Source organism: Gallinula chloropus, assembly GCF_964237585.1.
Source record: "Gallinula chloropus genome assembly, chromosome: 1".
Classification (NCBI taxonomy): Eukaryota; Metazoa; Chordata; class Aves; order Gruiformes; family Rallidae; genus Gallinula; species Gallinula chloropus.
Genome location: NC_140085.1, coordinates 29,341,416 through 29,412,864, shown reverse-complemented (window position 1 = coordinate 29,412,864; position 71,449 = coordinate 29,341,416). Strand labels below are relative to the sequence as shown.

The window sequence follows — 71,449 nt, the reverse complement described above, 5'->3', positions numbered from 1 at the left end:
GAACCTGATTTGGGTGTTAGCCAGATGGGCATTTTTGAGGGGCTCTGTTTAATTATCAGTCCTCATCATTCTCTTCAGCCTTCCACAAATATATACTTACACACATACAGCACTGTTAAAATACATAATTCAGAATCCTGGTATTTTGAAGCATCAACATGAAGCCCTTGTATGCTTCTGACCTGTACTGCTTCTGTATGGTTCTGACCCATGCTGCTTCTCCTGAAGAAGATGACTGGGTCACTAGCACACACCAGTATATACTCACACATTTTTCACACTGAGGAAAGTGCAACACTAGAAAAGGTTTTCCAGAGATGCTGGATGCTGATGCAGCCTCCGTCTTTGGAAGTTCTCAAGATCCAACTGGGAAAAAGCCCTAAGTGACCTGGTCTGATCTTGTGGCTGATGTTCAGTGGAGTAGGAGGCTGGGCTGCAGACTTGCTGACATCTCTTCCAATGTTAGTTACCATGTAATGCAGGGGTTCAAGGACTGTGCAGTGAGAAGTAAGGCAAGGAAGAGGCAGGCAGGAGGGAAGAGAAAGGAAGGTAAGAGAGGGATGGAATTTTTCCCAGTGGGTTTGGGGACATTTTTATCAAATCTTAGATAATCTTCACACTGTTACATTCTAAATCCTGGTTGTGTAAACCAATAAAGGTTGGAGGCTGTAGAGAGGTGGGCAATGGTCTCTTCAGCCAGGTAAAGGAGATAGGACAAGGGGAAATGGCAAGAAGCTGCACCAGGGCAGGTTCAGATTATGTGTTAGGAAAAAATTCTTCACTGAAAGAGTTGTTGCGGTGTGGAACAGGCTGCCCAGGGAGGGGGTTGAGTCACCATCCCCGGATGTGTTTAAAAGATGGGTAGATGAGGTACTTAGAGATATGGTTTACTAGAGGACAGGTACAATTGGATTCGATGACCTTAAAGGTCTTTTCCAACCTTGTGATTCTGTGAAATCAATATGATATCTTGTTTTTCCTTGAAGTTAAAGTGTTTGTGGTAATTTTAACTATTCAAACTAACAACACATAGAGAGTACATATTTTTACAAAATATGTTTAAAAATATACATTAAGGTTATCTTCCCCCAGCCCTGAAATGCATGGGGAAAATATCTTGCACTTTCCAGAGCACTTGCAAGTTCACACTATATAAGACTAAGGATGCTTTTCACTACAGATGTACCTGTTCACACGCAGAAGGGCAAAAGCCTCTGGTAAAAACAGAGATAAATCAGAACAGACAAAAGAATGATGAATGCAATAGAGAAGAAACAACATCTGATGACACCTTTCCTCAGGTAAATAGTGTTCATTGCTGCCCTGAGAGTCTCCATTGCCAGTTGTAAACACCAACAGCATACAACTCCCACTGATTCCCTTAGAGAAGACACTTCATGACTCTTGTAACATATTTTCTATATTCCCCACTGTTCTCAGGTTCATCTTCCTTCCTTCTTTTGTTCCTTTCCACAGCCCCACAAAGACGGGATTTTTCTCCCCCCTCAGTTTACAGCTTCTCAGAGTTCACACCCTTTTCATCCTCTCTTTCAAGAGCTCTCTGAAGTGACCTTTCCAGAAAAAATAAACTTACAGATTGCACAATGATTAAAGAGATTATCCACATTAAGCATTCCTGTTGTGAGCGAGAACATAACAAAAGCTCATTTAAGAAACTCAAAGCACTCTGCTGTAACTGGGAGAGGTATCACATACCTCCTGCAAAATTGGCCCTTTTATTCCTGTTAGATTTAATCAACCACTTGTGTCTGTCAGCCCAGCAAGAAGCCTTTTTGCTTCCTGAGGTTTGTATGAGTTACAAGCCCTGCTGCTAAATCACCAGAACAATTCTATTAGCTTCCAGTTTTTCTTTAGATTTCCTATCTGTTGACCCTGTGCTTAGCCAACTAATAATTAAAAGCTCACACCTAAGGTAGAAGAGCATTAACTAAAATGTTTGAAAGCAAACAGAAATGTCTGCTGTTTCTTCAGGCTGTTTCTCCTTGATGTTCTTCCCACCTCCACCACTGTGACACTGTGTAAGCCAGAGCCAGAAGAAAAGTTCATTTACTAGGAGATTTGACTCCAGTGCCGAGAACTGTGTAAGTCATAAATCTTTTTTTACATAATCACCCCCTTTTTCCAACCAAGCATTCTGTTGTCCCAACAAATTATCTACAGGGCACCATTTGTCCAATAATTTGTTCCTAAGGTAAATATTTTGACATTTTTTCCTCCTTTCAGAAAACACAGGCAATGAGGTGTTTTCAATTAAGGTTAAAGAGTTTGCTGAGGATTTGGAAGATGCTTTTGAAGTTGGGAAAAAATTGGTTGACAATTCTGATCACTTTGGCATGGCACCAAGAATTACAAACACAAGAAGCCATGTGATTGCCTATTACTGCTGTCTCCAAATGCAAGTGTCACACTGAAGTCTTCCCTCTGGTCTGTTCCTGTTCATTTCTTATCCTCTTCTGTTAAGTAAATCTCCTTCATGTGGCTTATAGTTGTTAAAGTCATCATAACAGGCGCACTATCAGCATGCCTACGAGAAGAGAGCCACGTACTCAGGATTTAAATGTTGAATTTCCCTTAAAAATTAAAGAAAACTGAAAAAAAGGTCAGTAACTGCCATGTCAGTCATGGTCAGTATGGTCAAGTTTCAGGTAATATGTGAAATCAAAAAGTATTATAAATTTAGTGTTTCTGGTAAGTGCATTAAACACAATGTAAAACATTTAGAATGTCTTTTACTTGTAAAAAAGTAACTCTATATCATGAAACACCCTTGACTGTATGAGAAAATGTGTTTGCTCTCCATAAGAGGAAGTATAACCATATTCATTGTGATCCATGGGCTACATTTCCCTGATCATACAGGGAGAAAACCTCACCTATTGTGAGATTAAAACTAACTCAGTGTACAGCAGCTCAGTACACAAATTCAGCTTTTTCACCAGCATTTTAAATCATAAGGCCTCAATTTACTACCAGTTTGTGTTACTGTGTGCAAAAGAAGTACAGACTAAATTTTTCCATCCCCAGACACTGAGAAAGCTGAAGAACTGGAAAAGAAGCATGTGAAGATCGGGGATAGGCACTGTTTACATGAGGGTTTTTTTCAGAAAACAAACTGCAGTGCATGTTGTGAGGTGTTAGAAAAGATACATGCAAATAATGTGCTTAAAAATGTGACAGAAGCATTTTAACATGAACCTTCCCATAAATCAAATTGTCAGTCTGAGTCATCCAGATTGTTGAAGGGGTCGAAAGCAGAGCATTTACACTGCCTACTGATATGGAGTTGGTAGTGAAACATTTATTTGCAAGTATTTTCATAACCTCATAGTACCTGTGGGAGAAATAAAGGACTTTAGATCATTCTGGCAAAGTAGAATCAAACAGTAGGTTCAGTGCATCTAAAGAAGACACTTCTAAAAATAAAGATGAGTTTTTCTCTACTGTATTTCAGGATATAATTTCCTTCAAACTTTGCATTGTAAATGTTTAATTTAAAATAGTCTATGGTAGCTGCTCTTTTTGGAAGAAAAAATAAAGTGCCTGCAGTTTACACTTTATTTAGATTCACTCTTTTACTGTTTCAATTATTTGTTCACCATTTCAAAGTATGTCTTGAATAGTTTCTCACTGAGGTTTCCTACATGATTGTTTATTTGTCAAGGTAAGAAAAAAAAATCTTATGAAAAATTTACATTATGAGTATCAGTTCTGAGGATTTTCCTTGTTTGCATAAAAGTATGCTCTCTGCTTTTATTCTGGCAATCTAATGTACCCTGGCACCAACTTAAATCACAGAAGATTTAGCTTTTGGAAGGGCTTTGTGAGCTCTTTACCAATCTAATAATACATTCCTAAGGCAGCTATGTCTTGTTCTCTCTGGCTTTCAGTTTCAGCTCTTGTTGTCTTTAAATTCCTTTTTGCATAATAGAAAAAGATGTCCTTGCATTATAGGAAGTGCCACCAGCAGCATAATTGGTCTAATAACACAAACATAGAGACACATTGATGCCAGTGGAATATAATAAAATATACCTGTGTCCTTTTCGTACTGTTTCTTGAATACTAATGAAAATCCTTACACCTCATGATCTGGTTTTATTTTCGTTGTGTAGTACTGAAGAAACAAAGGTCCATACATATCCAAAATTATCTTGAAGAAAGCAATGACCCTGATGGAATGCAGTAGCTGCCACAGCTGTATTTCAACATACAGTGGACAATAAAACGATACATCATGGGAAGGTTTACATCTCTCATGCTTTCTTGTGGAGTTACTTCTTTCTCTGCCTCTTCGATTTACTTCTCTTTTAAATACATTATCAAGCCAGAGAACTGATTTATTGGCAGGTCTGTGATTTCTTTTTTCAATACAGTGGAAAGAAGTTTTAGTAACAGCTGGGAATGCCTTAGGTTTGTCTAAAGCAACCATCTTTATTTCAGATATCCAGTATTTATGGCCTTTTCCAAAGTATATACAGCTTAACAGCAAAACCTGCTTCAGACCAAGCCTTCATTCTGCAGAAAAACAGAACAACCTAAATACCAGTGGAGGAATGTGAACTATTTTCTTCAAATGGGATTCCCAGAACAAAAATGTGTTCTATGTGCATCCGAGATATAGCTACAATCCATATATAGTGCAAGTCTCCATTGTAACACAGCCCCTGTGTGAATGAGGTGTAGCTATTTGTTTTATCTGGTCTTTGATTTTGTATTTGGAAATAGGAATAACATTCCTATCCTACTTCCTGGGATATTATGAGAGCACAAGCTGTAAATCATTTTGGGATGCTCCGATATTATGGGTATAGGGTCAGATAAACATTCTAGCTCAGATAGATCAAATTAATGTGCAAATACCAAGTATGAGCCATGTTATTCCAAGATGTGATCCTCCCAATTTATAGCAAGACATGATTGTTTCAGTTAGCAATAACGTATAGTAAGATTAGATCAAGTAGTATGTTGCTGGTAGCAATCCACAGATTTTCACAGAATTTAATAAAGAAAACAAGATGTCTGTGTTTTCAGGTGAAATATTAAAAGGAACAAAAATAAGACTCTGAGTGGAGAAATGCAAGCAGATGGAAAAACTATTATGCAAATGCATGATTCATAGTTTTCCTAAGGAAATTATTTGACCTGAAAAATCTGAAACTGGAATCTAGCCATGACACAGATGCATGGCAAAGGTCTGATCCTTACTTACTTTGTTGGAATGTTCTTTAAAATTGCACAAAGAATCCCATTATTTGGGGGTTTACAAGATCCCAGCTCAGCTGACTTCTCACTTGACTTAAGTTATAGTGCCATCTACTGTAGCAGATACTCCAGATGTATTAAAAAGTTTCCCTGTCCTGAGTTAATTTTTCAATTGTTTTCCACTGCAGCTGTAAACAGATCAAGCTATGAATTTGGAAGCACTCAAAATAGTGTCAGATATGAATATAAATAGAAGGGACATCTGAAGTTACAACATAGTTGGAATGTGCTATTAGGAAACCAGACAGATGTACAAACTGAAGTGAAGACTGACTGAGGGTGTGTAATTTGCTTTGGAGTTCAGAATGGCCAACTGCCCCACCACCCCCCGGTCTTTCAATACTAAAATTAGAAGGAAATTTTCCTGGTGTTGGATTTTCATATACCTGCCAGGTCTGGAGTTTCTGCAGCTTCTTTTGAAACTTCTGAGAGTGCAGCTACCTGAGAGGATACCCCAAGAGATGAACCATTCCACTGCAAGTGGGATTCTTTCTGTACTCTGCTCTATTAAATGCACTCTCTGTTAACCTTCATTCCTTCCCTCCCCCAAAAGATGCCACAGGGCTGAATTTTATGCCCATCTGCCTGAGCAGAGATGCAAAATTGTACATTTCCATACATACCCTCCCACAATGCTCCTGTGTGATATGTAAAATATCACAAGACATCACTGCTGGGATCTCAGACAGAACTGGGGCTGAGAGTCTTGGCCTTTTGAATACAAATACAACACACTGGAGGGTCAGACACTACTTAGAAACAGTTCCCCTGATGCAGGCAATGTGGAGACAGGTATAGGTAGCCTCCAGAGAGCCTTCTGGCATGTTGGTATCATGACTGGGACACAACCAGCTCTTAGGACAGGGACAGTCAACACAAGGCCCACAGTTTTGCAGCCCATGTATTCACAGTGCAACTGTAGTCTAGACAGCCCTGCAGATAAGTCAACGACAAACAATTATCTCATTTTTCTACATGCTCATTAGACCAGAAGCAATTACATTCCAGAGACCCTCTGCTTCAATGCAAATGAAGGAAAAGGTACTAGCCCTACTTCTGTATTGGGTGTAATTTTCTAAGTGCAAAGAAAGAAATCTTCACCCTGATGAGTGAGTGAGCATTTGTAGCCTATGATTTCTGTTTATACTCCAGACAGCATCCACTGATTTACTGCATCTGTAGCCAAAAAACCATTTCACATCTTCCTCAAAACCTTTGCGTCAGCTTCCAAGTAAAGTTAGGGGGATTCACATCTGAAATGCATCTGGTTGCATCACTAAACATCAAATTCAATACAAGACTTTGTGTCTCAGACTGACGGGGTTCTGTTCTTTTTGTTACCTACTACTTGAACCCAGCCTGCCCTTTCTGCTGGTCCCTCAGACTGTGTTGCAGCTCATAGCTGCAGTGAAAAGACAGCGGAGATTTACAGCTGGTTAATTCTCTCTTTCCAGTGAACTGCATTGTATGCCTTCTCCTTTTTGCCTGTACTGTGAATGATTCCCCTGTTGGAATTTTTATTAAGCAATGGAAAACAAACTTTAAAGAAACACCTGATAGTGCAGCTCACTGAGAGGCCATCTCACATAAGGATGGGTGCGAATTGGTTGTGTCCCAGATGGGGCTTCCAAGGATTTAACTCCACAGCAGCAGGCTGAGTATTTTATTAAACCTGTGTGGAAGCACTTTTACTGCTCAAAGGCACTCTTCTCTGAAACTCCTTCTTTCAAAACATTTATAGAACTCTTAGCTGAAAAAAAACATGGCCATTTTTCATTGGGTATGGCACCAGTATGTCTGGAAAAAACCCAACCTTTAACAAACTAAAGGGCAGGCTAAGGTGCAAAGCCAGACCATAGTTTCAGAGTTGTTTGGAACTGGCATAAACCAGAATTGCCACTGAAAGAGGTCACCCCGCCCTTCCCCAACCCTTGTGTGCATGGCCCCTGCCGCTCCCACCTGCTCACACAAAGCTTCATACACGTTCTCATGTCAGCTTAACTCTTTTTACTGTGGTAATTTTGAGCCAGACCACTGCTCTGACCCAGTTCACCACGGTCTACATGGGTTATGGCTTTATTGCTAATTAAGAGAGTGTCAAGCTGTGCAGAGGGACGTGCAGCTACTCTCTTTACAGCTGGTCACCTCTGGAGAATGGCTTCTTCTGTCCCAGGAAAAAAATGGTCCTCGGTCTTCTACAGATCATACATAGTGCTGTTGTAGCCCCAAGACATAATTACTCTTTTATAGGGTTTTTTTTTTCAGTTCAAAGAGTCTGAGAGAATGGTGTGGCTGTGTTGCAGCTTACCAGGAGAGGGTTTTTTTAGTGCATCAAGCAGTGGGTATGTTGCTCATTCTGTTATAACATGGGCGGGGTGGGGGTGGATGAGGAAGGGGTAAATTTGGGGGACTGTGTAGGACAGATGGACACAGAATTAGCGAAGTCTCATTGATCCTGATCAGTCAGGGGGATCCTGAACTGCATCACGAGTCTGCACAGGCACAGAGAGAGGAGGTGCAGGCAGGAGAAGGCAGCATTGCAGAAGGGCAGCTCCCTTTTCCTCCAGTGGCAGTGGCCACTTCTTCCAAGTGCCTGGAGGACTTCAGCTGGTCTTGGAAGGACATTGTAGCTCTCATGGTAATGATGTACACATGAACTGATCTTAGCAAAAGGAATTAAAAGCTGCAGAGACAGCTTTGGCATATTTTAAAAAAGGGTGAGAACTGGTAGGTTTTATGGACCATGGCACTGGTTTTACTGCCCAGGGCAGAGCAGCTGACACTCTGCTGGGAGTTCTTGTCCAGAAAAGTTGTAACAGGTCATCGGTGTGAAATCATACGATGGTAATCCTGAATCTTTACATGCTCAAGTTTGGGCTGAGAGTATCATAGGAGTGTGTGACAGTAGACAGCAACATTAATGTCCCTGATGAATAAAAAAAGCAAGCTTATCTTCAGAGCCATTCATTTTTAGTTACCATAGAAACAGCCATTAGAGCCATTTTATATCTGGCTGACAAATCCCATATTTTCTGATCCTGCTTTTCTGATTTCTCTAGCTTTTCTTTCTTCTTCTCTATTTTTTGTTCTGTCATGTCTAATTTTTATTTCAACCTGAAACACACATTTATTACTTTGTGAAATTCTCCATTGCTCCTCATATATATGTGCTCAGTTCATAATAAAAATACCTATTTCTGGTTAAAAAACAACCAAACAAAAGGAATAAAGACACACACATGAAAAAAAATTACAGTTATAGATACTTTTTCTTTCATTTTCTGTTGCAATGAAGTATCAGATTAGTATTAGAATGATATCACCCTTCTAATGAATGTACTATAGATTTTCATTTATTCTCCTAGTTTGCTCATTTTCAGTCATCCCAGATGGGTTACAAACACAAACCAGGAGTTTGTATTCACTCGCTTGCATTTTGAATTGGTCAAATTATGTTATTTTTGTGGTTGGTTTTATTCGTTGAAGTTTTCTTCCAATATTTCTGCAATTTTCTACTCATAGAAGTGTAGTCTTAAGATATGTAGTCATAGGATAGGTAGTTATAACTATATATGTAGTAAGATATCTACATAAGATATGTAGTTATAAGATATGTAGTCATATCTTATAACTTCACACCTGCAGAAAATCAATGCTTTTAAAAATGCCCACACATTCTGAGTGGCTCAGATACATAATGGTGCTAAATTCCATCCATGTTTACTGACTTCAGCTATTACTGCTGCAGCTGGCACTCTAGATTACAGATTCTCACAAATTCAGTAAGTGGAAATCTGAGTTCAAATGTCTCCTTTGATTAAAATAAATGTCATGGTATACCTACCTAACCTATAGAGAGAGTTAGAGAATATATTATAACACTTGCAAGCTACATAATAAACTCAGATTTAAAGTGTTGTGAAAATGCAAAATAATTATGAGTACTTTGTGTATTTTCTGTAACACAAAATGAAGCTGGGTTAAAACTGATTCAGAATGAGACCTTACGCACCAGAATTTAATTATTACATATGAATATTATTTATTCCTAAAATGCCCCTAACATTTCTACAGAAATAACCTTGTTAAGAGAAAGGAATACTTTTTAGCCACTAAGCTGTTCACAGTAAAAGCATGTTGCATTTAGACACGTGAAAACACTGCAGCACTCCCTGAGAACAGCCTTGAAAAAACACGACTTTGCTGCATTACAAGTATTCTGACAGTCTGATGGTGTCAGCTCACCAGTGCACACAGCTTTCATGAATTCATATTGTGCTCATTCGCTTCTCTTTGCTGCTTTAAATCTAAACCTTTGTCCTGGAACAACTGTAAACAGTGCACACGTAATTGTGATTTATGGTACGGGCAGTGGTTGAGGGCTCCTCCTCCCCCTGAACTGCACGGCAGCAAGAAGTTGTCATGGGAGTTAGAGTGGTGATTTATTCTGCAGTTTCCTCAGGACCAACCCCCCTGGCTGCCTGTGCAGCCTCATGCCCTGAGGAACTCTCAGGGGATGTGGGTCTCCATCTGTCTCTGCAGGCAGCATGGCCTCTGGGAGAGCTGCAGAGAAGAGCAATCCCTGTTCCCTGCTGCACTTCTGCAAAGGTGCCTGGTGCAGCCCATCCTGCTGCACCTGCTTGCTGTCCCCCAACACAACCACTCAAGATCTTGGTGGTACAGCAGCAAGATAGGAGTTGGGACTTGCCACCATTCAGCACTGGTGCAACCCAGCCCCAGCATCCCTAAACCCCCATTGTGCACCCAGCTGGCCAGCTCTGTGCACATGGGGGTGTGTATCTCCCACCATTGTCTCCCTTCTCCTCCCAACCAGCAAACACTGTCCTGGTTTCTGGCACTGTGTTTGATCAGCCACCAGTGACGCCCAGAATGCATGAAAAGAATGGGAAGCAGAGTGCAAAGTCTCCTTCCTCCCCATGCACTCTGCTTTGGCTCCCTGATTTCACAACTTCTCTGTCCCTCCCTTTTTATCTCAGTCCTGTGGTGGGGGACATCACAGTGCTGGTGTGCTGCAGGGGGAAGATGGGGTAACACTCACAACCAGATGGGTATCTAGTGCAGCCTGATCCCTCAATGTAGATCAAAAACAGTGCAGAGAGGTCCACATTCCCCTGGAAGGCATGGTATTTCTTTAGAACTGGGTACCACCACATCTGCACAGCCCCCTTCATGCTTTCAGCTAAGCCCTACTCACTGCACCAAACCTCGTTCCTCCCAGCTACAGGTGTGGGAATGGCCCATGCACCTTCTCTCTCCTTCTCTCACTTCTTTTCCCCTACAGTACAATAGCAGAAAATGGTCCAAGTCACACACATGGCCTGCATGGATTTGGCCGAGGGGCTTCAGGTGAGAACATCCTCTCTGGGTGTCCTGGTTTCAGCTAGGATGGAGTTAATTCCTTTTCTAGCAGCGGATGGAATGCTGTGTTTGGGAGTCAGGATGGGAGCAGTGCTGATAGCACCCTGATGTTTCTAGTTGTTGCCAAGCAATCAAGGACTTTTTCAATTCTTCATATTTCCCTACTAATGAGAAAGGAGGGGACACAGCCAGGACAGGTGACCCGAACTCGCCAAGGGGGGCATTCCATGCCAATTACATCATCATACTCAGTATAAAGGGGGACTGGGGGGAGGAGGAGCAGGCGGCTCCAGGACGCGGGGTGGGTTTTGGGGACGGTTGGGTTCTGGGACGGCTCTAGGCTGCACGACCTGAGTTGTGTGGTTCGGTGAGACACTGCATTGTGTATCAACAGCTTCATATATTTTTGCTTTAAAGTCCTGTTATCATTGTTATATCTATCTTCCTGCTATTCTAGTAAACTACCCTTATCCCAGCCTGCGGGGTTTTGGTTTGTTGGTTTTGGTTTTTTTCCCTTTCCCTTCCTTTTCCCCCCTCCCCCAGCTTTCCCTCCCCCCCCCTTCCTTTTAAAGAACAAGTGACTGCACGGTGCTCGACTCTCAGCTGGGGCAAAACCACGACACTGGGATAGTCCTCAGGACCAATCTAGCGGAGCTGCGTGGATGTGGCTGAGGACCAGCGTGAGGCAGGATCAAGTGCTGTTTGAATAAAGCTACACTGCTTCCCAGTTCCAGACTAATTCTGGTTATTTATAACAAGGTAATGATAACTACCGCTACTCTTGAAATCTGGAAGCGTGGAAGTTTCAAAAAACCAAACCTAAAGATTACTGAGCAGGCTTCTCTTGCCTGAAACTGTATCTCTAAATAGCTGAACTTGAAAGAGTGGAAGCTTGGGGGACAGTGTTGTATCAGCCTGTGCTCAACGTGCTAAGGCAGGTGCAGTACAGGAGCGAATAGTGAAGTTTCTTTTCAAATTCTGAGTGATTCCTGATATCAAAAGTAAAGAGAAATTAGAAAGGAAAATAGAAATCAACAAAAACCTATGCAATTGTTATCCCAGAGCTCAAATTCTTCAAAAATAATCAAAACCATCTGCAACTGAATTTCATATTGCTATTCCCATATTTGCATATATATACATCTCCCATTCAGAAAAAAAAAGTGTTTAATGCACTTAACAAGTTTAGGAAGTTGCAGTTTATATAGAAGAGGAGATTAACTACAGAAAGGTATTGCAAAAAAAATAGATTAGTGTTCATCTTAAGGGTAAAATTTAATTTTAGGAGAGAGGTTTTTAAACAAAGAGAAAGCAGAGCTATCAAAAAAATTAGCATGTGATTTAAAGCTGAAAATTCAGTTTCATACTTTTGGAGGAAACTAAGCCTTCTTATTAACAGCTCATACGGAAACAGATTCCAGCAGGGGAAGCAAATTTATTACCACTTCTTGCATCTAGTACACCTTCCTCCCTTGAGGGTTGGGAAATCCGTGCCATTTGTTAATCATCTCCTAATTCCCCTTAATTTTCAACCTGGCTCTGAACCACAGAGCAAAGAGCTGAAGCAAGAGAATGAGCAGACTGACGGGCAGTTGTAGGGGGAGAAAAAAGATGGCACTCTGTGCTCGTGTGTATGAACCCAGAGCAACTGAATACCTACAAAAACAGCGCTGGGCAAGAGATGAATAATACCAGCTCTTTTCCTCCAACAGCTGTGCCACTAGGAGTTCTTGTAGTTTCATGTTATATTTAATCCAATCTAACTGTGAGGTGCAATGTAAAGAAGAGGTAATATCCCCTCTTTCTCAGGACAGACTGTTGCCACCATTGTTTGGGAATGGGAACATTACTGTCCCTTTGCTTCTAAGCCTGCAGTTACATTAATTGGAGTTAATAAAATGTGCTTTTTTGGCCTTTGAAAGCAAGTACTCAGTCAAAGATTTATGCCTATTTACCATATCTTTTACAATATATATATATTTGCCATCTCAGTTTTATAAAATGAGGGATTTCAGTGGAAAACACATTTTCTCACAGTTTAGAGTGCACAGACTTTTACCATTTGTATTATTTTACTGAGAGAAAAACAATAAAAGAACACACAGAGTAGTGACTCCAGTCAGCTTTGGAAAGCTTCAGGGCTACAACTAAAGAAACAAAACATATTCAGTGCAGTTTCACTAATATATCTAGGATCTTAGTTTATACAACAAAACATACATTGCAGACATCACCTAAGCTGAGGCCTCTTCTAATTTTGAGTACTATCCCTATTAACACAGCATTTTTTCTTATATCTTATTTTTTCACTTTGTTGTCTACATCATTACTGCATGAATCGTTTACTATGATGTTAAAATAAAAAAATCCACTTGAAAAATCCCTGTGCCATTCTCAGTCTTGATTCCTTGGGGAAATTTCTAACATATTATGAAGGTACCCATTCCCTGTGTTGCTCCTATAGCAAAAATAATTACTTTTAAAAAATATTGTGTTGAAACTGGTTCTGCCACTCTTACCTACAGAAATATATTTAAGTGTATTTTGAAGTAATCACACACAATACAAAGAGGTGGGAAAAGCGCTCTCCTCCCCTTTGTCTGGCAGCAGTAACATCCCAGCAGAAAAGTCTCTGAAGGGCCTTGGAGAGGAAAGTGTGGAGATGTCTTGTGTCATAATGTTCTTGGAGCACCAGCTGCTGCTTTTTGTATTTAAAATGAGGATTACACTTGAATTTGCATCCTTACAGCACAAGAGACTAAAGGAGCAATATATAAATAAATAAGCTCTCCTGGATCCATGAGAAATGGGGATTTAAGGTACAGGTCACTTTCTTATGTAGAGTTGCCAGTGTTCCTTTTTCCTCCTGCTCTTGGTATCAAGGGAGCTGTTGCTGTCAGATGAGACTATCCCATGGTGTGAAAGAAGAACTGATGGAAGACACAGTTCATCTGCCACCACTTGTTCTCATGGTGGGCTGTGGGTTTGGAAGGGGTGCAATGACTTCATAACCCATGGCTTTTGCTGGCCAAAACAAACCTTACCAGGACTCTTCTCCCAGACCAAGCTCTATCAACTGATAACTCTTCCTCTTATGACCACATTTCTATTTCAGCCCATGCTCCATGTCAGCCTTCTGAGCTTTACTGGCTGAAGGCAACATGCAATATAAATAATTTTGATGTGTACAAACCAGAAAGCATTCACCTTTTCACTAGAGTGGGTCAACTCTGAAGGTGCTCCATGGAAAGATAATGGTTCACAAAGAAGCTCTCACTGATCACAAGAAAGATGAAGGCATATTTAGTGAGTCCACTCAGGAAAAAAAAAATGAAAACACAGCAGAAAATAAATAGAACAGCTTGCATAATATTTAGTCTCCTACACTGTTTACAGAATTTACTTAATTATATATATACAAGAATAAAAATGATAATAGCCTATTCTGTCAATGGCTGTGGGCAATAAATCTAGCAAGTCAAACTACCAGGAAGGCTCCAAAGTAGGAAAGCTCCCTCAACATGAAACACAATGTAGGGGGGGGGAAGGCTCTCTGTGTGTGTGTTGGGGGTATGTGTGTCCTAGGGCTTCATTGATCATCCTTCATTATCTTAAAGAACAAAGAAGAGGTCGATGTCTTTCTCTGACTCTTCAAAGACCCCCGGCAGGGTTCTTCAAATCCTAGTGACAATCCCTGAGGTGGTTTTCGAGGTGACAATAATGACTTTCTCATTCATCTTTAATTTCCTTGCCCTTTTAAACATCACAATCTAGGAACAACTTCCTTAGATGTTTAGGCACATATAGAACATTCAGCTGCACACAAACGATCTCCTGTGAATTTTTTCCTGTTCATTAGTATAGCAAGGGTTAAGTTTTCTTGACTTTACTAACTTCATTCAGCATGGCCAGAGGTATTAACTGTCACAGTGCTTCTTTCTGGTCTGTAGAAGACTAGTCATTAAATCAGATCATTGTTAAGCAAATATGTGAATCCCATTAGATCTCAATACTTCAATAGTACCTGTATGGACTATGGGACATCCAGAAGAAAAGTCAATCTTCCTTGTAAAGTCAGCGAATCATTTAGTTCACATATGACTTGTGCATTTGTTGATGTGAACTTGTACTTTTAACCTGCGATCAAACAGAACATTATCAATCATAATTATAACCAACGTTGAAAGTTCAATTAAGACTTTTTATTTGCTTGTTCCTAACTATCATCTCTAAAATGTTTGTTTTATCAGGTTTTACTCTGGACTTTTCCAAAGGAATCTGCTAGTTCCTCTACCCAGGACACTCCAAGACTTGAAAACAAACACAATGACAGGGTTTCTGTCTTCCAGAATTATTAACACAAGGATCTGCAACTGATGAATTTTAACACGCCACAAGCTTGATAGGAGCCCCAGGTTCAATGCCTAAGCATCTCCATGCCTGAGGTGTATCTGCTCTCCTGGCACATGTGCTCCACAGCACATCCCTTGATGCGGTTCTCGATTCTTCAGCTCTTTTCTGCTGTGTTCACCTTTTCTTCCAATGCAGACTTCAACGTGGGCAGCTGGATAGACAGGGATGGTCTGTACCCAGGTCCTGCAGCCAATGTCAAGTCAGGACAGTTTGGGACACGGATGCTCATTAGGAACTGAGAAGTGCTCCCAGTCATGGAAAACCAGATTTTGAGTCAAGCTAAAATAAGGCTTAGCGGTTTTATTCCTTGCAGAGATGTTTTTACATTATTTTAATTCAGTCTGCGAAACACAAGCTTCTTATTGTCAGCTCACAATGAGGTAAAAAAAGCGGCTTTATTTTTGGACGTTCGACATAATGTACAACGCGGAACACGATCTGTGCAGCAGAACGTGGTGCCCACGGTGCATTGTGTCCCAGGAGGTGCTGTTTTTACAATCACCTGGCGCTTAAACAAGGATCTGGGTAACAGGCACATTCGTTCAACACCAATTTGAAGCTCTCTTCGGTAACCCTAACAACCCTGAACGCCTTAAAAAAAACCCAACGCCATCTCTCCATTTGACACGAGTGATCATCACTTTGTGTCGTTAGAACCGGGCTGTGTGACAGCCCGAGGACTGTAGCGTCCGGCTGCGCACGGACAGCGTGTGCGTGTCCGCCCGCCTGCCACGCTCCACACCCCAGCCCAGCGTGCGGGGCCCCCGAGGCGGCAGCACCCCGAGGCGGCAGCACCCCGCCGCATTTCACAGGGGTTAACGGAAGCCTTCGACTGTTAGGCAGCCAACGCGCCTCTCGCCGTCTAGAGCCGCCTTCCTCGGCGCTGAGGCAAACAGAAACACTGGTGAGCGTCCCCCAGAGCTTACAGGACCCCGGCGGCAGGAGAGCCCTCGGCAGCCCCTTCGCAGCACACCCCGTTCGAGGCGGGCCCCGCCATCCCCTCACACGCTCGAGGCGCCGCGACCCCGCAGCCTAGGTTAGCCACGCAGCGAAGGGAAGAGGGAAGGAAAGACGGAGAGGGCGGGAAGCTGCCCCTGCAGGCGGGGAGGCGCAGGGGGGCCGGCGTGGGCTGGCCCCGGCGGGGCGGGGCGGAGCGGGACGGGACGGGGCGGCCCCTCCAGGCAGCCGCCACTTCTGCAGCTGCCGGAAAGCCCCCGGCCTCGCGCGGAAGTGACGCCTCGTGCCACGCCCCCTCGCTCCCTCCCTCCCCCTCCCTCCCGGCGGCGGCGGCTCCGGAGCCGGGCGCGGCTGGCGGCGGCCCGAGGCGCGGCCGGGCGGGATCATGGCGGACGGCGTGGACCACATCGACATCTACGCCGATGTGGGCGAGGAATTCAACCAGGTACGCGCGGCCGGCGTGTACGGCGCAGCCCCTCCATTCCTTCCCCTTCTCTCGCCCGCCTTCGCCGCCGCGCCGCCTGCAGGGCCCTCGGCGCCGAGGCCGGACCGCGCCGCCGCCATTGTTCGTCCGGCTCCGCCGCCGGGCTTTCCCGCCGCCGAGCGTGCGGATCTGCCCCCTCCCCTCGGCGGGATGGGAGTGGGGAGGGGAGAGGTCGCGCCTCAGGCTCGTCCCAGCCTGTGGGCGCCCGGCGGGGCCCGGCTCGCTGGGGAGCGCCGCGCCGCTCGGCCGCGGTTTCTGAGGGGAGGCTGCTGGCGGGGAGGGGAGGGGAGGGAAGGGAGGGAGGCCGCGGTGCGCCGGGAGCCAGCGCTTCCCCTCGTTCCCTCGTCAAGTTGCCCGCGCGGAGGAGCGGCACCGGATCCCTCTCCCGCCCCGGCGCGGAGGAGGCCGTAGAGGACGGGACCCTCCCGGATGCGGTGGGGAGAGCAGCAGCTCCTTCCCGGCCGTGACGGCGGAGGGGAAATGCTGCCATTGTTCGCAGATGAATAAAAAAGCCGCCGAGCGGTAACAGTTTCTCGGCCGCTCTTTGCGGGGGAGGGAGAACTCGTGCAGCTTCACGCTGTTGGACAAACTGCCTTCCTGTTTTATTTTCTTAACGCTTAAATTCATTCTTCTCATCTGGCCATTAAAAAAGTCACGCAGCTCTTGTTTGGAGGAGGAGCTCTGTTTTGGTGGGCAAGTGTGGATGGAATAAACAGAACTTCCCTGGGTTACAAGTAGCCCACTTCTCTAGCCTTTTTTTTTACCTCTCACCTTTCCCCAAAAGCCGTGTGCCTACTTTCTTACCAAAGCCTGGCGTTTTTATCGGTTTTGTGTACCATCTGTCGTGTTTTGTGATTCTTGCACTTCTCCGGGTTGTGTTGCCCCAGATTGCATTGTTCCTGCCCTAGAACATAAATAACCGAGAACAACTGCACTTTCACTGGGCTTACTAAGCGATGCCCAAATGTTTGCCTGCTTGCCTGCCTGCCCTACAGAGAACTAGGAAATAAGTAATAGGTTATAGAAGTCACGGGTAATTTGGATTGTTTCTTAAAACTATCTCAGCGAATTTTAGTTCTTTATATATTTTTGTTGATAAAGTATTAATCTTCTGAATTAATTTCATGTATTTTAATTATAAAATAATGTCATAATAGAGAGTATGACATTAGGAGAGAGCTGATTTGCTCTTAGAAATCTTCAAACGTAGACAAACTCCGTTATAATTGAAGACCTGTTATATGAATTTAAATGGTGGTGAACCTCAGCACAATTCCACTGACTATAAGAGTTTTTTCAGTTTCTTAAATAACTTGGTTTTGTTTAAATCAGTTTACGGTTTAAAGCCTGATAACAAATTAAGCTTTTTTTTTTTTAAATAATTATTTGAATCCACTAGTGTCTGAGTAAGTTCATGTGTACAGAAGGCCTCAGCTTGGTCTTTTTGTTAGGAGTACAGTGCAGACAGGTACTGCCAGAACAAAAGTGATGGGGATGCTCCGTTTCACTTGCATAGTCCTGGTCTGCTCAGGTTATGGTTAATATTGATATTACCTATAGCATAAGGAAGGGTGATGAGAGATGTAAGTCTTGTAATAATTTGGTTTAGTTGATTCCAGCAGTCTTGGAACCCGTTTGCTCTTTCTACTGTATTCACTCTGGTTGCTTTCCTTGCTGGGGCTGCATTTCTGTAGTCGACTCTCAGTTTGTGAACCTTGCAAAATAGTAGGCAAAAAAAGCGCGAGGAGGCTAGTGCCCCTTTTCTCTCAGCTTAGCTTTGGGGTTTATTTTTTTTTGTTGTTGTTGTTTGTTTGATTTTTTTCAAAATTTTGCTGTTTGGTCTTTTCCTAGTTTCATTTTTTCATTTTGGCTCAGGACTTGTTCAGTTGAACTGTATTATCTTAAAATCGAAAGTTTTACTGTGAGAGATTGACACCTTTGCACTTTCCCAGTTCCTTCGGTCAAGTACGAGAGAAGGTGGTTGTTACTGTCTGCAGTATTACTATCTCTAAGTCTGATACGCTTGCGATGGGTTCTCTAGAAGCTTCTATTCATGAATTACTGCTTCCGATTTGAAGCTGAGAGCTTAAATTGATAATATGGGACATGGCTTTGTGTGTCTGTGGATGGTTGAAGATGACAGTTGAGAAAATACTGTAGGGAGAAAGTGATTTGCATTATTAATTTACGCAGTGGATTGCCTTATTAATTCGTGTTTATTTTACAAACACCGTATTGGCGAGGAGAATTTGCTGTATGTTTAAAGCAGTAAGTTACCGGTTTTTGATTGTCCTGCGCTTTGACTTGCCGACATTCGAGTTGCACTATGGGAACCCTTTCCACTAGTTTTGCCAGTCGCGGGGACTGAAAAATCCACCGCGCAGCTTTGTCATTCTCCTGGGTGCAGTATATCTGTATTTATACCGAAGCTAGGACAAAACCTTTGTTTGCAACTGTCGTAAATGGGCCATTTAGGACTTGTGGCTGGATGCGCTTCCCTTCATTGTTCAGAGCCTCAAGTACTCATCCCTGAGGCTCTTCAGTGATTTCTTTTTAAATGCCTTTTTCCAGGAGAAGATGAGGGGGTGGGGATAGGGTTTTTCAGCTTGATTAGTGCTAAATGAGCCAGAGGTTCTAAGGGTGAAATAAAGACCACAGAGACGTGAGTTTACAAGCTGGCTAAGGTGGATGACAACTGTCTTGTGTTGCATTTATCGCTGGTTGCGATGAGCTGGTTAATTTGACTTCAAAGTCCGGTCTCTTTTAGTGAAAATAAATGCAGATTTCCTATTCCATCTGGAGCTCATAAAAAAACTGTCTGTATTGCCTCTTACCCTTTCATTAATTTAGCGTTCATCATAATTATATTTTTTCCTTGAGCTTACAGCTTTACTCAAGTTGGGTTCCACCAGTTTTGTTTTGTGGATTTTTTTAATTGTACGCCCCCCCCCCCCTTTTTTTTTTGTTCAAAGAACGTGCTTGAATCATTTTCCAATTTTGTTCTTCTAAGCTGGCTCCCCCATCTAGCAGTCTTTTATTTCAAGTTTCATTTTGGGATGAGAGTCTCATAAATGTAGTTCCTGCATACATGGCTGGTGAACTTTAGAAATAGGCATTGCGTGTCATATTTTACTTTGACATGTTACCCTACACGTTACAGGTTTTGCTCTTCAAGAAACAGAGATCTGTGCTATACGTGTGAACTGCATTATCTGCACACAAATAGCTGAGGCTGGCATTCTCTTGATGGCAGAAGATCACAGTAGATTGGGATGCTTTAGCAAATACCAGGATGTGGTTTTGCTCACAAAAACCTAGAGCATATATGAAATAATGAGGAGCCTGTGTTGTGAGGCCAGCTTGGTTGTGACTCAAGGTTGCCTGCAACTTAGGCCAGGAAATTGAGTTACTTGCCTGCAGTTGTGAAGGTGCCACCGTGCTTTGTCAAGTTCTCTGATGCTCTGAACAGTTTTGGATTTCCAAAGTTGTTGTTTTTGTGATCTCTTTTTTTTTTTTTTTCCCTCTCCACATACACACATGCAAATAACTAAACAATCAAACCCTGTTCTTATACGTATGTGTATACATATATATATAAAAATCCTTCTGACCGAGCAAGGGATGCAGAACAAATGAAGGATCTTTTATTGCTGTGGAAAAGCATTTGCTTTGTTTATACTCTTAATAGTAGGCTTGCGTAGTTGCAGTGTGGATCCGTCGGAACATGCATGTAGTGTTCTAGTTTGATATGTAAATGCTAACAAATTAAAAATGAAAGAGTTTTGACTTTGTATTTTGTAACTGGATAATAAAAGTGATTTGCATGGAGTGAGCAGCAAAGGGGCTAATTACCTGGAAACCTCTGTGGCTACAGATTCTTAGGAACGTGTTAGTTACTCTCTTGATTTCCTGACTGTAACACAGAGAGGAAAATATTTTTGTGTAATAAATAATAAGCTAACATTTAATGGCCACATAAACCAGGTTATTAAAAAACGCCTTTCTTTCAGGAAGACAGTTGTCTCGTTATGGGAGGGGATGGGCATATTGTTGTAGATTAAATTTCTACTCAGAAGGGCAGAGCTGCCCTGGTAGTAAGAAACATAAGCTGGCAGACCTGCATGTGTTAGAAAACGCACGTTCAGTATCTTGCTGCATATGTATGTGGTCAGTTCTGTGGCCTGCTGACAGGGGCCTAGGGAAGAGATAACCTTTGTATATTTGCAAATACCAAACTACAAAGAAAACTTGAGGTTGTCTCATCTGGTGCTCCTAAGGCTCGTCCTAATGCAAACAGCAATACTGCCTACGTTTATACTTTCAAATGCCTGTGAATTTTTAGTTACTCTATTTGACAAGGGATCAGATTGCCTAAATTTTAGCGATGTCCACTTGTAGAGCTGAGAGTGTTTGGGCCTGGAGAGTAAACGTGAATCTCACGTCTAACAAACTTTTCCACCGCGGTGGATGTTTCTGCCACAGGCTGTGTGCTATTTTAGAAGCGTCAGAGGCCTGCTGTTTTGTTATGGTTCCGGTCTGTGTGTTCAGATGGCTAACCAAAACCAGGAAGATTTTTGCTTATCTCTTGAACTTGATGTTCATCAGGACCCACGGACTTTAAAAAAATGAAAATGCTAACATGTATCTAGAGTTTTTGACTACAGTTATTGTAACTCAAAGGGAATAAGGGAGAAGCTGAGTAGTTTGCTTTTTCTTAATTGAATGGGTTTTTTTCAGAAGCAAAAAGGTTTTTAATGAAATTTTATTTACATCACTGATTTTTTTTTAATGTTTTCTTGGAAGTTATCTGAACGGAGTTGTGCAAAAAAACCCGAGTCTCTGAGATGTATGTACAGTTTAAAGATGTGTTATTTAAAAATCCCAACAAACAACTGTCCCAAAAAGGTTTTTGTAAAGGGAGTAAGCAGTTCTCCTGCAACTTGGAGGAGTATGGCTGCTAAATTCCAAAAACTAATAATACACTTAATCTGTCCCTTCTGGACATGACCATGATGTTCCATGTGTTTATGGCTTTCATATTTGAATGTTGCAAAACACTGCAAACTAATCTAAATACAAAATATTGAGGAAAGCTGAGTAACTGGAAATGTAACAGCTAGTCTGGCGTGAATCTTGGAGAATGTATCTTTTCAGTACCCTTTTTATTCACCAAGTCCTACTTAATAGCACAGAATGTGGAATTTCCTGAGCAAATGGTTTAGTGTTTCAGACTTTGGTCTAGTTAAAACATGGGCTTTGGAAATCTTTAGCTACTCTGAGTCTGCTGTAGAGGTGGCCATAGTAATGACACTGACTTTACAGATGAAAATACTTAGAAGTAAGGTTTTGAATTTCTGCAATTGATCAGAAATAATTTCTCTTGGTGCTTGATGGCCTTCTCTTGAGAAGGGGGTGGAAAAAGAATTCCTGATACAAGCAGAGCATTTGTCGAAATAGCTAATAGTAGAGAAGTAATGCTTCCTGTGTGCTTATTCTTAATCATCTCTATCTGGGAAAGAAGGGTGTGTTTAAGTAAGTTTCCATGGCACCCATGTGAAGGAGGAAGGGTTGCTGGATCTTGTGCAACCGCCATCGGACACCTCTTTTCCGTCTACACTTGCAGTTGCTGACTCAGATCGTTCTTAACCATTTAACCACACACCTTGTTGACAGACTGGGAACTGAATTAATTCTGCGCTGGCTGTAAAACCAGCATGATGTAAGAAGAGATTATGGTGAGCAACATCAGGTTTTCTGTTGTATCTTTGTGGACTTAAATTAAGGCACTAATGCTATCGGGCATTCTCCCTCCTCCTACCACACACCACCGCCCCCCCCTTCCTCCCCCCAGACTCTGCTGCCCTGATAATTCTCTTCCTTCTGTGATGGTGACCTGGAAGCTTGTGTGAACAGAAACTTGATCTGTTTCAGAGGAGTTTCTTACCACTGGGGAGGTGCATCAGAGCTGTAGATTGCTGCCTACTCTGGTATTCTGGCAATGCTGACCTCACCCTTCTTGGAGAGTTGGGTTCGTGTACATCCATCTGCAATAAAATTGGTGGCTGCCTGTTTGGATCTGTCTACCAAGACTAAATTCCTAACTTCCCTGAAGACATCATCCATACATACAGATGAGAATTACTGCACGTTCAGTAGAGGATTTCCTTAATTGCCTTGTGACATCATCTTTAATCTTGCTGTAAGATGTCAGGTTTCAGCTTGTCCCAGGCAGTTCCTTGAATCTAGTTTCATGAGCTATGATGACAGGAGGAATCAAACTGAGATGAAAAATTGAACAGACTAGGTGAAACTACAAAACATCCTTACTTAATTTCAGGATGATAAATTTACCTTGAGTGAAATAAATTTTCTGTTGTATTTTCTGGTGGATGGGTACAGTGCGGTTTACTAACAATCAAATCTTACTTGAATATCTTACTTGATTGACAATGCCAAAACTTAGCTTATCTGGGGTGGGTTTTATTTTCTGGGTTTTTTTTGTTTTAAGTTTTCGGTGATTGTTGTGGTTTTGTGTGGTGGGGTTCTGGGGGAGAAGGGGGGCTGCAGCAGTGGCTTCTGCAGGAAGCAGCTAGAAGCTTCCCCCAGGCCCAAGAGTAAACACCAGCTGGGCTCAAGGCCAGAGGTGCCAACCCATTCAATGATGGTCACAGCACCTCTGTGAATGACACTTGAGAGGAAAAAAATGCAAGCAGCTGCTTTTTGCCACCAGAGAAGGGAGTGAGAAGATGTAAGACATTGTGCAGACACCACAATGTCTTCACAATGTGAAGAGGGGTTGGAGGAGGCACTGGAGAGAGACTCCCCTGCAGCCCCTGGAGAAGACTGTTGGATCAGGTTGTCCCCCTACAGCCTGCAGAGATGGTGGAGAGTGAAGACCGCACATCATCTGATGCCTCAGAAAGCCGGAATCCAAACTCGATAGCCCTGGTGACTGTTAAGCAGGTATCCTCTATTGCAGCGCTGGGCACACAGGGGCTCGCTCCTCCAGATGTGTGCGCCCATTAAAGACAAATTGCTCATATTTATACAGATTAACTCTACATATTCATTATAATTTCTAGGAAAAGGCAGAGTTATGCAAATTATTTCTAAGAAGTCATTTATATTAATTCCCCACAGATAGACCATGCTTAGTGACACCCAGGGGGTCCCTCTGGTCTCCAGGGATGAAGGCTGAACGCCCTTCTCACTCTCAGCGCACACTCCCCATGTCTCCTCTCCATGCTTATCTGGGCTCCTAATACCTGCACCAACTAGTTAGTTTTTGGCTGAAAACAAGATGTGCTCTGTCTCTTAATTGGTCATTAGCCTCATTATTTATGACTCCCCTATCTTCTGCTTCCTTTAGTTTCAAGGCTGTTACACTATTCTGGTTAAGTTTTGTAGCCGCTTTCATGAAACAGCTTATGTGATTACAGCCAAATTCTGCTAAAATCCAAAACACACAAATTCTTACTTCTTTATCTTCAAGGCTGTTACTTGCATTGTTACGGTTAAGTTTTGCAGCTGCTCTCACAAGCAGCTTACACAGTTACAGCTTACTCCTAAAATAATCTATTCTTAAAACCATGAAAATTTTTATATTAAAGTTATATTAATTGTCTCTTAAGCTACATCTATATCAATCTATTCAGCATGATTACATTTCACTGAATCAATCTCCACAGAGATGATGGAGAGTGCAGCCTGTGGAGAAGCCCCATGCTGGAGTGGGTGGAGACACGTGGAAGATGTTGTTACCCATGGTGGAGCAAGCTCCTGGCAGGACCTGCAGCCTGTGGAGAGGCCCATGCCAGAGATTTGCTGGGGGAGATCAGGCTGGAGCACCCCATAGAAATGACCCATGCGAGGGCAGTTGAAGAGCTGAAGCCCCGTGGAAAGGACTCATTTTGAAGAAGTTCATGGAGGACTGTCTCCTGTGGGCAGGACCCCATGCTGGAGCAGGGAAGAGCGTGAGGAATGACTCCACTGCTAAGAAAGAATACAACTCACAAGGAACAGACCAAACACCCCCACCACTCCCCCTCCCCAGCCTGGAGGGGAAGAAGGGAGAGAAATAATGAATAAAGTTCAGTCTGCTAAGAAGGGAGGGGTGGGGTATTTTAAGGCTTGGTTTCACTTCCTATTATCTGACTCTGTTTCAGCATGTGTGTAGTTTGATAACTTAGATGGGTTTTTCTCCTTGCACGTTGAGTGTGTTTTGCCTGTGACGGTAAATGCGGAATGATCTTTCCTTGTCTTTACCTCCACTCCTAAGCCTCTCAATACAGATTTTTCTCCCCTGTCCAGATGAAAAGGGAAGTGATAGAGTGGCTTTGGTGGGCATCTGGTCTCCAGCCAGGGTCAAACCACCACAGTGATACTCTCTGTATGAGTAGCAGTTGATAGTGTTTTCATATTTTCAAGACATCTTACAATCAGGTGATGGCTGTGGATATATTAGATTTTCAACTGTGATTGCTAGCTTTGCAGCCTGTGTTTTGTGGACTCCAACTTGATGCTCTCTGTCATACCTGGTATCTTGGCCTATTCTATCTAGGATACTTATGTGTGTTTCTAGTTAGTGGATACTGAAATACCTCTGATAGAAACCACCTCACCAGATTTTTATGTTCTGGATCAGGGTGGAAGAGTCCAGGAACCCTTGGTGGGCTTCAGAAGTCATAGGGCAAAGCAATATGTGAAAATCAGTGTAGAAGCTGAAGGTTAACATTAAATACTGCTAGGCTTCTAAGCTTTGTCAGACCATCGTTGTTCATCGAGAAGTACTTGCTTTCCTGTCATTAGACATTTAGATGGTGCCTGCCTCTCACACAGACTGGGCTGTTCAATCATAAGAGATTGCTGTGACAGTTAAAAAGGATAGCAGCAGCCTATTGTGGAATTGGTCACCATTGAATATGGTAAGTGACAGTATATAAGATGAAAAATTCCAAGTACCAAAAGAAGCCTTTCTTTTAAAAATAGTTCCTTAATGCAAATATGCAATTCCCAGCTTCATTCATATTTGGAATTAAGCTTTGTACGTTTTTGTGAAGGGGAATCTTATCATCTACAGTCAACGTTTTTTACCCTTCTCTTAACTGTCTGTATTCTGTGATAGTGCAGCTGTCTTCATAATAAAAAGTAATGAATCAGCAGGTAGTCTTGGACCTTTCTGTCTGCCTAGCACGCTGTTTGCATGGTCTACTTCAGACTAAATTTAGTCTGACCTTTTGGTCCAAATATTTCTACCACACTTGAGATTCAAAGATGTGTGAAAGACCACTGGTTGATCATGACCTGTCTGTTCCTATTTAGCTCATAGGATGCAGTTGTTGACTGCGTGAAGCAGAGCTGCTGGAAAGAAACTCTCATTTCCATTCCCTCTGAAAGGAATCTAATTCACTTGGCCAGAACTGTGCTGTAACCTCTACCAACCTAAAGAAGGGAGTGGTTCACTCCAAAACCCCACGATGCTTTTCTGAACCAAAGTGTTCTGGAGGCAGCTGTGATGTTGTAGAATAATCCCTCTGTAGCCTGTGAATAAATAAATGAATACCCTCGGGTTTATTAAATTTAATGAAACAAAATCAAATTCTGTCCCTGTCTGGCACCTCTGTGAATGAGATAAAATCTTGTTAAGGAATGCAGAAGAAATATGAAAAATAGAATGTTGTGTTTGTAAGTAGGGCTCTTACTGAAGCTCAGTCTGTTCACTCTACTAAATGTATTGATGGAAAAAAGATTTGCTTGAGAGTGGATGTTAGCTTCACATTTTGCACGTTGGTGCCTACTTGCTGCTATTGATCACTGTAATTCTGGGAGTAGGGCTTGTGGGATTTCTGGTTTTCTGTTTATATTAAAAGGGCAGATGTATTGCAAAACAGGGGCCAGAGGGTTGTTTTGTGAATTTTTTCACCCATGTGCTGTGGGTTTGTTTGGGAAGGTTTTGGTGGTAGGGTGGGCTGCAGGCATGGCTTCTGCAAGAACCTGCTAGAAGCTTCCCTAAGGTCTGACAGAGCTGATACCAGCTGGCTCAAGGCTGGACCGGTAGCTGACCAAAGCTGAGCCAGTCAATGACGGTCATAGTGCTACTGTCATAACATATTTAAGAAGGAAAAGAAACCCTGCAAGTGGCTGCTTTTTGCTGCCAGGGAAAGGAGTGAGAAGATGGGAGAAACTTTGAAGGGACCAAGGTCTGTGAAGAAGGTGGGGGAGGAGGCGCTCCAGGTACTGTAGTGAAGATTCCCTGGCAGCCCCTGGAGAAGACCATGGTGGAGCAGGTTGTCCCCCTGCTGCCCATGGAAGATGATGGGGAGCAGAGACCCCACTTGCAGCCCATGGAGGATCCCACACTGGAGCAGGTGAAAGCACATGAAGGATGCTGTGACCCCATGGAAAGCCTGCACTGGAGCAAGTACTGGGCAGGTCTCTGCCTATGGAGAGAAGGGAATCATGCTGGAGCAGTCTGTTCCTGAAGGTCTGCACCCCACGGAAGAGACCCATGTCTCCACTGTTGGTGAAGAGCTGAAGCCCTGTGGGAAGGGACTGCAGAAGTTTGTGGAGGACTGTCTCCTGTGGGTGGGATCCCATCCTGGAGCAGGGGAAGAGATTGAGAAATATCTCCCTGAGAATGAAGGACTATCAGAAGCAATTCATGAGGAACTGACTGAAACCCCCATTCTCTGTGCCACCCGGGAGGGGAGGAAGGGAAAGAAATCATGAATAAAGTTGAGTCTGGGAAGAGGTTTTTTGAGATATGGTTTTATTGTTATCCTACTCAGTTTTTATTGGGTATTTTCTTTGGAGGGTGGAGGGAACAAATTAGATGCATTTTATTCTGTGTTGAGTCTGTTTTGCCCATGACATGAATTGTGGAATGATCTCTCCCTGTCCTTATCTCCACTCCTAAGCCTCTCAATATATATTTTTCTCTCCTGTCCATCCAAAAAGGGGAGTGATAGGCCTACTTTGGTGAGCATCAGGCCTCCAGCCAGGGTTAAATCACCACAGTGATCACCACATTCTGTCAATTCAGAATGTAACAGAAGTCATAAGAATTTTGTATACTTAAATGTGGATGGGATTGGGGGTTAGCTTTTCAGCAGGAATGTTGTGTAAATGTTGAATCGGACTTGCCATGTCTGCGGAACATGGGAGCTAACACAGCATTTTGTTTCAAGTAATCATTAGTGTTTAATGTTAAATTTAATCAAGGCGTCTTTGTATTTTAGGAAGCTGAATATGGTGGTCATGATCAGATTGATTTATACGATGATGTAATTTCTCCATCTGCGAATAACGGAGATGCCCCAGAAGATCGTGATTACATGGATTCTCTTCCACCCTCTGTTGGGGATGACGTAGGTAAAGGAGCTGCACCAAATGTTGTCTATACATATACTGGAAAAAGAATTGCCCTGTACATTGGAAATCTCACTTGGGTGAGTATCCTTACTACTGTTTCAATGTTACCAGGAATTTTAAAACTACAAATACAGTATTTTATAAACATTTTTGCTTCAAAATGGTTTTATAAGAAATATTGAGTACAGCAAAGTAAGTGTTGTTTGAGGAATTTTTTTTGTTGGTTTTTTTTTTTAACTTGAAATGTATTAAGCCTGTCTGGATCTGTCTTGATGTCTAAAACTAAGGAAATCTTCAGTTAATGTGAACTTCAAAGTTTCCTCTTGTGTTTTAAGAGTTATGAAGGCATATTTTTGTGACCTACTTCTTGAGATTTTTAAGAGAAGCAAATGAAAGGGGAAAACAAGCAAATGCTTTATGCCTGCAGATACCTTAAGGCTACAGAATGAACCTATTTTTTCAGTAGAATCATTAAATGGTTTTGTTCTAGAAGGCATTTAAAATCATCAAGCCCAACCATTAACTCAACACTGCCACCTCTATCACTAAACCATCTCCCGAAGTGCCTCATCTGCACCTCTTTTAAATACCTCCAGGAATGGTGACTCAACCACTTCCCTGGGCAGCCTATTCCAGGGCTTGATAACCCTTTTGGTGAACAATTTTTTCTTAATATCCAATCTAAACTTCTCCTGGCACAACTTGAGGCTGTTTCTTCTTGTTCTGTCATGTGTTGCTTGGGAGAAAAGACCAGCACCCACCTGGCTACTACCTCCTTTCAGGTAGTTGTAGAGAGCAATTAAGGTCTTTTATCAGCTTCCTTTTCTCCAGGCTAAAGAGCCCCAGTTCCTTCAGCTGCTCCTCATTAGACTTGCACTCTAGACCTTTCACTAGCTTTGTTTCCCGTCCCTGGACCAGCTCTGGCACCTCAATGTCCTTGTAGTGAGGGGCCCAAAACTTAACAGAGTACATAAGGCATGGCCTCACCAGTGCTGAGTGGGATGATCACTTCCCTGGTCCTGTTTCTGATGCACAACTATTTCTGATCATAAACCCTTACTGAAATTTTTAGTTTAAAAAGGGGCTGAAAGATTCTCTGAGTTTTTATTGAAATTACTTTCACCATTTCCCAAAGCCATTTTCCACATCCCTTTTTCCAGGGCAGTGACTCTTGCAATACATTGGTTTTCAGGTATTTGCCTTGAGGGTTAATTCGGCCATCCTAGGAGGAACAGGTTTGGGATAACTCACTGAACAGCAGTTGCCCTTGGGACAGTTACTTTTGTTAGCATTGAAACATTTTTAAATCAGTTGCAGTTAAGCAGAGCCCAAGAGCTGATCAGTGGCTCAGTTAATCAGAGTTTATATCTGCTTACCTGAAATTTTTTTCCAAGTCCTCACATGAAAAGTTCTCATTCAAGGTTTTCTTTCCCCTGAGTTTCTTACTACTAGTGCTAAATTTGGGAAAGAGTGCTTTATTTGGAGCTTAGGTGGTTTTTTCATTGCTTATTACAGTATTGTAATTTCAGGAGCTAGTATTTACTTCAGCATTGCTGTTCTGTCTGTTTCCTTCACATTTAGCTGTCAGGAAAGTAATTTGTTGAATTTGTGAAAGAAGCCTTGATTTGAAAGAATCAGTTCAGAATATTGAAAACCTGCTCTGCACTTCCCACATGAAATTAGAGGTGATAGAGTTACAGAAGTAGGAAGGAAACCCGAAGTATCAGTGTGTCTGTGAATCTTTGGATAAGAGTGAAATTGTTAAACGTTACTTAGTAATTAATAGGAAGGAAGCTAATAGGTTTGTTTAGGCAGAAGCAGTTGTTTCTAACCATAGTTTCTGTACTGGTTTCCTTTCTTTTGTCTGTAAATCCCAATATTTTTGTGCACCTGGTTAATGTGGTACATAAAATTGATTTTGTGTGGAAGGAATAGATTCAGTGGGAGATCGGTTGTAGAAGTAATTACTGACATAGTTTAAGACTTTCACTCTCAGAAAACAAAGTTACCCAAATACAGTTTTAATTTTTGTTACATACTCTAGCTGGTATACTGTGTGGAGGGGTTGATGCAGTGTAGCATATGGGGAAGTGTGTGCATTTTTTAAAACTAATTTTCTAAGAACTGTAAAATACAAATGACTGACCGACTGCTCTCCCAAAGTCAGAAAATACTGGCAGCCTGAGCAAACTATTCCTCTTGACCAATTTCACGCCAAAACCAAAAAAGACACAGGAAACTTAGTTGCCCTTTTCATGGTGTTTTAAATAAGCTTTCATAGTTTAATGTTAAAAATGTTTTTCAGTGGACAACAGATGAAGACTTAACTGAAGCAGTTCATTCACTGGGGGTAAATGATATTTTGGAGATAAAATTTTTTGAAAATCGTGCTAATGGCCAGTCTAAAGGGTAAGAATTTGTCACTTGTTTTTTCTGTAAATGAACTGAAATGTGGGAAGATGGAAACAGGGAAAGAGTTCTCAGTTTTCTTAACTTTCTCTATGTGAACTGATAATCTTTTGTTGATTTCCAACAATGATTGGATATATAACTTCATACTAATGGCTTAAATTTCAGGCATAGATTTTCATGATGGTATTGTGCATCTCGTTATTTTGTGAGTTACATCTTGTCAATCTTCATTAAAACTGTTCTTAGATTTCAGTTAGTGTGGTGGTGATGTTTGTTGTTCCTTACAGGGTGAATGCTGTTGCCTCAGTCTCTACTACTAAATCTTTCTTTATGTGCTTTCTTTTCTGCTGCTGAAAGTGAGCACTTGCTTCTCAGTGAAAAACTCTCTAATCTTCCTTGCATGAATGAGCCTTTCTCCCTAGTAGTAATGACAACACACTGAATACTTAGTAATAACTACATCATGTGAATTCACTTATATTGTATTTATAATCTACCAAAAAGCTGCCTTTGTTGTGATATATTTTGATGTCTCTTGTACTCGCGCTTGTGGTTCTTGTATGTCTTAAAATGAGTTATTGTGTCTGTTCTGAAAACTGGACTAAGACCTGTGAGACAGTTTCCATATTTTGTTTTCAAGTATTCTTTTGCTGTCTGTGTATAACTCTTTTTCATTAGGCATCAGGATATCCAGGAAATGGAAAAACTAAGAGGTAACTTTTTTTTCCTTCTTTCAGGTTTGCCCTTGTGGGTGTGGGATCAGAAGCATCCTCCAAAAAGTTGATGGATTTATTGCCTAAAAGAGAATTGCATGGGCAGAATCCTGTTGTGACTCCCTGTAATAAACAATTTCTGAGTCAGTTTGAAATGCAGTCAAGGAAAAGTAAGCCTTTCTCGTGTACTGTCTTGGAAAAACAGAAGTGTATTCCATACTGCAGCTTTTCCCTCGGCATCTGATATTTTCCACGTGGTGTAAAATAGCTGTAAAGTACTTCCACAAAAAGCAGCTTTGGTTAAAGATGTTCATCTTAAAAATATAAATTTACAAAAACCCCAATCACTTAATACACTGAAGATGTTTTGGCAAGAGAGCTCTCACTGAAAGAAGGCTGCAGCTTTGTGAAACTCTTGTGGATTTAATTATTTTTTTAAAAGCACAACAGCATTTAGAAATTTAACATTTGTAGACAAATTGGACTAAATTCTGATGTCTGAGTAAGTTGTACTTAAGATAAAATGAGGAAGACGGATTTTGTGTTGTGCTTTCCTCCAATATCTTGTCTACTGCTTCCCAGTCCTCATGTAAATGTGTTCCTTAGTGTCCTTGGGCTGCATTAAAGGAAGGACTGACAGTCTCCCATGATGCCATTTTATTTCTATAGGTATACTAGAACTCTGCCATATTTTAGCAGAGCACTTTTTCCTTCCCAGATGGCTTTGGGTACCAAGGAACAAGTTGAAGCTTGTAAGGCTGTGCTTTAGTGCTGCATAAAACTTTAGGTCAGGAGTTGAAAATCTTTGTCCTGTTCTGATTTATGTGATTACACTTGTTTTTCTATTGCAGCCACACAGTCTGGCCAGATGTCTGGGGAAGGTAAAGCTGGTCCTCCAGGAGGAAGCTCACGAGCTGCATTTCCACCTAGTAATAGAGGGCGAGGTCGTTTTCCAGGTGCCATTCCAGGTGGAGACAGATTCCCTGGACCAGCAGGGCCAGGAGGGCCGCCACCACCTTTCCCAGGTAAAATAATTCATGTATGGAGTTTGTTTCATTTGTCTCTTCTTGTATTAGTGTGGTATACTTACTCAGGGAATTATATAGATCAGGGCAATTTGGTAATATGCTGCAGTCTTCAAAGCTGGATTGTAGAAATTAACAATATTTGTTGATAATCAGACAGAGAGTTTATTTCTACATTTCATAGCAATAAATTAAGACTTTTAAAAGATATATTATTTATAATTTGTCAATGTTAAAAAAATTAAGATTGATCACGTTAGCAAGTAGAATTGTTTTTAGTGCACCATAGTTCAGGTTTTCTGGGGAGAAAATGGGGTGAGAATGCGACTGTTGCAGAGTGTAAAGTAACTCTGTTCCTTATTGCATTACAAGTTTGCATATCATCAGAAACTCAGCTTTGATTCATGCACACTGGCAGGTCAGTTGGCACTTAGAATGCCACAAATTTGAAGATGGAGTGCTTGGTCAGGTATCTGATGTGGGAGAAATTACTGTTTAGCAGTCAGGCTGGCATTGCAGTGAAGTTGTCATTTCAGCTTAAGCATTTTTAATAAATGTCATTCAGTAGTAGATTGCATACTAATCTGGTAGATTGGGTCGTGGAAAAATTGAAAAATCACTAATGAGGACCTGAAAGTAGGTTTGGATACTGCATTTATCTTATGTTCTCCAGTATAGGTTTTTCCATATTTTTATTTTATATCATATCTTATGCCATATATGAAATACAAGCTGCAGGTGTAAGTAGGATAAAATGTTTTCTAGTTTTTATAAGCTTTTGCAGGTTGTGGTAGCAGTAACAGGTGATTACCTGATTGGGGGGGAGGTTTGCCAGTTTTCAAGTTGCTGTTCTCTTTAGATATTCATAGTCAAGCAACTGTTTAAGTTTTCCTAGCTATTGGACCCAAAGTAGCACCACGTGTGTCTTGTGTAAGTTGCAAATTGCTCAGTGAGGGTTGTCATCAGATGTTTTTTGTTGTGTTGTTTGCTTGGGTTTATTTTTTAAAGACAATTTTAATTATTGTGGCTAAGTCTCTTTTATTTCTTTATATTTATTAACTCCATTTTATTTATTTATTTATTTATGTATTTTTATTTTAGCTGGACAAACTCCCCCACGTCCACCTTTAGGTCCTCCAGGCCCACCAGGCCCACCAGGTCCTCCACCTCCTGGTCAGGTCCTCCCACCTCCATTAGCTGGACCTCCTAATCGTGGTGACCGTCCGCCACCACCAGTTCTGTTTCCAGGACAGCCTTTTGGTCAGCCTCCACTTGGGCCACTTCCTCCAGGCCCTCCACCACCAGTACCAGGCTACGGGCCACCACCAGGTCCGCCACCACCTCAGCAGGGTCCACCTCCACCTCCGGGTCCATTTCCCCCTCGTCCGCCTGGCCCTCTTGGGCCACCCCTGACTCTTGCTCCTCCTCCACATCTCCCTGGGCCACCTCCAGGTGCTCCACCACCTGCACCACATGTGAATCCGGCTTTCTTCCCCCCACCTGCCAATAGTGGCATACCTACTTCAGACAGCCGTGGCCCACCTCCGACAGATCCATATGGCCGGCCTCCACCATATGACAGAGGTGACTATGGGCCACCTGGAAGGTGAGTGCTTTTGGTGTAATGTGCTTGGTAGAAGATTTTACTTCTCTTGTAAGAAGCATTTTATTTTCCTTTTAATGCAAATGTTAGAAATGATGAAAAGTAGGGCTGGAAGGGATCTCAAAAGTTCTCTAAAATGCCCCCTTTCAGGTCTCTAAGTGAAGTATCTCTCAGAAGCATGTTTGTAGCAGTAAGAAAATCCTGAAATGCAACATCAGTAATCTTAGTTTGAACTGTGTGTCTTCACTGTTTGTATTTGGCAGCATCATCACTCCATGTGTTCTACACGCAAACTTATATACGCTTCTCATGCAGCAGCTTCTGATTGTGCTTCTGTCTTAACTTGAAATTCTAACTCGTACCATAATCATTGTGCTTTGCAAGTTGTCTTTCTAGACTGCTCTGGAGTTCTGCTTTTTGAATATGTGTGTATGTTGAGTACAGCACCATACCCAAGCTTGTTCCATTTTCATATTCCAGCAGCTCTGCTTGTCCCTTTTTTCTTCAGCAGTCAATTAAAAGTTAGTTGTTGTCTCAAAAGCCAGTCACAAATTTACCGCAAGACTTGTATCTTCCTTCTCTGTCAAGATGCTTCTGCTCACTTGGTGCAATCTTGCTGTGCTTGTAGCAGTGGCTTTTCCTATGGTTAATCCTATCTGGGACAGTTTTAGTGTGACTTGACTTGTCGAGTTTTTCACATCTTGTTTGAAACATCTTTTTTCATCTGTGCTTTTTCCAAGCATCTCTGTCTTGCTGCTGTTTCTTGGTTTTCACCATATTTGTATTTGTCACAGAAAATTTTGGGATTGATTGTAAGAAAGACACTCTTTATGTAGTTACATGTGGATTTTTCAGTTGTGATTTTACTGCTAGCATGAGACACTTCTCTTGCTTAAAATATTTTCTGCAAAGGCACTTTGATTTGATTCTTCTTTTATAAAAAAAAAAAAAGACCCAATAATCTGTACATACTGTGTTCATACATAACTGTAGAAATTCAAGCATTTGGCTTAATTACCTGAAATATAATTAAATAAGGTGTTGGTTGTTTTTTGATGGACAAAGTCATCAGTTGTCTGAGGTTAATAGAATGTCTGGGGAGGGAAGGAGTGGGAATAGGACAGTATAACTTGCTGTCCAGTATTTTCATTAATAATGTTAAAACTATCATCCATAACTATTTAAATTGTCATTAATTATATATCATAGGCGTTTCACTGGAAATAACATGTCCATAAGAGAAAAATTACATATTCCATTCTATGGGAGGCACACGAAAAATAATACTCAAAACTCAGGGAGGTATGAATTTTTAGACATTTCCTCTTATGCTAAACTGGCTATAGGATCTTGTTCCACTTCTTGCAGTTAAGAGGATAGCATTGCTTATTGTTCTGCATTTTCTTTCTACCAGAAGAACTAACACTGTTCTAGAAAAATCAAGCAGTGGGCCAGTTTAACAGTCTCAGCATTTGTCTCTAACACGTTTCTCCAAATTTTCTATATGATACAGAGACTGGCTAATAGGACACTGCAAAACTTTAGGAAAATTTTTGTATAGGTTAACTTCTGTTACTTTGGAAACCCTATATAGGTAGCTAATAATTAAAGTAAAAAAGTGTAATGTATACAAGGATTCTGCTTTATTGCTTCCTCCTTACTGTGACTGGTTTGGAGATCAAATTGGAGCACCTTGAACGTGACCAGAAAAAAAAAAATTAAAAAAAAAAAAAATTCAGCTGCTAAATGTTGAAGTATCATTCAGAAAATTGAGTGTTTTAAAGATGATAGACTCTATTTGCTTTTTATAAGTTATAGCATTCTGGTCTTAGTTAAGATCTGGGAAACAGGATCATATAGTTCTAATACCAGTATTGTTATAAAAATGATCTCTAATTTTGCTCAAAGTCGCATTGCCTGTGTACATGCATTTCCACATCCATTCTATTGGGATAATATCAGATACCTTCAAGGGTTTTGTGAAAACTATAAATACTTGTAAAGCACGTATTAAGTGCTGCTGAATCTTCAATATAGATGGGATGAACAAGAATAAGTTATTTATACAGCAATGTCTTAATTGTTTTTTACCTTTTTTTTAAGCTTTCAGGATTTTATACTGTAACATGGTCCTTAACAAAAAACAAAACCAAACCCAGATCCTGCTTTCTTTTCTGTTTGTCACTTTGCTTAAAGTTGCAAACTTGGATTATTAAAACTGCAATGATGTCTTCTGAAGTTTTTCTTAACCTTTTAAATACTAGTTTTATTGCTTGCAGAGAAATGGATGCTGCAAGGACACCTCTGAGTGAAGCAGAATTTGAAGAAATCATGAATAGAAATAGGGCGATCTCAAGCAGTGCCATTTCAAGAGCTGTATCCGATGCCAGTGCTGGTTAGTAAGATTCAGTTAATTTGTTTGCTGTTCTACAGAACTGAAAAGCTTACAGTTTTTCCATTAGGAAACTCATGGTTCTGAAGTCACATTTCCCATAACGAGAGGCTGAATTTAGGTACGAGATGTGACTGATTTTGTATGCGTGCTGCAGCTAGTTTCTGAGAGTGTCTTCTGAGTACTGATCTGGACAGTGTTTTAGTATTTGGTTCTAAAGTAAATGATCTGGATGGCTGTGGAAGAGAATGATGATACTATCATAGATAAAAATTTGCATAATTCTCTGATCATGATCTCATGTCATTTTTAGGGGACTATGGAAGTGCTATAGAGACCTTGGTAACTGCAATTTCCTTAATTAAACAGTCCAAAGTATCTGCGGATGATCGCTGTAAAGTACTTATTAGCTCTCTTCAAGACTGCCTTCATGGAATTGAGTCCAAGTCTTATGGTTCTGGATCCAGGTAAAACTTTCCTCTTCCATCTGCCCTTACTAATATAAAAAAGTGTAGTACAGGAGTAGTTCACAGAGAAGAAACTAAGCTTCTAAAATTAGTTAAAGGTACGCCGAGTTGCACAAGAAGTGTGTGAAAGAACCAAATAGAGGTCTACTCAAATGTAGCTGCCTTTTTAATTACCTTCTCAAAATTGATCTGACTGTATTAAATTTAACTCTTTATTTATTAACCTTTCCTACATGGTCCTTTTGCAATGTGTAAGGTTCAAAATAGAATTATCTGTTAGCAATTACAATGTCCTGTGCATAATTTTATTAGAATTTGCTATTGAAAATTAAGGTTGGAATCAAGTATCTTTAATTTTCATTTTTCTTAAAAGCAATTTTCTCTATGCTTGTCACAGTAGAAATCCACTCGAGTTGGGCAGAATGATTTTTGCCTGTGACGCTTTGTCACACGGTGTAAAAATTGACACGTGGGTGGCTCGTACTTTGAAGAAAAGTTTAATGAAGTAATTTCTTTTAGAAGACGTGAGCGATCCAGAGAGAGGGACCACAGTCGGTCACGAGAAAAGAGTAGGCGCCACAAGTCACGGAGCAGAGATCGTCACGATGACTATTACCGGGAAAGAAGCCGCGAGAGAGAGAGGCACCGCGATCGCGACAGAGATCGCGACAGAGAGCGAGACAGAGAGAGAGAGTATCGCCATCGTTAAAGAAGGTGAGCATTTGTTTGCTGATCTTGAAGCTTACTGTTACTGCCTCACTGAAAGTGACTGCTCTAGGTTTGGGATTGTTTATGCCATTAATCTGTGCGTTTAAATGGTCCCGCAGTATGTACTGAATCACTTTCTTCTTGCAGCACCTGAGGTGAACATCGGTAAGTAGCAGCAGGTAACTGGTCGTGGGAGGGAGGGAGGGAGGGAGGGAGGAAGGGAGGGAGGATCTGTGCAGTTTGCATGCCGCCTTTTTAATTTTAGGTGGTATTAATGTTTGCAGTTTTTATGAAATGCAATTAAACCAATTCTTAAAAAAAAAAAAAAGGTAAGACAGACTGGTAAGTCTGCTCTCTTTGTAATCTTAGAAGATTATACTAAATTTATGGTTGTATTTTGTATTTTAAAATCAACTTGAGTAAGGACTGCAGCATTTAGCCCTTCATGTGTCATGTATGGATCATTTCAATGTAGGAAACGCACGTACATATGGTTGCTGTCCATGCACAAGTGTGGCGGTGGTTTGGTGGTTTTGGGGGAGGGTGTGTGTGTGCGTTGGGTTTTGGTTTGTTTTTCCCCCCAGTGAGTTTTTCATAAATTCAGGAAATCAGCTATATTCTGCTCTTTATTTTATAAATGTGACCTGCCAGTATCTTCTGCCCTCTGGCTAAATTCAGGTGTTGTGTTTGCTAAGATTTATGATCACTTGTTCCTTACCACTCTGATTTTTCATTCCCCTTCACCCCCTCGCCCCAATAGTAAAGTCATTTCCTGATGACTAGTAAACAAATGTATGACACAAGGATTGTTTCCTTTCTGGTTGTTCACAAACTAATGTGTTCTTTTATTTCATATATCTCATATATTTCATATATGTGTCAAATGTCTAGATAGCTACAGAGTAGCATGCTAAATCATGCTTTTTTCTTCTGAGAGCTTTAAAAGACACAGAAATGTTTGTCACTTTGTGTAATGTACCATTTTCAGGATTGGGAATTCAAGCTACACATGATACTTTATATTTGATAATCAGAAAAAACCCTACCTGTAAGTTTCTTTGCAGTAGTAGTTTCTTTTAGAAGGTTTTCCCTCCACATCTGCACTAAAATTGAAGCTTGCAGACTTGCCTATCTGCTCAACTTCTGGTTCTTACATGTACACTCAGGTTTCCTTTCCAGATTTGCATGTGGTATTTACTTACAGTTCATTTCCTGAAGTTAAGTTGAGCAAAACATTTTAGAAATCATACCAAATGTAGTATACTCCGAAGTGGAAAACATAATTTTATATTACTTGAGTGCAGAGTTTCTCAGTCAGGCTTTTGTGTCTCTGACTTCCATGGGAAATAGCGAACCCTGATACTAAATGCTGTAGTCTGTTGAGTGTTGGTTTGGGTTCATATACTAATGGGACATGTAGCAGTAACCTACCTAAAGGAGGGGAGTCAAAGGCTTATGTAGGAAGGTGAAATCAAGTTGACAGTGTGTGTCTGCCACTTGTGTAAAATAAATAAATAAATTGGTAGAAGTATTTCTGGAATTGCATAAAATAGCAACTGTGGTTCCTAATTGTAAAATGTTAGAGCATAAAAATGCAGATTTAACAAAAGTAAATGTAACTTCTTTTGTTGAACTGGATTTTTACTTTTTATGGTAAATAAGTATTTGTGATATTTGCAAATAGCTGTTATTAACAGAACATAATCATTGAGCTGAGTGATGGATGCATTTCCAGTGTTTTCCTTCTGGTAGAGATGAGCAACCCATGCTACAAGTTGTTAATAGCCTGGAATTTAAGATAATTTTATTTTACCCTTGGCATAATTAATTAGTCTAGCTATAATTTTTATATACTTGTGGATGTAGACATGGAGTTTCTGTGCCAGGTACAGGCTCCCTACCCTGTCACCTCAAAAAAACACATCAAATAGCATTAAGTTGCATTTCATAATTTCCAAAGCACAATTTAAAAATGAGACTGTGGTTTCAGTCTCAGTTCAGGTAGGATTTATATATGCAACTTCCTTAAGCTTTCTTGTGTGCTGGGACTACTCTTTCAGAGGGGTTGCATAGGTAAGATTCCCTTGTGCAAAAAAGAAAATAGGTCCTAAGTGCTTGATTGGTTGGGCAAATTCAGTATGCTGCATGTAAATGAAAGCATTTGGTACTTTTTTTAAAGTTAAGTTGTAAACATTTTGTCTTGTTGCTGTCTTAATGAAGAAAGGCCTTATTGTAGTTTTGTTTTTATATCTTTATGCACACACACATATAAAAAAATAGCTATTTCCTGGTTTTGTATGTTTCATTTTCACTAAGATGTATGTTGCCATACATTTTTTGTTTCATTCTTTACATTGATTAATACTCATAAACTGATTTAACAGTCTTTAGTTATTTAATAAATATCAGCAGTGCTGAAAAGAGTTACTCCCCATATTACTGTGTTTTGCCAGAAAACATGGAGTTGCCTCTGTGCCTGCACTCTATGAATGGCACCTATACTTCTCCTTACTGTGTACCTATAATCATAACTGTGATACTGTACTGGCATTTTTTAAAGTGTTACACATGTAGTTTAGAGGGATTTTAAAGGTCCGTTGTGAAAATTTTTGTATGCAGTGAAATTCAGTTTGTACTGTATTGCATTTCTAGAGTTGGGTTAAATTGGAATTATTTACTAAATGTATTTATAATAATAAAACTCTATTAAAAACTTTAGATGTACCATAGTGAGTATTTACACTTCTGTTTGTACACTTTGTGATTTAAAATTGAATTCATGGAAGGCTTCTGTGCTTTCAGCTGAGTAAGCCTTCATTTCATGTACATTGATAGCCCATTCTACAGAATTCCTCTAAACTGAAAGTTTCTTGGAAACATCTTTCTTGCCTTTGCTTGTAGAAAGCCTGTTGATATAAAAGACAATGGATTTAAGAAAAATGCTTAACTCTGTTAGTCAAGAAATCTAAGAATCCAATTGAATGATATTTAAAAGGATTAACAACATAATGATTGTGTACAAACAGAACAGTAATGCAACTTCATCAGCATGAGTCCTGGCTTTTTTAGACAGATATTTTTTATTTTAACTGATTCTCAATGATGTATTTCTAGTTGATACGTTGTCCCAATCTTAATCTGTCTGAATTTCTATAACTGCTGAATGTTAAGTTTTCATTTTATGTTTTTGTTTATTGGTGGATTATTTCCTATTTAAACTGGATTTGGACTGAATTGCAAAGACAAAAACGCACTAACATTGTAACAGTTGATATGTATGTAGACTTTGTACTCCATACTTCATGGGTTTTTTTCTGATTTTTCTGCTCTCAAACCACTGTAAGCAAAATCATTTCAAGTCTAATGTACTTCTGAGGCACATAGGTTTTTTTCAAAAACTGCTTTTGGCTCTCTGAAATAGTTTCAGCTTTGGAGTGATCTAAGAGCTAACACGGTTGGGATTGATCTGAGTGTCAGTAGGATGGGGAAATGGTACTGGTAGCTGAAGTAATATTATATTTTTGCTTGGATAAGTAGGAACTGTCATGTAACAGTGTGTTAGCAACCACTTAAACATCAACTGAAGTATGACATGAGCTTTTTGAGAAACCTTGTAAATTAATAGGAAAATGTCTATTTTGGTAAGTTATTTTAATAATAAGCTACTACTTGATTGGAGGTTTTTAAGTGAGTCATGTGGTAGAATTGTTCAAGACCTGGATATACATATATACCCCTATCTCGGATAATTTCATGTCTTAGCATTAAGCTATTATGAACATTATTTACTTAATATCTCTTTTTTTTTAAGAAAAAGTGTATTTTTTGAGGAGGCACATACATGGGGCCGGCACTAGTCTGTTGCATCTAGCATTCACCTGAGAGATTGTGCTTTGTGCATCTGATTCAGTATTTGAAATCCAACATAGAGTGAAAGAGGCAAGCAGTGCCGATGCTTTATGTGCTTCTTAAAGTCTATTGTAGAGCTACTCTGGTGCTTAATGCTCAGTGATTTCTCTCATTATCTGGAGGCTAATAAGGTGATCTGAAAAATGAACTGAAAACCTTATGCTGTTTGTTTTGAAATGCATAACTGCGTAACTTTTTATTAATCTTTTTCATGAATATTGCTGTGACTTTGTCTTCTGAGGAGTCTTTATACACACTTGTATTTTTGTGTTCCCCACATCCTTTTTTCTTGTGCTTGTGAAATCAGTAGTTTTGAAAAACTTAAAACTGTGTGAAAGTTGCCCAAGAAACTTCAGGGCTTTATAGCATTTGACACATAAAGAGGTTACTTGCAAGTGAAAATCTTGGTTTGGTGTAGTGTTCTCCAAATAATGAACAAATTCAGGTTTTCTTCCTTTTTTGCTCATTGTGGTTTGAGAACTAAGATTTCTTTAAAAAAAAAAAAAAGTAAAAAAATAATCTTCATTTTCCATGTTTTCCTGTGGCAGCCTGATCTACCTCTTTGTGTCTTCCTCATATATTATTGTGAAAGATACTTGCCAATAATTCACATCTTTAATTTGCAAATTAAAGATTTGAGTTTTCTGAACATGCCCCTCTGTTCATCAGTATTTTTGGTGAATAGACAGGCTGGGATAGTAGAAGAAAGACATATGATGAATGAAACTAGTTTGGGAGTATTCTTCCCATGTAAATATATTTATAAAATGAGGAAATTGTTCTGGTGTTAATCATAAATTATACACTAAGATTGAACAAAGATACCAGGTAAGTAAACTAATAAGCTGGGGTGGGGGGTGCAACAAATCTGGAAGAAGATGCTAGTGGTGGTAAAATAGTCTGTTTGTACACGTATGATGGGTAGAATCAACATTTGTATCTCAGCCTACACAAAGAAAGACAAATACAGGGTCAAGCTTTAAATTCTTTCTTTCTCACTGTGTTACTGCTAATGCATCACAGTATTTGGAGGTTTGTGTTGTTCTGGAATGTAGGTTAAGTTAAATCCAATTTTGGCTTTCAAGCTGATAACTTTGTGGGATTTTTGCTTTGTGTATTTTTTTTCATGTATAGAATAAGAGAATTACATGAAATAATTCTTAGGAGCTATTAGGATATGTTGGCAAATGTCTATCGTGCTTTTTACTGAAATGTGATAATGTTGGGAGATTGGATTTCAGTCTCTGAAAATATCAGAAAGTACCACAGTGCTATAACTAAACTTGGCCAGTGTATGCACATACAGCTTTACAATACTGTAGAATTTTCACTCTTCTGAAAGCTGTTTAAAGCATTTATATGCATATTTGGATAATTTGAACTAAAGGAGGGTTAAAAACCAGCTAGAGTTGCTACTGCAAGATGCTTTATAATATATAAGGAATCTATTGGGTTTTGTTGTAAAAGTCTGTCTGTGGGGGAAAAAATGCTCAAGCTGCATCTTGCATAAATAATACAAAAATGTTTCATCACTTAAATTTTGGGATTTCACTTGTGGATTGTTCTGGCATGAAACCCTAACTTTTAAACCACAAAATCAGTATTTAACAGATAAGTCTGAAATTTGGGTTTTACTAGTAGAAATGCTGAAAAACTGATTGCTGTATGGTGTTAAATTGTACAAACCTAACACATGGTTGGGACAGATAGCTTACATGAGCGGGAGGCAGATGGAAAATAGCATTGCCAAGAAGGACTGACTAGAGATATAATCCTTTTTAATTATTTTATTTTAAAGTTGTTTCTTACTTCAATATTCTACTTGCTTGTAGAATACTGAAAAAGGCTGAGCATGAAGGTATAATCCATACAGATTTATATTTTCTTTCTGAAACCACAGAGGTTTCTGGTTTTGCCAAGATAAAGTGGCAGAATATTTGGAACTAAAATGGACATGGCTTTGGATTTTAGCCGGTCATGGTTTTTTAAACTGAAGGTTCAGCGTGATGCTGAACAGTCCTATAATGAAAAGTATTAATCCTAAATCCAGTTTATCATGCATTCTTTAAAGTTCCTGTAGTTCCATAAGTACTCTTATAAATCTAGCTAATTATTCCCAGGAACGGAAGCTTTCTAGTGCTAGTATTATAAAGCACCTACCCGGTACTTTGGATCTGTTAAATGTCGCCATAGAAGTGATAAAGATCCATGATTCTTGCCGCAGCAATTGTATGATGAGAGCAGCAAATTCTGACATGCAGTCTCACAGCTGTCATATACTTACTTTCCCCACTAAAAACCTGAGATCCTCCTGTCTACTTGTGCTAACGTAGCTTGCAACTTCTTGTGGAGGCAGCACTCTTGTCACTTTGCTACTAATCAATTTTAAAAGCACGTCACACCTATGGACATGTTGGTACCTGGGGAACAAGCTTCCCCCAAAGTAGTTTCTAGTTGTGTTCATGACCACATGAACAAAGTTTGCAAATAAGAAATTCCAGTGGATTTGGATTAGTTCATGTGCATACAGCAGTGTATAGAGCCTACTTGGTTGTGTGGTTTTAAAAAGCTATTATTAACAGTCACTTTGAGGAAAGGAAGGAGAAATGTGTCACGCAAACATTGAGTGTTTTGTTTCTCCAACTGCTTTGGAATTACCATAAGAGTAGAAGATTATTTGACAGCTGTGTACTGGTGCACGTTCATGAAATTGCTCCTCTGAATGTCTTGTTTTTCAAATGAACAGTTTAATGTGTTGGTTTTTTGAATAATTTTATTTAAATTATTTTGAAATTACGGAATGTTGAAATTGTGACTTATTAATAAAATGAAGACAGTAATTGTTTTGTAATGGAATTCAAGTTAAATCCAGTGTATGGAATTATACCATGCCAAGTATTTTGTGAACTCTTACAGTAATTAACTCTGAATGGTGTGAAGCGTGGTTCCTTACATGCCAAAACAGAGTAGGAAGTAGGGCTTGGGGTTTTTTGGTTTGGTGTGGTTTTTTCTCTAGGGCAAGTAGGTGGGGAAACCTGCAGCTCTCTATTGTATTACTTGAGAAGCGGGTTCTTGTCGCTTTACTGCCAGCCTGTGTGCTTAGATGTGTTGAGCCCATCCTGCTTGCCACTAGTCTGAAAACTTTGAACTACTGGTGTTGGGATTTTGTGCACTTCTAAATGTTACTGAGCTGTGAGCCATCCACCTCATGACACAATCAGTGCGTTACTTCAGTGTAACACCGGGTAACGATCACACTTCTGGGGTGACAAAACCAGCTTAAAACTTCTGTAAGTGAGCAGGTAAAAATGTAAAAGTCTAGATGTGGGCAAAGTTACTTCACATGCTTGTTCATTTACTGGAGCAGAATGCATACATTAGGAGATGTTCTATATAAGTGTTTCCCTCAGTCACAGGAACAGTAGCTATTTCTTTATCAGTCTATGCTTCAGCTGTGAAATTTATATTCCTTCAACATTGTTGTATAACAACATTAATTTAACTATTGTATTAGAAAACAATTTGGTGCACAAACAAGTAGCTACTGCTTCTGGGTATTTTGTGTTAGCTTACATTATGGTGAAGTAGATGCACGACTTGCATATGTATAGATAAGCCAACAATTTTCTGTGTATTATGGGGACTAGCAAAATCTACATCACAAATTTTGACACATTACAGCTGAAGGAAGAGGAACAGCGTGCAAGACAAGATACATTCTTCAAGGAAAGATGCTTGTCCAGCAGTTTGCTTCATGTGATTGAACTGAGCCTGTAAGGATTCATGGATAAAATGAACAGGAATAGATCTGAATAAAGCAAATCTGCATACATGGTAACCAGTAGCTCTTTTACTTTTTTATGTTGCTTAACTGTTTTATTTGAGGGAAACCTGTGTGATTTAAACCTTATAGCTTTTTGCAACTTTATTACTGGTTATATACATTTGGCAATTATAATGTGCAAGCAATTGGAAAAAGTCAAGTAAATGCTTGTTTTTATAGTAGTTTGTTCATGTTAAACTGTTCATATGATAATGTCTGTACACAGCACCACTTTGATTACAGTAGATGTAGTGTTGTAATAAACTGTTTAATGGGGCTGATGTGTAAAGCTGTTCAAGTTATTTTATGTTTACACCTCAGGGAAAGTCTTGTGTTCAGCAATATTTAAAGATGTTACAATGAAAACATTGATGCTGTCTTTAAAAACATCGCAATAGTTCTTGCATATGCCTCAGCCTAATCTTGCATTCAGTGGGTTAAACATACTAATGTTGCTCTCACACATTCAATTTTGATCTGAAAATAGGTGGTTACATAAACCCTTTAATGCTATTTTGCTTTCTAGGAGTGTTTTACCTAGGTGGCTTGTGAATTTGCTCATTGACATGTAAAACTGTAAAAACTGCAGTTCTTTGTGGCCTGTTGTTTGCAGGAGAGGTGGTCCCAGGCTTGTGATTATTTTTTTTAGCACGCTGAAAATTTCCCCTCTCACACAGTCTTGATCCTGATTGACACTACAATGGGCATAAACTGAAACTGTTCACACAGACTTGAACTGTCCATAACAAGGGGTGGGAAGGTTAGCTTTAAAAAGTAAAACACAACCCTGCAGTTGTTTACAGTTTTATAGTGATAGTGCTTGTGTGTGTTCCCCCTCCACCCCCAAGGCCGTAGCAGTCTGTACATAGTTGTATATTAGAAATGTGCCAGAAGAGAACAGATGTTCCCATTTTTCAGACTTTCTGGGTTTGGTATTTTCGTACTACTTCGGGGTTTATTCACACATGCATATAAAAGAGAAGGTACACCTGTATGTCCTCGTTCAGGTGGGCAGGATTTAAATGTCGTAGCAAAAAGTGGCGCTGATTAAATCTGTCAGATGAGGTTTTGTAAATTTACCTAAAAACAAACTATTGGAGCTCACAGTGAAAGTTGAATACAAATTCTAAGAATTTGTTTTAAATTTCATTAAGTGTGAAATGCAAGTGAAGAGAAAGTTCTTGTGAGTTGCAAAAACTGATTTCCTGGCAGCCTTGCACAAAGGCTTGCTTTTAAAAGTCTGTTGTAAATCATTACATAACTGATTTATTCTTGACGTTTTCACTTACTCAGTAGTTTCACTTAATGTTTTAAGTTAAGTTTCAAGACCTCAGATGGCTTTAAGAGGCAACTCTTGATTTCTTTTTTTTCTTCTTTAAATTTTGAAGACTTTTACAGCTGACCTAAAATATTACCCTGTTCAGGAAAGCACTAAATCCATTTCGTTTTCCAGAACATTTAAAGCATGTGCTTACATTCCATACATTTCAAGGGAAGTAAACATATGCCTTAAGTACCTTATTTGCATCCATGAGTGATTTTTTTATGCTTTACTGAGTTGGGACCAGCAGCCTGTGCAGTGGCACAAGTCTTGCATAATGCTCTAATATTTTTGTCACCTACCACTTAGCCAGGTTTCCTGCAGCCAGGCTGATGCTGTTGGACTTGGCTACAGCTTCAGACTCTCCCCTCCCCCCCTCCCCCAATTTTTTAAATCTTAAAATATGTACTTCAGTTCCTCATGCATGGGATCACCGGTGCTTATTGAACTATTTGCTACTGAGAAGATATTTGACATGTTTGTTTAATCCTGTTTGAAATGAAAACTTGCCTTTTAAAATTTTGTAACACTGAAAGTTGTATCAAACAAGTCATGACTCACTTCCTGCTTTTTGTGAATAGGTGTTGGTTACAAACAGTACTGTTTACTGTTGTAATTTTTTCTTTACTTAAAAAACATTGTTTACTGCTGTGTGTAATAAGTTTAAGGAAGAAATAACCTGCCTGTAGCTGTTACATGGGGAATAGCTAATACTGGAGAGGCAGCAGGTAAGTAATGTTCCATTGCATAGATATATCAAATCGTAAAATAAAAAATTAAATTTACAAGCATTTTATGCAGGAACTGATATTTTACTCCATGTTGAAATAGATTTAAGGAGACTGTCGCTCTTTTTTTCCCAGAGTGTAATTTCTCACTCACATACAGATTTCCGTTGCTGGCAATGGAAACAGCAGGGAGGGAACAGGAGGGGGAAAACAATGTTGAGTTAAACTGAGCGATCGTTGTTACCTAAGCGATGAGGTCCTTGTGGGAAGCCCCTTATTTCTGCCTGTTCTTCAAATACTTGGTTTTAACTGGTAGATGTACTGTGTTGCAATCTAGAGAATACTCTCCTGTTATTGTGAGTTTAATTTGTTAGATTATTTTTTTTAATGAAACAAAAAATGTACAGAAAAATCCAAAGACCCTGATAGACACCAAAAAAAAAAAAAAAAAGGAAGAATATGTCTAATGCACATCATGTAGATCTGGATCTGTAGTTGAACTTTTACCAGGTTTTGGTTTATAACATGCTACTGGCAATTTCCTGGGCACGCTCAGGAAAGAGCAGTTCGGTAGTTCACTGACTGCTGCTGATGCCACGATGGCTACTGCTGTGCTCTTCGATATTCATCCAGTTGTGTTTCATCTCCTTTTGCTCATGAAAGGAGAAGTAGTCTATGAGGAAATACTTTATTTCTTTCAAATATTGATTTTTATAAGTAATGTTGAAAATAATTTCTTAAGGCTGTGTCCTTTATCTTGAAAGACAAAACCAACAAGTAGTGACTGAGGGTTGGAGTGATTGCTTTAGCAGTGGACGTTATTTTACAAGAGGTTTGTTTTTAGAAGTAGAGGGGGTTTTTTTAAGTAACATTTCTACTGGACTATATGTTTTGACAGGTCAAAAATACTTCAAAATAAGAACAGCATTTTGGAAACTGTACAGTCTCATTTTCCTCGTTCCTTTTTTGCTTTCTGTGCCAATAATTTTAGTTCTGATTGCATTTTGAAAAATGTTTGTTGGAACTTCAAATTTTTTTACAGTGTGGCTTATGAGCTCGGATATCTTATGGTTTTGTGTTAAACAAAATTATCTTATTAAATTTAGGCATTAGCTTGGTTGGTTTGTTTTTTTTTTTTTTAAAGGAGTGAGTGTTTTCTATTTTTGTTCCTTTTGAAATTGGTGAGGCTTAGGTTTTCTAACTATTTTTTACCCGATTGTTTAGTTGCATACCCAAACCACTGTAAATGTTTTCCTAGTTGTATGTGGATACTTGGAGGTTGAAATGTTGTATATATATATATATATACTTGTCATCTGTGTTTCTGGTAAAAAATACATGGCATTCTTTATAGAAATACTTAACTCCTGATTTTGTTTTCTTACCCACCTCCTCTCTGTTTACAGGTTAAGCAGAATTTGCTCCTATTTTTATTTATAGAATTTTATACGTAGCCTCTTGAAGTTATCATCGGTTCTTGTATAAACTAAGATACAGCCTTAAATTTCTTGTCATAATGCTCATTAAGATGCTCTTAGTCACGTAGATTCAAATACAAAAAAAAAATGCATGTTTAAGACCGATGGTTGTCGGAGATCCAAGATGCTAAACCGCTTGTGCATTGAAATATAAACCCTTCAACATCTTAGAGAAGGAAAGAGCAGGTCATTATGTTGGTCATTGATTGCACAAGTCTTAAACATAACAGTTGAAGTCTTAAACATAATGGTTGCAGCATGCTAAGTAGTCATGATGTATATGCAGAAATACTGTCTCTTGCAACTGTTTACTATGATGCCCTGCAATTAATATTGCAGGTGGGTGGAGGTGTTTAGGTTGTCTTTTCGTTTTGTTCCCCCTCCACACCCCGACCTCTGATGTTAAAATCTGACGTACTGTGTACTTTTAGATTAATTTTAGCTTTAGATGATATAGTTTAGAGCACAGAAGTTCCTCACTGATGTTCTCCTGGGATTTTATTTTTTTTCTTTGCCCATGTTGGACAAAATATGCTAAAATCCCATTCTGTTTGGATAATGTGGGGCTTTGGGCAACCTGGTCTAGTGGAGGGTGTCCCTGCCCATGGCAGGGAGGGTGGAACTAGATGGTCTTTGAGGTCTTTTCCAACCCAAACCGGTCTGTGATTCTTCACTTGTTAGTTCTTGAGTCCTTTCTATAGCCTTAGTTATTGCAGTGGGTTTTAGGTTCTGGTATGACCTGTGTCTGTGGTTAAATCTTTAAAAGCTTCTTTGGAAATGGACAAGTTTCCTCGAAGCCTCTTGGAAATAGAGAATGGGGTCTATACCTCTGATCCCAGTGGAATGGAGCGCTTCACTTGTAAAAATTCCCATCCGTTCATACCCTGTAACGTGGTTTTACATGATTCAGTGCTAACACTTTGGAGTATATTCAAGTCATAGACTTTGGCCTCACCCTCTTGTATACTGTATTTTGTAATAGAAAATATTTTAAACTGTGCATATTATTACTACGTTATGAAACAGACATTCCCTTGATGTAAGCAAAGGAGGAATGTGTGTGCTTTTATAAATACAAGTGATTGCAAATTCCTTACTGCTGCAGATGTCCTTTTTTTAAAATAATTAAAAAAAGTTTAAAAAACCAAACAAAACGCCACCAAGTGTTTTAAAGGTGAAATACATTCCTTAAGGCTTTTCTGACGATTACCAGCACTGCTGACTTTCTAAACAAAAGGCTGTATTGTCTTCCTGTACCGTTCCATTTCCTGATCCCCATTTTGCACAAGGATGTACGCCTAAACTGTTTGAGAAATGGTTTCTGAAATACAGCAGCAGGGCTTGTCTGAGTCGGAATGCAGGACTGCAGAGCGAAATGTAAGGAAATGGTTGCCTGTCAGAATGCCTGACTCCAAAGGATTTTATATATATATATAAAAAAAATATATATAGTAAACAGTTTCCTGATACTGGCAGGCCAAAGAGTCTGTTGAATACTTGAGTTTCTGGAGACCTATATTTCTCAACAAGGTAAGATGGTATCCTAGCAAATGCAGATTTTAATACATTTTCAGCAGAGGTACATAAGTTTAGGGATCACTTCATCTTTTTTAGATGTTATACTTGAAATACTGCATAACTTTTAGCTTTCACGGGTTTCTTTTTTTTCCAGCCTTTAGGAGACTGTTAAGCAATTTGCTGTCCAACTTTTGTGTTGGTCTTAAACTGCAATAGTAGTTTACCTTGTATTGAAGAAATAAAGACCGTTTTTATATTAAAAAATACTTTTGTCTGTCTTCATTTCAGCTCATGTGACATCTTTGCAGTGCTCATTAGGTTTAGAGGCTTTTTCAGTGTTCAGACATTAATACTTAAAGCGTGGACATTCTAATGTAGTCACAGCTAGATTCTGTGCTATAATTATTTCTGAATCCAGAAATAGGTCTCTTTGTACTAGTTCTTGTTCTTCTCTGGCCTTGAAAGACGTTTTGCAGAGTTTAAAATCAGTGAGAAGTGCAGACTTTTTAGCCACCTTTTTTTGGTCAACTGTTTTTCTGTAAAATGCAGTGACCCACGTGTAGTACATCAACAAAAGGGGAAGAAAAACCCCAACCCACAAGCCAGCCCTGCAAAGCAATTTCAGTCTCTTATAACTCATTTTCAGCATCAAATGTTGAAATGCTTGGGGCTGTGGGTTTGCTATACGGGATGTATTGAACCAACGATGATAAATCTTTTTATTGCAGCCTTAGCTTCTTGAGCTGGCTGAACCTGGCAAACGTTAAATCATTACAGAGCACGTGTGTGTTCGACACAGCAGTGGCCAAGCAGCTCTACAGCAGCATGAGCTGGTGCCAGTTCACATCGTGCAGACCCATCCGTCCTGTAAGGAGTTAAAACTACTCTTGGCTCTGTGGTTTCACGGCCAAATGTTTTACTCCGTGGCTACATCAGACCACTGTCTATATAAAACACACACCTGTGTTACCTACAAAAGGCTGTTAGCGTTGCCATAGTTCATGATACCTGTTGCAGCTCACTTAGGTGGCACCACATGAGCTGTGCCCACTGTACCTGGGTTACTGATACCGTTTTGCAGTGCTGTCTGTGATGAGCCTCCAGATTGTGTGAGAAGGCTGAGGTTCCTTTGGGAAATTACTTTTTTTCCCAATCCTCATGGTTTCAAAAAGAACTCTGAAATGTGACCAGATCGGCTTGGAAAATCACAGCATTCGTGATTTTTATTTTAATGTGATTTTTTTTATTTAACAAAGGTGTGTGATTATGTAGAGGAAACATCCAGTTTGTTACAGAAAATGAACCTGAGTTTCTTTGGCTAGTGCTCTAACCTGGAATAACCAAAATGCCATTTGATTACTGTAGGAGGCCCAAATTTAACTTGGCCCCTTACATTTACTGCACTGTGCCTGAATTTCACTGTTGAGCTGGGGTTTAACTCTTGAGTATGGGCTGTAGCTTCATTGACAGAGTGAAGGTTTGGACAGTGGTGGAGTGAGTGTTGGGCTGTGGCTGGCGGGGTTCAGGGGACTCCAGACTGCCTTCTGGGTGGAGATCACAGGGGAAAATCATCACTACCTTGATTTTAAAGTACCTTGTTGCAATTTTCCTCCAGGTTAGGGTGTTGAGCAGTTCCCATTGCAGAATGGGAGACAATTGTAAAGCATCCTGTCCCCAGAAACACAGGGTGTGTCCAGTGAGGATAAACACAGTGAGGATTCAGTTGTACATGGATGAATTTGTTGTGGAAGCATCTGAGCATAGGTCAGCTAGCCAGGATGCCAGATCATCAAGGCATGATTTAGAATGGTTTCAGAAGAACAAGGAAAGGTAAGTGCTCTGGAGTGTGGGGGTTTTCCTCTTCCACGTAAGTTTTCTGGGGCAAATACCATCCCTAGAGACAAATAATTTTATATTACTAGGGAAGCTTTTTCTTGCTCACTTCTACTTGCAAGACCCTTGCCTCCAACCTCTTTTGGTGTCCCCTCTATAGCCACTGCAGATTAAAAGGTCTCTGTGGTGAGCTGGAGGGGAGAGATCCTGCTAGAACCCAGGCTCCAGCAAAAGGTTATTGTCCATGTTTGTTCTCCCCTCTATTGCCCAATACTGTGGGCACCTCTCTGACACCCTTTGTTGCAGGCAGACCAACCTCAGAAGAGCTAACCCTTCCCCCTGGGCTGCAAACCATAACAAAGCCACACCATCCCCACCAGGACAAGCCCATTTCTGAGCACAGCTGTCCTGGCTGAGTGGCATCGTTCCATGGCTCTCAATACTGACTGGCAGGTTTTTGGGAGGGAAGGGAGGTGGAAGGGCTTTGGGAGGGTTGGGGGGGGGGGGGGGAGGGTGAAGGGGTGGAATTTGATCACTTGTGTGAGCTGTGGGTTCTTAACACAGGTTCTTGTGCCAGCTGCAGGTGAAGGCTCATTTCTGCCCTGCGGGAGGGGAGAGCTGCCCCAGGTCAGAGTGTCAGTGCTGTTCTCAGCATTCTTATTCTCCCTGAGTTCATCCTTCACAACTTCCCATAATACTGCAGCTGGCCCAGGAGGAGGCAAGCTGCAAAAGAGAAGAGGAGCAGAGAGCAAATCAAAGTCCAAAAATCTGGGAAGCTGTGAGATGTAAGTTTGTGTGGGCTGAGTGAGGGAAGATAAGAGGTTGCAGCAGCTGTACAGCTTGTGGTCTCAAAGGTCCCTCTTCTACAAATGTCGTCACGGGAAAATCAGGCACAGGCACCCGAATGGCTTTATTCCCCTTACCCTGAAATGCTGGGCTTCAGAAAGCACATCAGGCACACCTGCATGGCTTTATTCCCCTTACCCTGAAATGCTGGGCTTCAGAAAGCACATCAGGCACACCTGCATGGCTTTATTCCCCTCACCCTGAATGAAATGCTGGGCTTCAGAAAGCACATCAGGCACACCTGCATGGCTTTATTCCCCTCACCCTGAATGAAATGCTGGGCTTCAGAAAGCACATCAGGCACACCTGCATGGCTTTATTCCCCTCACCCTGAATGAAATGCTGGGCTTCAGAAAGCACATCAGGCACACCTGCATGGCTTTATTCCCCTCACCCTGAATGAAATGCTGGGCTTCAGAAAGCACATCAGGCATACCTGCATGGCTTTATTCCCCTCACCCTGAATGAAATGCTGGGCTTCAGAAAGCACATCAGGCAAGGAAACATCAATTTAATCATGTTGGGGCCAGCACCTCTGTTCTGCGTTGGGAATGCCCTGGGTCCTCTTGAAGGCCTGCAGCATCACACTCTCAGGCAGTCACTGAGAAAGATATTTCCCAAATTAACCTCTGTGTTTTTCCAGGGAGAACCCTGGTAGCAGCATGTTTGTTAAAGGAACATAGTCTGTGTTAACACCTTGGACAGTGTGTTTGGCACATCCTAATGTGTGACACATCTACCTGATTTTCCAAAATCATCTTGGGTAGCAACAAAAGACAACTCTTAAGCATAGTGAAGACTTTGCTTTTGAAGAGTTGATGCTTGTTTATGTCCTGTGAGAGCGGGTGAGGCTGCTAGACCTCAGCAGTTCACTGTGTAAGAGATGGATAGTTAACTGGGAGTGCAAGAGGAGGGAAGTGCATCAGGCACATTGGATATTTACCTACTGTACCTCTTAGAAGATCCAAAAGCAAGCGATCGCTTCTGGAAAATGTGAGTAAATGGCTGAGAATTGGGGAGATAACCCCACACCCCAGAAAAGTAACCTGTTGGGAGCAGTGGAGGAAGAGAGCCTTTGGAGAATGAGTGAAGTGGGTACATGCTGCCTTCCTTCAGCTGGTGACAGAAGGAGGGTTTGTGAGGGGCACAGAAGCGGCATGACGCAGCCCCACGACATGTCAGGCTGGGAGGTGTGGAGCTGTCCCTGGGCCCAGGGAGGGAGGGAGAATGGTGCTAAACAGGTGCAATTTCTGCTGTTAAGTCAAAAGTGATCAAAAACTTCCTGCTGTTCTTACCCTGCTCCTTTACTGCTTTGAGAGAACGTGAAAAACAATTTTGGACCATTTTTACTCATAGCAACGTAGGTCTCTGCTGCAGGCAGGAGATTGATAATCCCTTTTCACTGTCTGAATCTTTATTCATCTCCCCTGAAGGATTTGCAGAAAATGATGTTAGCGCTCTGCTTCCCGTCAGGCTGCAGTAGCTGTGAGTCTTGCAAACCTTGTGCCCTTTGTATAAGCAGCAAATAGAATGATCATATATGTGGGAAGTAGGATTAATTTCTCCTCAAACAGGATTTCCCAGTTTGTCAGAAATGACCTGGTGTAAACATGAATACATACATGTATTGCTGAGCGGGGTTTTTTTCCAAAACACTTGAATCTATTTGGCATTGGAGCTCACTGAGTAGATTGTCTTTCTTTATCCTCTGTGTTAACGGTGAAGTTAGGCCCCTAGGTGCTGAGTCAAGGAAGGATGGGTTCCAGATGGTGCAGATGTGCCATGGGATGTGGTGGGAAGGGGTCTCCTGCCATCTAGTGGCACGGAAAACCTCTGTGCTCTACTTAATTCATCTCTTGAATTAAGTCTGTGACCCTTGTTTTCTTAATTACTGTGATGTCCACTCATCGTTTATCCCATGCATCCACCTCCTAAGGAGTTAGGAGCTTTGTCAGCAGAACTAGATTCGATAATCCTCGAGTGCTCTAAATTTAATGGCAGGACGACAACAGTTGCTTCTTCCCCTTTTTCCACAAAATAAGCTGTATTTTTGCTTTCCTTGCCACCTCATGAGAAACTCGGTGTTTCTTGCCTTAGTTTCTGCATATTGACTGCGTTTTGAGTGTGCTGCTGTTAAACTCCTGTACACATTCTTCTGTGCAATATCCTTGGAGTGAAAGAGATGCTGTGATGCCCAGAAGCCTTTTGTTGGCACTGAACACGCTGGACGATAGTGTCCACACAGGCAGAGAAAATGTTGGCTGTGGCTGAAGGCGTCTCCACAACCCCGCAGAAGGTAGGTGGGTTCCTGTGCAGAAGGAGTGAGGAGCTCTGCAGAGTTACTTGTATTTCAGAGTGGTTAAATTGATGCTTAAAACTCCTTTCTAAAGCTCGCTGGTATCCCCTTTCCCTGTTTAGCCACCTACTTCTTTTAGACAGGCAAGCAGCTGCCCTCACCACCGTTCACAAGCTGCAGACTGTGCTTCACTTCAATACATGGCTCTGCCTGGATGTGTTGCTGCTGCACACTGGTGAGAGGGCAGGAAAACAGAGACCATTCATCCCAAACAGAATCCTTATTCATGGGTCAAACTGTAAGGGACTTGGGCTCCCACCTCAAAAGGTTAATTGGAGCCTGTAGGTAATTAAAATGGCAGTTCTCACTTTCCTGAGTGATTCAGCCTGGAATCCTTGCAAGATGCAGGTCCACAGCCCCCATTTTCTCAAAGACCCGTAGTGTAAGGCTAGCAGAAATGGTGAATGACATAGAATGGCCAGCAGAGCCCTGCAGAAGAAATTTGAAAATAATGTCTAAATTGTGTGGTGTGGTTTTTTGGGCAGTGTTTTTTTAAATACACAAACTACTTTGAATGAGAAGGGTCAGAGAAGCCAGTGTTTTATTAGCGGCTCTAAAACCAGATGAGAACGATTAGCCGTTTTCACTACAAGAAAAGCTGTGTTTTGAGCTGCTCTGTAGAAGTATAAATTCTCCATAATGATTAAAGCTATCTGCTGGCTGGCTTCCATCTCAGCTGGAGTCCAGGAAAATTTTCCTGGTGTTTTTTTCACAGTGGTAGCAGTATGATACTTCAGAAAAATACTTTATTCTTTCTTTTTTTTTTTTTTCTCTTGATGTGGGATCCCTACTGCGCCCTCATAATTTTAACCTGGCCCCTGACTGTTCCATTCAGTTATTTATAATAATAAAAAAGTTATGCCTTTTGCTCAAAATTCAAAAATAAAACTCTTAACCCCTGCATTATCACCTCCTTCAGCTTTTTTTCTATAATTGCAGCAATAACTAACGTGGGTTTTGAACTGTGAGGGGCTTGGGTGCTTTACTGGAGAAAGAAGGTTTCTAAAAATCCAAGTCTTTATTTAGAAAATTGGCAAGTTGCCAAAACCAAAAAAGCATTACCACTGAATTAAATTAATAGTCTGTTAAAACCATGGGGGCTGGCAAGGGGGGCAGTGGTATAGTGTTCATTGCCACAGCCAGATTTGTGCTGCCTCCAGCCACGCCGGATCCTTGGAGCAGGCGGCCTCTTCCCCCACTCAGGTTTGTCTTTTCCAAGACTGGAAGAATTTTGAGCAAAGTCTTACATGACACATGTGCAGGGTCAACTCCTGTGAGATTGTATGTGATGCCCTAAGGAAAGTAAAAATGTCCCCACCTCTTTTTAACTTGGCACATTTAGAACCCCAGTTCCAGAATGAAACCGTGCCTAAGGATGCTGCGGCACGCGCTGGTTCTGCTGGGGGTCTGGAGCTGGAAGTTCCTTATCAGACACACCAGCATCCATGTGCCATCTGAGGGAGCTGTGGCTATCAACAGCTTCAAAACATGACAGGAGCTGCTGCTGCAGAGCAGCACACCGTGCCTGCCACAGCTCTTGTCCCATGAGATGTGTGTGCAGCTGGGTGAGCCATCCCCACACCATGGTTACCCTTAGCAGAGTCTTTTTTTGGTCGCATTTGCACCCTTAGGGCAGCAACAGTGGTGAGAGGGCCCCAAGCCTGCACTGGTTTCCTGTTTCCTTTGTCAGATCTGACTTGCACTTCATTGATTAAGATCAGAACCGCTGCCTAAATGTGACATGGTAGCATCTTCCTCTGGTGTTTTTTGTGGAAATACACGTTGGGCTTGATTTGTGCTTCTGTATAGAGAGAGCAATGTGCAGAGGCATCCTGGAATTTATTTCTGTGAGTAGGAAGCCTGTGTTAAGTTTTCCAAGGACATTTTTGCAGGTTGAGGGAAGTGATTCCGTTCCTCTACTCTACTCTTGTGAGACCCCACCTGGAGTTGTGTGTCCAGCTCCGGGGTCCTCAGAACAGGAAAGATGTGGAGCTGTTGGAGCAAGTCCAGAGGAGGGCCACAAAGATGACTGGGGGCTGGAGCACCTCTCCTATGAAGACAGGCTGAGAGAGTTGGGCTTGTTCAGCCTGGAGAAGAGAAGGCTCAGGGTTGGCTTCAAGCTGAAAGAGGACAGGTTTAGGGCAGATGTTAGGAAGAAATTCTTCCCTGTGAGGGAGGTGAGGCCCTGGCCCAGGCTGCCCAGAGAAGCTGTGGCTGCCCCGTCCCTGGCAGTGTTCAAGGCCAGGCTGGATGGGGCTTTGGGCAACCTGGTCCGAGGAGGGTGTCCCTGCCCATGCAGAGGGCGAGACTGGCTGGTCCCTGAGCCCCTTCCGACCCGAGGCAGCCCGCGGTCCTGTGACCCGGCTGTGCCTCTTCCCGCCGCCCTCCCAGGCCGCGCCCCCAGTGGCGCCGCCGCTCGCGCAGCTCCAGGGCTGGTTTCGGGCGGGGCGCGCTTACGCCGCGGAGCCGTCAGCCAGGCGGCCCCGGCCCCGCCGCCATGACGCCAGCGCGCCGCCGCCGGAAGCCGCGGGGGATGGCGGTCGCGGGCCGGCGGCGGGGGCCGGGCCGGGCCGGGCCTGGCGGGGCCTGGCGGCCGCGGCGCGGGAGCTGAGCGCGGGCGGCGCGGCTGCGGGCGGCGCCCCGTCCGGGGCAATATGTTCAAGAGAATGGCAGAGTTCGGGCCTGACTCCGGGGGCAGGGTGAAGGTGCGGCGGGATCCGCGGCGGCCCGGGCGGCGGGCGGGAGTCGCTGCGCGGGGCCTCCGCCAGCCCCGGCTTGGCGGGGCTGCGGAGCGGCGGCAGCCCCGGTTCTGACTGGCGCCGCGGGGCGCGCTGTGGGGTTCTCTCTCTTTGAAGGGCGTCACTATCGTGAAGCCGGTCGTGTACGGGAACGTGGCGCGGTACTTCGGGAAGAAGCGGGAAGAAGACGGTCACACTCACCAGTGGACGGTTTATGTCAAGCCTTACCGGAACGAGGTGAGGCTGCGTGCGCGGCCCGCGGCCCTGCAGCGGGGCGGGGAAGGACCGGCCTCGGCGCGCCGCCTGCGGGGAGGGACACCCACCGGGACACGACACGGGCGCGGGGCAGCTCCGCAGCCCCTCCGGCGGTGTCCCCACAGCAGCCCCCGGGAGCGGCGAATCGGGATTGCAGGAGGGGGCGGCGGGGTGCCCGGGCAGAAACAGCGGAGGAAACGTGTAGGTGGGATGGTGGGTTTCCGGGAAGGAAAAAGAGAGGGAAGGCGCTTTTCCTCTTGTGTGCTTGGAATGACCTCTCCAGGCCGGGGGAAAACTGAGCGAGCGGTGAGAGAAGAAATCCCAATAGACCCGTGTGTCAGCAGTGATCTTTGGATTTACTGTTCTGCTTTCCTCCCGTGCTTCCAGTCAGCAGAAACACCGTGTTTCTGTCAAGAGAAGCAGCAGGCCTGTTGGGTGTGCTGCGCACACAACCAGAAGTAATGCCGTTTGTATTTCAGGATATGTCTGCCTACGTGAAAAAGATTCAGTTCAAGCTGCATGAAAGCTACGGAAATCCTTTAAGAGGTGGGTTTTGCATTTGGGCATTCGATCCTAGAATGGGGAGTTTGATGAGTTCCACTGAGGCTTCCTTGTCCGTATTAACACCCCTGTGTTTCCTCCTGCAGTTGTTACCAAACCACCTTATGAAATCACCGAAACAGGCTGGGGGGAATTTGAAATAATCATTAAGATATTTTTCATTGATCCAAATGAAAGACCTGTAAGTACACTGACCTTCTGACAACACTTACTTAGTCATGGTGGCCTGAAGCTATGCTGTGGCTTATTGCTGGTCAGAATAAGTCCCATCAGCTGTGGAAGCAGTGAAGCCTGTTCTTGTGGGAAATGTATTTAGTGACTGGCTGTGTTACCCTGTTTCTGTGCTGTACTGCTGCCATTCATTTCAGCTTTTCCTGCACGTGGCTCCTCTGACACTGACTGATACGTGACTACATGTTACACCTTACATGGGTTGAGGACATACTGAGGATTTATCTCTTCTCTGTAGCTCCCTTCTTAATAGTTTTTATGCACTGGTCCTAAACCGCTTGTCAAGAAAGTTTTAAAGCATCAAATTGCTTTTGGACAGTTGGTGTGTTAAACAATGCATATTAAACTTAAGTAATACTACTCCAGTTATATGACATTAGTTTTTGCTGTCCTAAAAGACTTTTAAAATCCTGTACCATTGTTCAGTAAGAACAACTGCTGCTTGTTGATGTCTAGAAAATTTATGTTGCTCTACAGTTGTCAAGCTGATCAACTTCTCTCTCTGATTAGGTAACCTTGTATCACTTGCTGAAGCTTTTTCAGTCCGACACTAATGCCATCCTGGGAAAGAAAACTGTCGTGTCTGAATTCTACGATGAAATGGTAGGAAAGGTTTTAATGTGGCCTGTGCTTTATTTTGAAGAGTGTTAGTGACACCCTGTGTTTTTCCCCTTCACAGATATTTCAGGATCCTACTGCAATGATGCAGCAGCTGTTAACAACGTCTCGTCAGCTAACGCTGGGTGCTTACAAGCATGAAACAGAGTGTAAGTTTTGGGGTTTTTTCCTGGGGTGTAGCAGTACAATGGAGCTGGATGCTGCTCAAAACCAGTATTTTGCAACTTTTGCAAAGATTTGAGAACTTGTAAGATTTTCAGACCTGTATGCATGCTAAAGAGGAAAGAACTATGAGTGACTTAGAGTGATGATGTGATCTACGCCTAGCTTAACGTCTTAGAAGTTAGAACAGAAAGTAAATTGAGGCCACTGTGTTTGTGATGAACTTGTGTTTGGCTCATGGGGAGGTTAACTGCAAGCAAAGATCACACTTTAAGCACTGAAATACAGGAGTATGGCTGCTGTGTTCTTTGCATCCTTATCCAATCTGTCTTTAATACCAGAATATTAAGGGGATTTAAGAAGTGAAACAAAAATAGATTGATTCCTAGAACACAGTGCTTTTAGCAACGGTTTCTGTTCTGATCTCTGACTCTGACATCTTGTCTTCTACTCTGAGAAAGCAGATGTAATATTGAGCCCAAATCCTTCCTTGTTAGTTACTGCTTCCAGTGCCATTGTAGTCGGGCCCGCTTGGCCGTTGGCTTATCGCCATGTTCCCCTGCCACCAGGAACCACCAGGTATTTGCAGGCACTGGATGCCTAGAGCTGAGTGGTCATGAGTTTGAAGCTCTACAAAGTTGGGGTTCGATTTGCCTTATGTCTGTTCGGGGGTGTGGGCATCGGAGCTCCTTCCCTGTTCCTACCTCAGTTCAGCCAGTCTCAGGTGGCCCTTTGTCACACTGTGTGTTGCCGTGGGTTACGGGTAGAAAACCATTAATAATTGAGTCATAAAAAAGGCTTGTCTGAATTTAAACTTCTGGCTGTTTCTCCTGAGAGTAAATAGAAACCTTTTGTGGTGGGTTCTTTTTTGTTTGATCTGTTTTGGTTTGGGGTTTTTTGCCACTCTTTGGGCAGCCTGTGTCAGCGCTCTCACACTCACAGGAAAATGTTTCCTGATGTTCTGAGGGAACCTCCCGTGTTCCAGTTCGTGTCCAGGGCCTCACATGCTGCCACTGGGCACCACGTGTCAGTTATTTGTGATTCTCTGTAGTCCCCCATTTACTTGCTGTCAGCGTGTCAGGTGTGTTGGTGGGCTGTGTGTGTGTCCCCCACTTAATCTTTAAAACATCCTGGTGAATTATTAACTGCACCCACAAAGCTGATGGGCTGAATGAGGCTACAAAACACGCTCACTTTTTTTTCCCCATTTCTTTTTTTTGATTTGTTTGGGACACACACCATCCAAATTACTGCTGCCATTTAAAACCAAAACAAACAACAAACCCAACAAGTTTCCACTCTACTTAAAATATTTATTTTTCTTTATCACCAACATAGTTGCAGATCTTGAAGTGAAAACCAGGGAGAAGCTGGAAGCTGCCAAAAAGAAAACTAGTTTTGAAATTGCTGAGCTCAAAGAAAGACTAAAAGCAAGTCGTGAAACCATCAACTGCTTGAAGAATGAAATCAGAAAACTTGAAGAAGATGATCAGTCTAAAGATATGTGATGAGTGTTGACTGGATGAAGAACCTGTGCTGAAAGGAGAAGGACTTGAGGCATGGAACTGTGTGTGTTCTCTGCAGTTCTGTCACTGATATGATGTGACTTTCCCTTGATGTGGCAGTTGACATCATAAATGGAAGAATATTGTTTTATAGTTAAAGCCTGTAGCTACTGAGGGATTTATTTAAAGTAGAAGGGCTCTTGGAGACTGGGCTTTTTGCTTTTTGCTTTTTTTTTTTAATTGAATTTGTTTGTATGGTATATGAAATCTTTGTATAGAGTCTGGTATTAGTTCAGTGGGGTTTTACCAAATGCTGGTGTTTACTTTTTTTTACTTGTTTTTTTTTTTCTACTGATTAAGAGATGCATCTTTAAAGCTAAAAATAAAATATGCAGGTTTTTTATGTTAGTGTTTTTTGTCTCTGTCCAGTTGTGAGCTTCAAGAACCAACTCTAAGTAGCACACCCTGATCGAAGGCAGAGGTTGAAACACAAGTTGCTGAGTCTGGTTATGGTGATTTCTGCATCTCTGCCTGATACCAGCACAATGGAAAAACTTCCTGAAAACAGGATGTTCAATAACTCCTGTATCTACAGATGAGAGTTACCAGCACCACATCTGCTTTAACACATCAGTTCTACAGGTTGTGCTTGGAAGCAGGCAGTGATTCTGGTCCTGTGCTGGGGAAGTTGATATTTGTATTGTTCTGTGGTCAGGTCATCACACGTCGTCTCTGCTGCTCCTTCCTCCACACAGGGAGGACTCCTCACACTCTTTTCCTCTGTCCAGCATGGGTTCCCTCCCAGAGAAGACAGTACTGCCACCAGCTTCTCCAACACGAGTCCTTTCCATGGGCTGCAGTTCTACTCCTTTGGGTACCTCCCCCTGCTCTAGCATGGGTTCCTCCATGGGCTGCAGGTGGGTATCTGCTCCACCATCAACCTCCATGGGCTGCAGTGGACCAGCCTGCCTCACCATGGAGAGGAAAAGATCCTCTTCATGGGGTGCAGGGGAATCTCTGCTCTAGCACCTGGAGCACCTTCTTCCCCAACTTCTTCATTGTCCATGGTATCTTCAGGGTTATTTCTCTCACATCTCACTCCTCCCAGGTTGTATTTGCTCCTGGTGATTTTTTCCCTTTCTTAACTATGTTATCTCCAAGGCACCACCACTGTTATTCATGAGGCCAGCAGTAAGTTCATTGTGGACCTGGCTGGCACTGCCTCTATTGGACACAGAGGAAGCTTCTAGCAGCTTCTCAGAGAAGCCATTGCTTTAGACCCCTGCTACAAAAACCTTGCTACACAAACCCAGTGCACGTTCTGAGGTAGCCAGCAAGTGTTGCCCCTGAAAAATCAACTCATGAGCTGTTCCCAGTAATTTTTTTCCCCCCTCCCTCTGCCCCCTTTTGCAGAGGGCAAAGAGACAGGTAGAGCGGGTGCTGCCTCAGGTTTTGCAAGGGCTCAGGTTATTTTCTACTGCTCTCAGATACAGTGTTGCAGTAAACTCTGCTATGGAAAACCAAAAGGACATCCCCTTTCCTATAGAAAACAGTATGACCCATGCTTTCAGAACAAAGCACTCACTTCACATTTGAAACAACTGATGAGAGGCTTTTACCATGGATTGGTGAAGAGTGAGAACTGAAACAATTTCAACACTCAATAGACTTAATTTTTTCATTAAGAAATACAGTGTTAAAACTTGGCATATTTAGGTTACTGTGCTCTATATATATACATGGGGGTTGAGGAACAGCTTGTACCAGTGGTGTCTGCACAGCTCCTTCCTAGCACCACAGACTATACAGATTTCTGGCTTCCCAACTGTTTTGGTCTATTGATTGTGTAGTCAATTCCCCTTTAAGCAGGAGCTGAAGAAGAATGTACTAAGGAATTCTAGTACAGGACAACAGGCCATTTTTCAGAGCTTGGAAATAAGACTTGTGTGGGCCCCAGTATGCTGCACGTTCTAACCCTGAAAGAACACTTTTCAGTGAAAAGTTAAAAAATGTATTCATACAATTTTCTTTCATGATACCTTATTATTCAGTGTGTGTATTTGGCTGCTTCCTTGACTTTGACAATCATCAGTAGCAGATATTTTAAAGGAAAAATATAATAAAGCTAGCACAAAGTGAGCCCTCCCAAGTATATTCTCTTAGCTTCTTTGATTTATTTCATTTTCTGAAGAAGCTTTTAAGGTCCATTTCTGCAAGTTAAACAAAAATGGGAAAGGAAAGCAGGTTACTAGAACTGAAATGGAGTGGGGCACCTAAGGACAAAGTTGCATTTGACCTCCATTGCCTTGAAAACAAGAAGAGCCCAAATGCTACACGCCGCTTTATTTTTGGCAGCCCTCTGAAAATGTGACTGCAGACAACTAGTTACAGTTTGTGCTTGCCAGGGGTGCTAACTTACATGCTATTTATATTGCTGAGACTGACTCTAGCCTGTGGTTTCATCCTGAGGTATAATTGTGAAACACAGATGTATTTAAATTTGCTTTGCAAAGGATGGGAGGGGTGGGTGGGAGGAGTGGGGAATCCTTTATTGTGCTATAGGTACAGTTTGGTATCACTGAATTGCACAGTAATTTATCTGATTGCCTCACTGAAGCTTTAGGCTTTGGTGGGTGAAGATAAAGCATGGTTTATCTCAGCTTATGCTGTTATCAGTTTTACCAATGAGGAATGTTTACTTCAGGCATCAAACAGGGAGTTACCATTGTTGCCACGGCCACTGTAAAGACTTGGGGCTTCTAAGCATTTTAGTTAAGATACATTAATAGCCATCCCAGCAAGTTCAGATACTGACTGCTCACTTCCTACCCAGTATTATTTATCACTAGCCCTTTTTGTACCTAGCCCTGTCTCCTGGAACTCCTTTGCCTTTGGGTTTGGCACGCTGTAGTTTACAGTTAGACTGTGAAGTTGTGTATGGCTGTGCCCAGGAGGTGTCTCATCAAAAGTGCCGTTATCTGGCAGGAGACAGGAGATGAGTAAATACACTTAATGCAGAGATTTACTTGAGCATTTTTGTGGTTAGTAGAGATGGGACCGGAGGGAACTTCAAATCACCCTGTTCCTTTCCTTTCTAGGGAGATGCTGATAACAATACCAACCTCAAGAGCCTTTTGCTGCTTATGCATTTAATCCATACAAAATGTTTGTTTGTTTCTTAATGGGAATAGATTTAAGAGCATTTCAGGTTGTTTTCCAAACACCAGGTGGCAGGTATATCCAAAATATCCTCCAGTCTCGGCAGTATCTTAATGACTCAGAGTTTTGGCAGATCTGTGATATCTCTGATTGATGTCATTTGCTTTGAGACTTGATCAAGTTGTATTTGTTTCTGTAGAGATGAACAAATTATCTATCACACGTCATGGAACTGTTCAGCAGCCTTGTGAGCAGATCAGACATGCTGTGCCAGGAAGCAGCGAAAAATAAATGTGGTTGTTTGCAGTTTTTGTTGATTTAGTGAGGGAAGCAGCTTTCAAAATACAAATCTCTGGAATTGTTTTTAAGTTTGGGGTTTGGTGGGGTTTTTTTTTTGCTTTTCCAGGCTGAGATTGTGTGACAATATGAAGGAACAAAACCTAACTTAGATACTCTGCTGGACTGCATACTGTGCTTGCACCCAATTGCAGGTGCAAAATGGCAGGATTTTAAAAAAAAAAGTAATTAGCAAAAGTAATTACCTTTTTAAACTTTTAAACTTAATGTTGATGGAGTTAACAAGCTGCTTTGACTACTTACTGCTTAATGAAAACTATGAATGAACCCTTGGCTTCCAAGTATGTTGCAACTTTTAATTTTCCTGAATACAGTAGGGAAGAACAGCTTAAGTAAGGGGAAGAAGAAAGAATTAGGATTCTAAAAAAAGAATAGCAACAATGAGAAATTCTGGTGTTACATGCATCATGACATAATTACTTGGGATTTAACATTAATTTATGATACATTTACACTATGTCAGTTTTAAAATGCTTTAAGCTAGAACAAGAAATCATGGAAATTTCTAGTGTCAGCTGTACAAATAGCTAACACATATCCAAAATTAAAATGTACATTTTGATTTTCATAGGAAAACCCTCTTGAATGCCTCCTGATTATGCCATAAAAATAACTTGGAATATTTGTCCTACTCCCTGCCTCATAATGACTATACTTTTTAAGGTGTGTGAAAGCTGGCACTTAAATTCCCATTGTTGTGGAGAATTCTGCACTTTAGGACAGAAACAAATTGAATCTGACCTATTGGCTTCTGCTTTGTGAATACTTTAAATTGAAGTGATCCAAACCTTTTTTCCTCAATGTCTAATTCTGCCATGTCTGGCAAATCCCACAATTTTCACACTCTACAATTCAGCTGTATTTCCAACAGCATAACCTCTGATATAGAATGTCATTAAAATGCAGGGGTATCTCTTATTCATAGGGTCAAGAAATAAGACCTATAGGTAAGAAAAGTCATCTTCACCTGCTGAATTTATCAGACAAGACTGCCCCTCACTTTAATGACTGAACAAAAAATCATTTCACTAGCATGTTGGGCAAATACAGCTGCTAAGAGCTGGCAAAACCAACAAGGTTTATACCTCTCTGCATGTAACAAGGGTGACAGCTTTTGGGCTCAAAATCTGGAGACTGAATAGTGCTGCAGCACGTTGCTGTTCTGTGTGCCAAGTCTGTTGGATGTAGCAGGGCCAGCACGTTGCTCCTTTTTTCTGTCTATGCTCATTAAAACAAGTATTAATCCAGGTCATTTTCGGTTAGTCACTGTCCTGATGAGAGTGATAACTACGTCCCACCTAAAGCTCCACCCAGGTCCTGAGCCACCTGAACTCTGAGTAGGTAAGATGGAGAATGTTGAAAAGTTAGGCTGGAGGGGCTTGAGGTTTACTTTTGGTGTTATCTCATGTTTTCTGTATGGAAGCATTTACTCCACAAGCTAAATATTCCTGAGGAAGAGATGTATGTGTGGGACCAATTGGAACTGATTTATTCCTTCTTGCTACAGGTAAAGCACATTTGCTTGGAGATGCAAGGCACAGGGTAGGATAGGCACTTAAACTGGCCAGACTGGACTCCACTCTGCTCCTCTGTAGTGTTTGGAACTGATCAAAGCATCTGCTGCTGGGCAAAGTTTTGTGGTTGCTCTGAATCTTTTTTTAGTCCTTATCAGCAACAGCCAGGACCTGCAGTGTCAGATGAACAAGGGCATCACCCTGGATGATGATGTAATGTTGTGGGCAGTGTCAGAGGGAAAAACTGATTTGGTGTGCATTCCACTGCTGGGCCTGCAAGTCAGCACCAGGCTGCACTGAAAGGGTTGTGGGGCACTGGAACAGGCTGCCCAGGGAGGCAGCTGAGTCACCCACCCTGGATGTGTTTAAAAGGTGGGTAGATGAGGTGCTCAGGGACATGGTTTAGTAGAGGATGGGTATGACTGGACTCGATGGTCTCAAAGGTCTTTTCCAACCCAGTGATTCTGTGATCCTGCTCCTCTTGGGTAGTAGTTTGTACTCTTTGAGCATCTCATCACTGATCACTCTGCTAGTCCTGCCTGTTGCCTGCCAGGTTCATTCTACAGTATTTAACACTCAGGAGTCTGCAATTCCAAACAGCTAATGCAGTCCAGCTGAATTAAAACAAACTGTGCTTGGACTTTTGCTTATTTTTCATAATAAGCAAGCAATGACTCCTGGTCCTTGTGCATTTTCTGAGAATAGAACCTTAATGACTCTGTGATTCTGTAATAGAGAAGGTACATTTCTAAGGCTGAGACTTCTTTCCAGTACTTATTTTTCTTCCCTCAAGGACAAGAGGCAGAAACAAAGTCATTATATCAAAGAGGACTAAATTCATGTGTCTGAGTTTCAGTGTTACTTTCTTGGAACAGGGTGACACAATACATGTATTTTAAAATGGAAAAGCAGTCATACTTTTCATGGTTTCACTGACTTGAAAAGTGCAATTTAGTTAAAGTTTATTCATAATCTACTCTGACCCTGTATGGTACTAAATGCTTGCAAGTGCTCCGCCTCTGCATTTGGTGCTGGTAATGTTAGTACTTCACTAAATAAACTTGCCCTTCATTCCATGTGAAGTCAGGGACTTTCCATCAGACCTCTGCTGAAAGAAGGTGATCAATCAGTAAATGAAGTAATCAGTAAATGAAAATGACTCCTGTGTAGAAGGGTCACTTGAGAAAAGGGCCACTTTAGTAATGTTTTATATTTCATTACAGACTTTAGAGCATTCCTTTACAAGTTCTAAGCTAAGGCTTTTGGAAATCTGATAGGTACTTAGGAATAAATTTAAACAAGCCATTGTTTTCAACTTGTCACCTAGCCATTGCTACTGACAAGCTGTCTTCTTGACTTTGCAGTAGAATTATTTTCTTGTAGAGTATTTTGTACATTTGCCCAAAGATTTCACTTTATAAGTTCCATCTCTCTTCTCAGTTCTAGGCTACAGCTCCATCACCACTCTAAAGAGAAATGCTCTGTAAGACAAAAACCAAAGTATAACTTGCTTTTGCTGCTGCTGCCGCTACTTCCAGAGCTTTATCTGACACTGGTGCCCTAGAGTGCTAGCCTCAGTCTTGCCTAAATCTAGAGACAGTTTGTGAGACAATTTCGAACACATTTTGTAATCATCTAATAGCTGTTGACAAGCATGTTGAACTTGTTTAGTGGCCATTGTATCTGTGTCACTTCTCTGTGGCCTTGTGTAGAAATGCCCCCCAAAACCAAACCCCTAAGGCTGAACCTCTATGGTATTGCCTCTAATATTAAGAAATAAAATTTGCTGAGCCAAAGTATTTTAATAATAGTAAAGTTTTGCAAACTGCACCTAATGCTAAATCATTGATGCAGTGTGTCAGACAGTTCTTACCATTACAGGTTTGGTGGGAATTTCTGCCTCTAAAAAAACCCCCACCACAAAATAAATCAACTCAGTTACCTGGGTGCATTCTGATCTCTTTACTGCTCTGTAGTCACACCTGTTTTCTGAGGACTGACTGTGGTTTACTCCGCTTGGACTAGAATTGCATCCAAACTAAGTTCAGTGAAGACACGGTAATTGCCAAGCAGAACTGGATTTGAAATAACATTCTCATGATCAAAGATTCTAAGAAGCTTTTGTAGTAATTGGAGAATAACAACTATATAAAATGTGTTTGCTTCTCATATTTAAATTAAGCGTAAAGATAAAATGCATGAAAGGCTTATTAAATGAACATACAGATACTGCATCTGATAAGATCAAAGCAATTGAGTGGGATTTTAATTTAGGCATTTGACTGACTTTGCCTTAAAAAAATAGTTTTTGAAGTAATGCTGGCCTTGTTCCATAATATCTGAGAGGCTCACTCAGTTGTGGATTGCTCCACTTGGGCTATTCCCTCCACTGCTGATATATTATTTACATCGCATCCTGAGAATACTGTACATGTAAAACGCACAGGCAGAGTTCCAGGCCTGAAGGCCTTCCATCTAAATAGGCAATATGGGATGGGTGGTATCATAAATTGCACTTCTTTACTTCAACTGTATGTAAGCAATGTCTTTCAGCTCTAAAATTACACCCTCCATACACTTTGAACTGCAGAAGCATTCAGTACAGTTCTCATCCTGTTGCAACACAACTCAGCCTGACGACGGTGGATAAAGGAGGCGACTGCTGTCTCTGGGTCTCACCTTCTTTAACAAAATAAGCTGCTTTCAAAAAAAATGTATTCCTGGGAGTCACTGGCATGAAAATTGTTCTTCAGGTTTCAGAAAAAGGAGAAACGGGGATGAGACTTGAGCCACAATTCTCTGAAAATCTCCCATCTGTAGGATAAGGGCTTTGGTTTGAGGGCTGGAGCGGGCATGCGGTTGTTTGGTACAGAACTAAATAGCCTTGGGAAGAAACCAACAGAAACTCCAGGCCTCTCGCTTCATTAGTTTCACAAAGCAAGCCCCTACCCACCGACTGTGAGCACAGAACAAAACACCAAATACTTCAGGCTGCTTCACAGATATTTGAACTGACAAGTGGCTCTTATTTAAGACCAGGATACACAGCCTGCCCCGAGCTCTAACACGAGGAGCAACTTTCTGAACACCTTGGGAAAGGCCAAGGGTATGACAGAGAGAAAAGGAAGAAAACGTCAAAGATCATCTTGTGATCCACAGTTACCAGTTTGGTAAGCTTTCTTCTGCAAGGGGGCTGAAGCTTTCTTACCAGTGGAATGAACTTCCCCAGGAGCTAAAGACTTATAAACTTGAATTTTTCTCACTTCATCTTGAAGACCTATTTCTTTGGGTTCTTTAACATAAACATGAGACTTTTTTTTTTTTAAATGCTTCTTTAAAGCAAAAATTGTTCTCACATCTTTCTTTCCTTCTGCTAAGAGGCAGTATGGAATAACAAACACAATTGGGACAAATGTCTACTTATGGTAGAATTAGCTAGTCCCACCTGAATCAAACTGCTTTGGAGAAAATTCCTGGAGCAGGATTTCCTTGGTCTCCATCCTTCAGACTGTGTGAGAGAATAATGGTGGTGTATATTTTGATTGTGTCCCTGATTTGACATAAAATATAGGCTACTATGTGTAAATGAAGGGAAATCTAATTATTTCTGTTTAAAATAATTATTGTTTAAAATGCTGTTAAATTAACAAGTCTGATTTTATTTCCCTTGTTTCAAGCAATTATGTAGTTTGCTTCTACCATCTTTATGTGTAAATTTAAGCAGTCCTAAAAGTGAGAAATAATACGCTGGCTGAAAGAAATGAGGCACTGTAAAAACAGGTTTATATTCCATTGCTAATAATCCTGCTTTGCCATATGTCATCTTTCCTTCTTACATGCTGCTTCTGGGGGAACACGCCCAGTTTTCTCATAGACTGTTACACTGTCTGTCTCAGCTCTAGTTTTTAAGTTATTTTCTCAGCGGCTGGAGTGGTTCCTCTCCTTGGATGGCCTGCTACCCTCACTTAGTGGTTTCTATCCACATGGTAAGAAGGTTCTTGCTTTCCTGAAGAAGCTCACTCCTTATATACTGAGGAGAAATTAAAAAAAACCACCAAGAAAACAACCAGCCCTGTCATTTATGTTTTTCTTCTCTTAAAACACGATCAGTAGTTCAGAAGCAGCTTCATAAACTGAGCCTTCCCCCAAGCAGGGCTGAGACCCTTCAAGAGAAGGGTAGGTGGTATCTTTCACAGTCCCCTGTTGTTCATCTGCCTGCATAAACCGGGATGCTCAGCTATCCCTTCACACCTAGATGCGATTTTGGAGTCCGTGGGACAAAGGCAAATGAACGAAGGAGAGCGAAGCCTGCTGTACCAGTGCTCAGAACTGTTGATCTTGCACTTCCCGTGACCACTGCTTTCACTAACAAATTATGATTAAGAGGCAGGAAAGAAGAGTAACCCTGGCAGTGTGAGCATTCCCTCTGCAGATTTTCTGCTGAGCAGGCAGAGTTGTTTTGGAAGGCTGAATGAGAGGGTGTTTCATTCTTTTTCAACGTCACAATTTGACTTCTTCAGTTAACCTGCAGTAATGTATTTTATCTTTTCTACTCCAGGCAGGAAAAACGCTGGGTGAAAACAAACAGCATTATATGTAATTTTGCTAAGTCAGATCCTTCGCTGCTAGGGGAAAACATCTAGGTTGCAACTTTAGATGTTCCTTTAAACATTCTTCCTGAGTACAGCAAAAGGCAATTTTCTTGAAAAAGCTGGGGTACATCTCTCATTGCACAGGACACAACTTGCATGTTAGAGAAAGGAGTTTCAGAAAGGCAGATACAAGCTCTAGTATGTAATGTAGATTTGGATTTGACATTAAAGACCATTACCCAAAGACAGTTCAGTCATTCTGCTAACCATAACGTCCCTCAGTTATGTAAATGACCAAGTAGAGACTCTGCCTATACCAATGCAGGTCTTTCCACTACTGCTAACTATACATTTTTTTGAAGGTACCTGCCTCTATAGGCACCAGGTCCCCTCTGAGCATGAAGAAAAATATTTACATGTAGTCATGTACCCTAGAATGATTAATACATCCATTCATGAAAAGCATCCAAAAGTACTTTGAAAGTTTTATAAAAAACATTTCTTAAGTCATTCTGCAACCTGATGGCAAACTCCACACCAGTAGCAGCTGTTCTAGTAAAAGTTTACATCAATTTGCCAGTTTTCTCACTGTCTCAGATCCTATACGTTGCCACGATCTGGCCAGATTTCCTGCTCCTGCAATGCTTTATCTGACTGGAAACCCTAGCAAGGACATATTCTTGTAAGGGTGCAGGCCCAAGGAAAAAAGACTTGTTACTTTTCATTTTTTCTCTCCAGT

General features: G+C 41.4%; 2 protein-coding genes across 6 annotated transcripts; both read left to right on the top strand.

Annotated features, from left to right (window-relative positions):
* The first annotated feature begins 16,382 nt into the window (after positions 1 to 16,382).
* CPSF6 (cleavage and polyadenylation specific factor 6) lies at positions 16,383 to 45,215 on the top strand. 5 transcript variants are annotated; one of them, XM_084273441.1, is made up of 11 exons: positions 16,383 to 16,477; positions 27,754 to 27,963; positions 30,192 to 30,295; positions 31,036 to 31,181; positions 31,863 to 32,036; positions 33,138 to 33,642; positions 34,849 to 34,941; positions 35,919 to 36,034; positions 36,345 to 36,498; positions 37,021 to 37,212; positions 44,797 to 45,215. In XM_084273441.1, the coding sequence occupies exons 1-10, from the start codon at positions 16,418 to 16,420 to the stop codon at positions 37,205 to 37,207; spliced, it is 1,749 nt and encodes a 582-aa protein (XP_084129567.1). In that variant the 5' UTR covers positions 16,383 to 16,417; the 3' UTR covers positions 37,208 to 37,212; positions 44,797 to 45,215. The 5 variants fall into 5 exon arrangements, with proteins under 5 accessions (XP_084129567.1, XP_084129566.1, XP_084129570.1 ...); XM_084273440.1 differs by having other exon boundaries at positions 37,018 to 37,212; XM_084273444.1 differs by lacking the exon at positions 34,849 to 34,941.
* Positions 45,216 to 57,587: 12,372 nt separating this feature from the next.
* Positions 57,588 to 61,496, top strand: YEATS4 (YEATS domain containing 4). Its single transcript, XM_084279613.1, has 7 exons — positions 57,588 to 57,723; positions 57,874 to 57,993; positions 58,491 to 58,557; positions 58,659 to 58,753; positions 59,314 to 59,406; positions 59,483 to 59,570; positions 60,922 to 61,496. Exons 1-7 carry the CDS (start codon positions 57,673 to 57,675, stop codon positions 61,089 to 61,091), a joined length of 684 nt encoding a protein of 227 aa, XP_084135739.1. The 5' UTR covers positions 57,588 to 57,672; the 3' UTR covers positions 61,092 to 61,496.
* Positions 61,497 to 71,449: the final 9,953 nt, after the last annotated feature.

Bases quoted from the DNA above. Each gene is read 5' to 3' on its own strand.
- CPSF6 (XM_084273440.1), top strand. From the start codon at position 16,418: ATGGCGGACGGCGTGGACCACATCGACATCTACGCCGATGTGGGCGAG. The intron at 27,964-30,191 runs GTGAGTATCCTT...AATGTTTTTCAG, and splicing joins ACATTGGAAATCTCACTTGG to TGGACAACAGATGAAGACTT. The intron at 33,643-34,848 runs GTGAGTGCTTTT...TATATATCATAG, and splicing joins GACTATGGGCCACCTGGAAG to GCGTTTCACTGGAAATAACA.
- YEATS4 (XM_084279613.1), top strand. From the start codon at position 57,673: ATGTTCAAGAGAATGGCAGAGTTCGGGCCTGACTCCGGGGGCAGGGTG. The intron at 58,754-59,313 runs GTAAGTACACTG...CTCTCTGATTAG, and splicing joins TTGATCCAAATGAAAGACCT to GTAACCTTGTATCACTTGCT. The intron at 59,407-59,482 runs GTAGGAAAGGTT...TCCCCTTCACAG, and splicing joins CTGAATTCTACGATGAAATG to ATATTTCAGGATCCTACTGC.